Genomic DNA, 60,948 nt, shown 5'->3' with positions numbered 1-60,948 from the left:
CAGGATTGTGGGCAGTGCATATGTAACCAAGATTCTCACCTATATATGGCAAAGGGTTCCAGGATTTCTGTCTGTTATGGAGAAACAAACTCTCTGTTTTTACAATTCAGAGAAAACGAAACTCTGCACTGCAATGGTTGAATGCACATTTTTGTCTATGGTATAGGAGAGGGGTTTCCAAACATTCTAAACAAAGGGCTCATTTACTGACCTTTAGACTTTAGGGGGCTGGCCTGTGGCCCATGGGAGTAGAAAATGGTATCGGTGAAAATAGTGCTCCATCAAAGGTGTTAGTGGGAGAAATAGTTCCACGTCTTCATTGTCAGTGGGCGGAAACGTGACTTATGTCAGTTGAAGAAATAGTGTCCTAAGGTCCAGATAAAGCAAGCAAAGGATCGCATCCGACCCACAGGCCAGCAGTTTGGAGACCACTGGTATAGGAAAAAGCAGTTTTACTTAACTCATCCCCCATCCCACAGGCTCCCTCCAGGCTGTAAGACTAGCTTCTGCAGTCTCTTCTCCCTTACTCTCTGGCAGTTGCATGCCTTCTAACGTCATTAAGAACAATGCAGGGCCCATAGCCCATCTATGGATGTGAGGATGCTGAGGGACAATCCACAAGTGGGAGTGTAGGGAAATAGAGGAGCACCTGATGCTGGGGGATCAGGTAAGTACTGTCTAGACATACACTATATTGCCAAAAGTATTGGGACGCCTGCCTTTACACACACATGAACTTTAATGACATCCAAGTCTTAGTCCGTAGGGTTCAATATTGACTTAGCCCACCCTTTGCAGCTATAACAGCTTCAACTCTCCTGGGAAGGCTGTCCACAAGGTTTAGGAGTGTGTCTATGGGAATGTTTGACAATTCTTCCAGAAGCTCATTTGTGAGGTCAGGCACTGATGTCGGATGAGAAGGCCTGGCTCACAGTCTCCGCTCTAATTCATCTCAAAGGTGTTCTATCAGGTTGAAGTCAGGACTCTGTGCAGGCCAGTCAAGTTCCTCCACCCCCAACTCGCTCATCCATGTCTTTGTGGACCTTGCTTTGTGCACTGGTGTGCAGTCCTGTTGGAACAGGAAGGGGCCATCCCCAAACTGTTCCCACAAGGTTGGGAGCATGAAATTGTCCAAAATGTCTTGGTATGCTGACATCTTAAGAGTTCCCTTCACTGGAACTAAGGGCCAAGCCCAACCCCTGAAAAACAACCCCTCACCAGAAAGGGGATTTAAGTGACTTTGAATGTGGCATGGTTGTTCGTGCCAGATGGGCTGGTCTGAATATTTAAAAAACTGCTGATCTACTGGGATTTTCATGCACGAACATCTCTAGGATTTACAGAGAATGGTCTGAAAAAGAGAAAATATCCAGTGAGCGGCAGTTGTGTGGATGAAAATGCTGTGTTGATGTTAGAGGAGAATGGGCAGACTAATTCGAGATGAACAGAAACTCAAATAACTATTTGTTACAACCCAGATATACAGAACATCATCTCTGAACGCACAACACATCAAACCTTGAAGCAGATGGGCTACAGCAGCAGAAGACCACCCCGAGTGCCCATGTACCCATCTTCTGGTGGCTACTTCCAGCAGGATAATGCACCATGTCAAAAACCTCAAATCATCTCAAACTGTTTTCTTGAACATGACAATGAGTTCACTGTACTCCAATGGCCTCCACAGTCACCAGATCTCCATCCAATGAGCATCTTTGGGGTGTGGGGGAACTGGAGATTCGCATCATGGTTTTGCAACCAACAAATCTGTAGCAACTGCGTGATGCTATCATGTCAATATGGACTAAAATCTCTGAGGAATGTTTCCGACACCTTATTGATTCTATGCCACAAATAATTAAGGCAGTTCTGAAGTCAAAAGGGGGTCCAACCCGGAGCTAGCAAGGTGTACCCAATATAGTGACCAGTGACCGTATGTGAAGTGCTGCATAAATTGACGATGCTATAGAAGTACCTGTAATAAATAAAAAATAAATTTAGCTAATAGGTATCCCGTGAGACAGTGGGAGGGAGAAATACACATCATCCTTGCCTAGGCAAAGAACGAGGAAGTGGGAGCAATATATTTGTTATTGGTAAAAAAGAAACACTCTTAGCATTTTACTAAGGGGGAGAAGGAGGGAGGAGAGTAAGCTAAAATAAAACTGTCCCAAGTCCAGCTTCAAAGACAAATTGTACCAAAGGTACAGCCCAGCACAGTTACTTGTGGTCTGGGAGAGAGTCCTTGGCCCTGTGTAAGTCATTCTGGTTCGCTTCCTTCCTCAGCCTCATGGCGGCTAAACAAATTGTTTAAGGGGAAAGAACTTATCTTGAGTATGTGTTGCTTGAGAAGGGGGGATCCTGTTACTTTGCTATGCATGAAAAAAAAATCACAGGTTCAGTTTAGTATCTCCTCAATCACTCTGTGTTCTAGGCACAGCATTGAGGACACTTAGATGTGACAGCAAAATTGCATTAACAGACGCTTTCCATACTCCGATCCTCTTGTTCACACATGTTGTTTCACACTTAGAGAAGAGAAGGGTATAAAAGCCATGTGTCTTCATTTCATTCATTTATGCAGGCGATTGTATTGGTTTTGGGGGAATTTCAAGTCTGCACAGTACATTATATAATTAAATTTTTTGTTGTTCGGTTTCCATCAGAAAACCATGAAGAACCGTTCTCCGTCCCCCCCACTGCATGTCCATGTGGATGAGAGTACTCCCGTACATGTTCATATTAAAAAGGGAACAAAGTCTGCCTCCAAATTGCAGGTGAGTTGGTTATTTAAAGGAAGTTTGTTGGCGCCTCTGCTGAAGACAGTAGGCTGTGTGTGGATGACATCTGGAACAAGCACCCGGCAGCACTTCCAAGAGGCTCTGTGGGAGTATGAAAGAGGACAGAAAGGCACTTCTGTATCTGCAGTATTCCACTGTTTTTTTATTTATAAACGGTTAAAAACACTTACAGGATAATGGTGATCAATAAGCTCACCAGTGAAGTCTATGTGGGACTCCTGTCACTGTGGATCCTCTCTCATAGTGATGTGCCGACCAGCGGCTGTAGGGGGAGCAAAGAACACAGGTCCAACATGGCCACCGCTTTTCCGAATTGCCTGGCGGAACACACGCTTATATAATCACATAGTTAGGTTGAAAAAAGTCCATCTAGTTATAGAAAACCACTATTACAGAATTGGTGTTCCCACTGAATCATCTGTGTATCTGGATCATCAGTTGATCCAGAGGAAGGCAAAAAACCCAAATAAAGCGTGATCCAATTTGCTCTAGTGGTAGAAGAAAATTCCTTCCTGATCCCCCAAGAGGCAATCGGATATTCCCTGGATCAACCGTCTCTGGTGTTTATTACCTATAAGTGTTAGTATCCAGTTATATTTTGTGTATTTAGGAATGCATTCAGCTCTTTAAACAATCTACTGGCCATAACTAGTTCTTGAGGGAGTCTAGTCCACATTTTCACAGCTCTTACTGTGAAGAAGCTTGTTGTTGTGCCCCATCACCATGCCTTCCACCAGACCAATAGGAGTGTGTGAAAGGTGGCTGACAAGTGCTTAAAGTTGTTATAAATGCTGAATGCATGAAGGTAAAAACACTTCAGTGTTCAGCTTCCCACCCATCCCCTGTAATACATATCTTGGTCCGTTCATGATCCAGCGCTGTGATCGAGAGTAAAGGCTCTCCCGGGTCTCTCTATCCTCACTGGCTGAGACACAGCAGTGGGAGTCATTGTCCCCTGCTGCTGTCAATTGAGGAGCAGCCAATGAGGAGGGAATGGGGGGGTGGGACCGAGCCACACTCTGTGTGTTCATTCAGCAGGGGGGAGGGGCCAGGAGCACCGAAGGGAGACCCAAGAAGAGAAGGATCAGGGCTTCTGTGTGCAATACCTTTACACAAAGCAGGTAAGTATAACATGCTTGTTATTAAAAAAATATAAAATGTGTGTGTGTACCTTTAATATCACTTTAAAGATTTGCCTGAAAGGAACTGTGCAGCCTTTACCATGGGGGTGCCAGTCATCAGTGAAGAAATGTAAGTAGCCTGCAGATGACTCTCCCTGATTCCATGTATAACTGAAATATCACCTTTGGATGGACAGTTCCTTTTAGTTTTGAACATTGTGCAATGAAAGGTTTCTTCCTCTGTTTCAGCTGAGCACCCCTTTTTGTAAACCATTTCACTTCAGAACAATAAAGTGTAGACGTCTGTACTTACATTGTAAAGATGCAGATGAATCTGACCTAACAAATTCATTGGCTTATGTGTCTGACTAGAAAGGGCCCAGAAGCAAAGTGAAAAGCGATCTTGGGAATCTTCGGCGGAGCGTTAAGGTGAAGACTAGGGTGCCATGGATTCCTCCAGGAAAAACCTCTGTGCGGGATGCTGGATTCAAATGGGAGGTAAGTGGTCCTTTCACCCAGGGATAGAATATTTACAATGATGTTTAAAGTGGTCATAAAGGCTAAATTTTTTCTTTCCTAAAATAAAAAAGAAGTAATACTTACCTGCTCTGTGCAATGGTATTGTGCAGAATGGCCCCTTACCTCCTCTTCTGGGGACCCGCCAGTGCTGTCCAATCATCCTCTTTTGCTAGTACCCCATAGAAAACTGGCTGCTACGGAGGCACTCGTGAAGGCACGCTCTTGAGCTGGGCTGTGTGCATCCGTAGACACACACACAGCACTGGTCAGCCCTGACAGCAGCAGGAGCCAATGACTTATACTGCTGCCTCTGTGTCCTGTGAGAAGAGGATGAGAGGAATGTGCCAGAAGACAGGCTCAGCGCTGGATTGAGAAAGGTGGGGGGAGCAATATAACTACAGGGACATTTTTTACCCTAATGTAGGGAATGCAATAAGGTAAAAAAAAAGTCTTGACTTTAGAACCAGAAACTAATCTATTGTTGTGGAGATAAGAGGGGGAAGTGGCCTGTAGTCCTGTCCCAGGGTAACAACACCACTCCTCCATAAAATACTGTACAGTGAATAAGCAATATTAGTATGGGTGTGTTACTGGCAGGATCACCAAATGAAAAGAAAGGGAAAAAAAGCCTGCAAGGAAACACTAGTGCAGCCATCACATGTAAGGGCTGGTAAGCTGCAATATATTTTATTTGTATTCTTGAGTTTAGATGCTATTTAAAAGACAGATGCAGGGGAATAAAAAGGCTTATCCTTGGCTCCCTAATCTAACCTGGAACCCCCCCCCCCCCCCCAAGTACTTACTTACCACGTCATGACGGCGATGGCTGTTTACTTCTTTGAGCCCAAAATCATTTTTGGCACTGTTTCGGCTTGGGCAAGAACTCCCCAAAGATTTGAATAAGACTTTGCTTCTAACATCTCTAGTATTACGTTCTGCCTCATTCATGTTACTGCACAAGAGTGAAGATTTCAGATCCAAGGATATAGTCATTTTATGTAGTTACATATGTTATAAGGTGGAAAATTATACTGGTCCATCCAGTTAGACCTGTGTGTGATTTTTATTCACTAACAATTCCCATAGCTCTGTATATTCTGCTCCTGAGGAACACTGCAAAAAGTTTTTTTGACGTTGTCAGCACTCTTCCTGGTGAAAGGAGATTCACAGTTTACTGCTTGAACAGTATAGAACTGTTTATCATTATATTATTATACAGGATTTATATAGTGCCAGTAGTTTATATCAGGGGCCGACTGACAACTCATGGGGCCCCCGGGCAATAGGGGATCATGGGCCCCTGTGTCCTTGCCCAAACTCAAAAAAGCCTATGAAAAAGGTACCAGGGGCATCTCATGGGGCCCCCTACTGACCCCGGGCCCTCGGGCAGTGCCCGAGTTTCCAAATGGTCAGTCCACCCCTGGTTTATATATAGCCAATAGCGACAATACAGCAACAATACAGTTCAATACAAGAGGGATAGGAGGGCCCTGCTCTTTGGAGCTTACGCAATCTAACCTCAGGATACGTTTCTTCTTCAGAAAGAATGCCTTTCTTCTAACCTCAAATTGTGGCTGCATGTCCTCTTTAGGGATTTTATAGACTAACACAAAGTGGCACATAATTGTGAAATGGAAGGAAATTGAGAAATGGTTTTCAAAATTTTTTACAAATATCTGAAAAGTGTGGCGTGCATTTGTATTCAGCCCCCCTTTACTCTGATACCCCTAACTAAAATCTAGTGGGACCAATTGCCTTCCGAAGTCACCTAATTAGTAAATAGAGTCCACCTGTGTGTCATTTAATCTCAGTATAAATACAGCTGTTCTGTGAAGCCCTCAGAGGTTTGTTAGAGAACATTAGTGAACAAACAGCATGAAGGCCAAGGAACACACCAGACAGGTCAGGGATAAAGTTGTGGATAAGTTTAAAGCAGGGTTAGGTTATAAAAAAAAATATCCCAAGCTTTGAACATCCCACAGAGCACTGTTCAATCCATCATTCAAACATGGAAAGTGTATGGCATAACCACAAACCTACCAAGACATGGCCGTCGACCTAAACTGACAGGTCGGGCAAGGAGAGCATTAATCAGAGAAGCAGCCAAGAGGCCCATGGGAACTCTGGAGGAGCTGCAGAGATCCACAGCTCAGGTGGGAGTATCTGTCCACAGGACAACTATTAGTCATGCACTCCACAAATCTGTCCTTTATGGAAGAGTGGCAAGAAGAAACCCATTGTTGAAAGAAAGCCATAAGAAGTCCCGTTTGAAAACCATTTATCATTTTCCTTCCACTTCACAATTATGTGCCACTTTCTTTTGGTCAATCACATAAAATCCCAATAAACTACATTTTACGTTTTTGGTTGTAACACGACAAAATGTGGAAAATTTCAAGGGGTATGAATACTTTTTCAAGGCACTGTAAAAATACTCCCAAGACCCTATCCTATTGATTCTCTCGGGGTAGCCTGGCGGCACCCAAGGGCATAAATACATTTTTCAATATTGAACCTCATATGCCCTGTAGCTGCCCAGCCCCCTATTTTATCAGGTTCTTCCTGTAATGATGATACATCCTGTGCCAAAGTTATTTCCCGGCATATTTTGGCTTCATCAGCAAACACTGCAATCAAGCTCTTGATTCTAACCTCTATATCATAAATAAATAAATACAATGGCCCCAAGACAGAACCCTGCGGCTTACAAATTCAGACCATTCAGAGAATGAGTAATTTATCACTTCTCTCTGGACCTATTTATGTAACCAGAGTACTATCCATCCACATATAATTTCATCAGCTCTAACACCTTATTTTATAGAATAAACATTTATGAGGATAATCAAATATACAGTTTTAAATGCCTTCGCAAAATCTAAATAAACTACTGTTTGTCCACTGGGCTTCTAGCATCCAGTTCTTCACTTACTTCCTCAAGGAATGATAACCGGTTGGTCTGACATGATGCTGGGTGTCTTCCAGCCAAGAAAAGCTGTGGGATCATTCTGTCTTGCTGCAACTTCTACTACAGTGCGAGAAGGTCCCAGTGTACAATGAAATTAGAGTAAGCAATTTCAGTACAGGAGAGGAGTCTGGAGTTCAGCTTTTAAGGCTACGTTTACTATTAACCACTTGCCTACTGGGCTCTTTCACCCCCTTCCTGCCCAGGCCGATTTTCAGCTTTCCGTGCTGTCGCACTTTGAATGACAATTACTCGGTCATGCAACACTGTACCCATATGAAATTTTTATAATTGTTTTGAGACAGAGCTTTGTTTTGGTGGTATTTAATCACCACTGGGGTTTTTATTTTTTGATAAACAAATCAAAAACTGAAAATTTTGAAAAAAAAAGTTTTTTTTTTAGTTTATGTTATAAAATTTTGTAAATTAGTAATTTCTCTCCTTCATTGATGTGTGCTAATAAGGCTGCAGTGATGAGACACTGGTAGGTGGCACTGATGGCGATTGACAGGCATCACTGGTGGGCATTCACAGACATCACTGATGGGCACTGAAAGGCAGAACTCATATATGGCACTGATAGGCAGCACAGACTGGCACTGATAGGCGGCCCTGATAGGTGGTACTGATTGGCAGCACTCATAGGCGGCACTGATAGTTGGCACTCAAAGGCAGCTTAGATGGGCACTGAAAGGTGGCATTGATGGGCACTGACAGGTGGCACTGATGGGGCTACACTGATCATCAGTTCCCTGATGATTAGTGTAGATGTCCCCTCTGAGGAATGCCAATTACCGGCTCTCCTCTCCTAACGAGCTGTCAGCGTGACAGCTCGTGAGGAGCAAAATGCCGATAACCGGCATTTCCTTATTTACATGTGATCAACTGTGATTGGACACAGCTGATCACGTGGCACAGCCGAAGTCATCAGCTCTTTCCACTGATTGGTGATCCCCTGTGTCCCAGGGACACAGCGCACCACCAATCGCCGCATTGCACACCCTCTGGGGCGCGCACGCGCGTTTACAGTGGGTGGACATCACATGATGTCCTCCCAGAAGGAGAGAACCACGTTACGGCTGTCATTTCCTTATATTGGGGGAGGGAGGCGGTTAAGTAAAAAAATTAATAAATGCACAAATTTTTGCATTTATTATTTTTTCCCCACAAAGTATTGCACGCATGATCAGTGGATTGCGGGTGTAATGTCAGGCACCTGCACACTCTCCCTCCAGCTTTCTGTCCATACCTCTGTTTGGACTTTTAGATACAAAATTTTGAGGAAGTGTGAATGAACTCTGAGCACACTGAGCAGTGCACTTGTAGGCCATTGAGAACTACAAGCTGTCTGCTGCGGTGGAAGATGGGACTTGTAGTTTATTCATTGATCCCTGTGTATGAATAACGTGGCTGTGTGGCAAAAGCCTCATGCAACAATGCCAATTTTAAATGTGACAGAGGCTGGAGGAGAGAAACCCCTGCCCGCTGTCATCGGTTGGGGGAGGCTTTATTTACATTTTTCAATATCCTTTATAATCTAAAACAAGTTCTTAATTTCTCTACTAGGGTTCAACCCATCGCTTGGAGATAACCCCTCCTGATATGGAAAAGATGATGTCAGCATTGCGCATGAGTGACCTGTCCACAGATGAGGAAGAGGTTTTGCGCAGCAAGATCAACTCCTACGAAAAGAAGATCGACAGTTTGATGTGTGAAGTTGGGACGCTGAAGAACGAGGTGAGAGGACTGGCTAGTTCTCTGTCTATTGCAGCAGAGACGGAAGTAAAGATGGATGGGGGATAAACTTGTCTACTTACCCCCAGGTGGAGCTAAAGAAAAGGGACAACTCCATTGAGCGATATGAAGCACAGTTGGAAGCCTCCAAGCGATTGTTGAACGCCAAGAGTGAAGTACTCCATGAGGTATCACAGGAACTGGTTGAGACAGAGAATGAAAACACTCGTCTGAAGAGAAGCATTGACCGCATCAAGGAAGAAACAGACTTTAGTTTGTAGGTGTCCACATTGTTAGGTGATCTTCAGTAGTATGATAAAAGTCAGCTTATTCCAGACAAAGGCACTTCTGACCCATGTGAAATGGCTGTGCTACTTGGACTATTCCCTAATTCTCCTTTTTTTTGTACAAGTGTTTTGGTGAATAGAAATTCTCACAGTATTTGAGAAGAGCCGGCACAGAGCTGGGTTGAGGTAGTCATATGTATTACGGAGGAGCACTGGTAACACTGATTTCTTGGTAGCAATATTGGTGACCACTGGTTGCTGCATCCAGCTCCTTTTCCTTTCGGGACTGGTAACAGACACAAATTCTGACACATCTGTTGTTATACTATTGAAAACACCTAAAGCCCAACTCTAGCAGTTCTATATACACTGTGCTGGATCCTCTTCTCCTCCACATTGAATACACTGTGAACATAGCGTATGGCTCTTGAATCATGATGGCTGCACATTTTTTCCCAGAACTTCCTGATATGGAAACCTAGATTTGGTTTTGTGGAGTCAAATCCTCCAGGAGAATAATGCTTCTGAGCCATTATGGACTCCTTGCCACAATTCCCTGTTCGTGTATGCATACAGTTGCAAGAAAAAGTATGTGAACCCCTTGGGATTATGTGGAGTTTTGTATGAATTGGGCATAAAATGTGCTCTGAACATCATCTAAGTCACAACAATAGAAGAACACAGTCTGCTGAACATAATACTACACAAACATTAGATGTTGCCATGGTTTAATTGCACATGACTTGTAAACATTCACAGTGCAGGGAGGAAAAAGTATGTGAACCTTTGGACTTAATAACTGATTGACCCTCCTTTGGCAGCAATAACCTCAACCAAACGTTTCCTGTAGTTGCAGATCAGACCTGCACAACGATCTGGAGTAATTTTGGACCACTCCTCTTCACAAAACTGTTTCAGTGTAGCAATATTCTTGGGATGTCTGGTGTGAATCGCTCTCTTAAGGTCATGCCACAGCATTTCAATCGGGTTGAGGTCAGGACTCTGACTGGGCCACTCCAGAAGGCGTATTCTGTGCTGTTGCAGCCATTGTTTTGTTGAATTACTTGTATGCTTTGGGTCATTGTCCTGTTGCATCACCCATCCTCTGCAGAGCTTCAGTTGGCGGACAGATGGTCGTACGTTTTCCTGCAAAATGTCTTGATAAACTCTGGAATTCATTTTCCCATCAATGACAACAATCCGTCCAGGCCCTGAGGCAGCAAAGCAGCCCCAAACTATGATACTCCCTCCGCCATGTTTTACAGTGGGGATGAGGTTTTGATGTTGGTGTGCTGTGCCTTTTTTTCTCCGCACATAGTGTTGTGTGTTCTTCCCAAACAACTCAATCTTGGTTTCATCTGTCCACAGTATATTTTGCCAGTAGTGCTGTGGAACATCCAGGTGCTCTTTTGCAAATTTCAAACGTGCTGCAATATTCTTTTTGGACAGCAATGGCTTCCTCCGTGGTGTCCTCCCATGTACTCCATTCTTGTTTAATGTTTTCCTTATTGTAGATGTGTCAACAAAAATGTTAGCATGTGCCAGAGATTTCTGTAGGTCTTTAGCTGACACTCTGGGATTCTTCTTTACCTCATGCAGCATTCTGCGCTGTGCTCTTGCAGTCATTTTTACAGGACGACCACGCCTAGGGAGAGTAGCAACAGTGCTAAACTTTCTCCATTTGTAGACAGTCTGTCTTACCGTGGACACATGAACATCAAGGCTTTTGGAGATACTTTTGTAACCCTTTCCAGCTTTATGCAAGTCAACAATTCTTGATCGTAGGTCTTCTGAGAGCTCTTTTCTGCGAGGCATGGTTCACATCAGACAGTGCTTCTTGAAACCAGTAAACCCAAAACAGGTGTGTGTTTTTTAAGGGCAGGACAGCTGTCAGCAACACATCCAATATCATCACACTGATTGGAGTCAAGGTTGGCTCACTCCTGGCTCCAATTAGCTCTGGGAAAAGTCATTAAGCTAGGGCCTCACATACTTTTTCCTCCCTGCACTGTGAATGTTTACATGTTATGTGCAATTAAACCATGGCAACATCTAGTGTTTGTGTAGTATTATGTTCAGCAGACTGTGTTCTTCTATTGTTGTGACTTAGATGATGTTCAGAGCACATTTTATGCCCAATTCATGCAAAACTCCACGTAATCCCAAGGGGTTCACATACTTTTTCTTGCAACTGTAGGGGCCTTCCTATAGAGAAAGCATATGAGTGTTCAGTCAATTACATTTTTGTTAAGTCAAGATTTAAGCTCATTTTTTTATTTAACATCATTTATGCAAAACATGTAAAATAATGTTTTAATACAGAATGTTTCCATGACACTTTTGTTAGAAAGCCCATCATTGCCAGCACACTTGTTGACAGCTTGTGAATAACTAAAGCTGGGTACCAGCGGGCTGAGCATGCTATTGTATTCAGCAGTCAGAACAGACTGATCAGCACTGCAGCAGTCAGAACAGACTGATCAGCACTGCAGCAGTCAGAACAGACTGATCAGCACTGCAGCAGTCAGAATAGACTGATCAGCACTGCAGCAGTCAGAATAGACTGATCAGCACTGCAGCAGTCAGAACAGACTGATCAGCACTGCAGCAGTCAGAACAGACTGATCAGCACTGCAGCAGTCAGAACAGACTGATCAGCACTGCAGCAGTCAGAACAGACTGATCAGCACTGCAGCAGTCAGAACAGACTGATCAGCACTGCAGCAGTCAGAACAGACTGATCAGCACTGCAGCAGTCAGAACAGACTGATCAGCACTGCAGCAGTCAGAACAGACTGATCAGCACTGCAGCAGTCAGAACAGACTGATCAGCACTGCAGCAGTCAGAACAGACTGATCAGCACTGCAGCAGTCAGAACAGACTGATCAGCACTGCAGCAGTCAGAATAGACTGATCAGCACTGCAGCAGTCAGAATAGACTGCTCCAAGCAGCTGATCGAATAAGGTTTTCCAGTGGGACGGTTCAACAGAAGCTGGTCTAACAAGCTACTTCTGTCGAACAGAGAGGGCTACACACAGATCAAAATTCATCTGGTGCCTGCTGAAATAGGCGCATTTCAATCTGTGTGTTTGACCGAGGGTTTGACTCTGCTTTTTGTCCTTGCCCTGATTTATTCTGATAGTATATTCTATAGTATGTATAATCTGCTCTCTTCAGCTATTCAAGTTTATTTTAACTGTAGACACAGTCCCTGCTGTCAGAATTCAATAGTGGGAGAGATCCCTGCATCCACATTGTGTAGATGCAAGGTTTTTTTTAGTTTTTTTTTTTTTTTTGTACATTCAGCCTGCTGCTGTAATATGTATACCCAGCTTTACTCTCTCTACTAAAAAGCAAAAATAATAGTAAGTTGGCTTTGCGTACACATGAATAGATATCCTGCCTTTCTACTTTGTCCAGAAATAGACCACCTTTACAGTTGACTAGATAACTAGTTATTGTATAATTGAATATACATTGACTTTAAGGAGGCAAAAACAGCTGCTGCAGCAAGAAAAGTCTCATCTGCTTGCCAAGCTGGTGGAAGCAGAGATGGATGGGGCAGAAGCAGCAAGACAAGTGAACCTGCTTCGGGACACCATCACTCAGATGAAGCAGGTCAGTGACTTGCATAGTAGTAGACCAGAGTTTAGCTATTTTGTCTGATGGCTTCATCTGTGATCATCTCTGTCTTTTGCAGGAGAAGAGACTGAACACCACAGACATGAACATCCTCACCCGACAGAAGGAAGTATTATTGGAAAAGCTGAACACGTTCGAAGAGACCAACAGAACCCTGAGGATTCTTCTCAGGGAGCAGCACAGCCGAGAGGTGAGGTCTAACCTGATTAATGGAAACCTGTGGAGGGAAACATACCCTGGTTCACATTGCTGGCTTCTGAAAATGATAGTTGTCTACCTGTCAAGCAGATCTGGCTGCATACTTGTTTTAAGTCAGTGACTCACAAATTATTGAATCCAAAGGATCCGCATCACAGCCAGGCACCTAACATTTTCAAAGGAGGTCAGCAATGGACAACCACATATTTCTCACATTTTTCTCATTACCCATTTAATCATAATTTATTAAATAATTACAGCACAATAATGTATAGCAGGCCTAATATATACTTAGACTATGCTCTTTTATTTGATAATAGATGTTGCTATAATTCTAGGAACATGTAGGGATTCTGTAGCAAAAACTGAAAAATTCAACTGGCTCTGCTACACAGTGTTACATTGTATAATGCTGTAGTGTTCTGAAATAGAAGCCCAGAATGGACAATTTATGTAATTTGATGATTTGTTCACTTTCCATGGTTGTGTTATCATTGTGTGAAGCAGTACAAGCAGAACATAAACTCATTGACTGTCAGGTGTAGTGCTAAAAGGGACGCTAATGGGTGAAGAACATAACTCTCGCTATAACTTGTATTACCTAGCATTGTATACAGAGTGATTTTTATATTTTAGCGTCCTGGCGCTCTTAAAGCAGAACTCAAGGCAATGGCAAGCCAAATACATGGCTGATATACTGTATGTGACCTGTTTTTTACCTGTCAAAATATTTGTAATGGCTTGTGTAAACGGCAGTTTAACATCAGTTTAAGATGCTTATGAGATCATTCAGAATTCACTGACAGATGCATCTGATCTGCAGTTGACCTCTTTCTGACCTGCTATTCACCTACGTCAAGCAGGTTTTGTATTCCCATACACTTGCATGAGAAGGCAAAACCTGTTCCAAGGGGGGCAAAAAGCCTGTTGGCACAGGCCCCAAATGTGGCTAGTCTGTAATATAATCTTGCATCACATTCCCAAGAACATAAGCAGGTCAGTGAACTCCGTTGTCTTCACTGCATTCAAGTAGTACAGCTTGGTCACCAGTTCACCCTAGCCTGTCAATTGGGCAATAAAGGAGTCATCACTCTACTGTCCACTCCTGCCAGCAAGTTCCCAGTGTTAGCTATTCAGTCTTTACTGCATTGCATAATTTTGATACTCTAAAATTTCTGCCCGTACCTCTGCCAGTCTGTTTCCTGTTATGCAGAATGATACAGGAAACTAAAGTAATGGCAGATTCAGATACCAGTATAAACAGTATATATAAAATACACTTGCAGTTCAATTCTAAGCAGGGAAATAACCATCAATGTAGCTATGTGTTCACTGGGAAATCAGTAAGTGTTTTTTCCATTCCATCTACTGTGACTGAATTTGTCTTTATATCACTTTATATTACTTCCTAATCGTCTGCTCAGTAGCCTGGGTCAGGTAGTGTCCCAATTAGTAGCCAATTAGTGATGAGTTTGGCCACCTAAGGCTATTCTTTATTGCAACTTGGATAAGTAACCGAGACAATGGAGAGGATTGTTCAATATGATTCCATGGTTTCCTTTTATTTTACAGACAGAAACCCACCGGCTGTTGGAGCAGAAAGAGCTATTCCTGAAGAAGCTGTCTGATGCTGACACAGAGAGAGCTGTATGTGTGATGTGATGAACAGCGGTATTGATTTATAACCTAAATCATTTTCCATCTCCTATATTTTGGGCCCGCACTCAACTATCTGCCTTTACCGAGACCTGGAACTGCACTTCCAGCTGTCACCTGCTGGTAATGTCTGGTACTGTGGCTGCTCCAGTTTGATTATTTGAAGGAAAACTGCTCTGAAACTATACAGTATACTGGATGTCATTGCTAAACTCTCCTTTTGAACACTCTGGTTGCTGGCTGTTTTGATGATCCAGTAGCCTCAATGGCTTGAGTCGCTGACCTGGAAGTATGCAGATCAGTTCTGACTTTTCTCAGGTTTCATTATCCGCATAATTGTTCCAGGTAAGTGACTCAAAGTATGAGTTGATGGCCAAGCAACTAGCATTTTCAGAAGGAGGCCAGCAGTGGCAGAATCTGTATTTCCCTCAGTATAGATTCCCTGTGGTAGATATTTAAAAGTGCCATGTTTGGGGTCTTGAATGGTCACCAGCTAAATGCGGAACTCCAGACTAACAACTAAATTCATGATTTAAATATGTATTGAGTGTGAAACGTTTTAGCTTTCTATTGATTTTGTAATTCAGCCAGTCCTGTAGTTCACACACCTCTGCAACAATGAAAAGCTACTATGCTATTCACTCATCACTGTTTAAGCTACCTTACTGTGGAATGCATTGAAATGCAGGTCCTCCTGCAGCTGGTCTTTCCCCATTACTGCCTTGTTCTGCACTCTGTGGAGGCAGCCATCTTGGTTGAAGCAGGGCTTTGGATGAACAGTGAGAAGCACTGTTGTGACCTCACCAAATCTCACTCCAAGTTTCCTGAGACTAGCAGTAAGAGGCGACAGTCCGATGTATCTATAAGGCTGTAGCCCCTCCAGGAAGTGCTCTGCTGTTTTTTAGAAGCAATTCCAGACAAGAATTTTTTCTTTGGTGTACCTTTTAAGGCACAATTACATTTCCAGATGTTTCCTATATCATAGTAAATCTTCACTTTTGAGTTCAGGTTCACTTTAATAAGGCAGCACAAAGGACAATGATGATGTGCAAAAGGCATGAACTTGAAGAGTCAGATCTCTTCTTTTCACAAATTAGTGCCTATTTGCTGTCCATTATGGACTATGGTCTATTATGCCAACTCTGGGAAATTGTATTTTTTATTTAAAAAGATGTTTTTAGCCACTGGTTGTCATTGGGGACATACTGTGAAGGTCAAACAAAAAAACAAAAATACATCTGTATGATTCCCAAAGCAATTATAAAACTGCAGGCGTCACTTTGTGTTCCCACAAAGGTAAAGTCAGTGCATAGATTAGAAAAGGATACCATGCTATAGATAAACTTAAAGTGTTACTAAACCCTCCACATTGTGTAAAAAGGATGTTTGATCCTGTCTTCTCTGATCCTCCCCTTCTACTGTCCCTAATATATCTCCTGATAGAACAGAGACTCTGGGGCAAGCTGCACAAGCTCAGTTTGGTGTGTATTGCTAGAGTTTTTTTTGTTTTTTTTTTCTTGGGAGAGTGTATGTGATCAGCACAGGGCCAATCAGCACTGTCCAGGTGTCCTGTAGCCTCATAGGGGAGAATGAAAACTCCTCCTACAAGCTTAACCAGTGCTCTGCTGGACTCTGATAGAAGTAACAAGACTGCTTTAACTGCTGATGAGAAAAAGGTATTTAGCAGTTTTATATTTACTAAAATAATTACATTTCCATGTTGTGTGTACTGTGGGAGACCAGATATAGTGAATGCAGTCCATAGACACAGATGGCTGGGCTTTGTCCCGCCCCCTGCTCCCTCATCATAGGATTTGATTAACAGCAGCAGGAGCCAATGGCTCCCACTGCCTTCAGTCTGTCCTGTGAGGAGGGAGACAGCGGAGAGATACGCTGCTTTCATGCACATTGCTGGATCGAGATCGGGCTCAGGTAAGTATGCTTTAATAAATGTGCAAACCAGGGACGGACTGACCATTCGAGCACTAGGGCACTGCCCGAGGGCCCCGGGTCGGTAGGGGGCCCCATGAGATGCCCCTGGTACCTTTCATTAGCTTTTTCATAGTCTTTTTGGGTATGGGCAAGAACACAGGGGTCCCATGATCCCCTATTGCCCGGGGGCCCCATGAGTTGTCAGTCCGCCCCTGGTGCAAACTCATTCTCTAATCTATAAACATGAAGTGCATAAAGTACTTAATGTGCAAACTCATTAACTAATAAATGTAAAACACATAAAGTGCATTTGATCATAGATGAATAAAAAGCGCGATCTAACCAAAAATAAATACCATATAGCTTATCAAAACACATGAATAAAATGAACACATACAGTCAGGTCCATAAACATCGACACAATTCTAACATTTTTGGCTCTATACACCACCACAATGCATTTGAAATGAAACAAACAAGATGTGCTTTAACTTCAGACAGTCAGCTTTAATTTGAGGGTATTTACATCCAAATCAGGTGAACGGTGTAGGAATTACAACAATTTGCATATGTGCCTCCCACTTGCTAAGGGACCAAAAGTAATGGGACAGAATAATAATCATAAATCTAAATTTCACTTTTTAATACTTGGTTGCATATCCTTTGCAGTCAATTACAGCCTGAAGTCTGGAACGCATAGACATCACCAGACGCTGGGTTTCATCCCTGGTGATGCTCTGCCAGGCCTCTACTGCAACTGTCTTCAGTTCCTGCTTGTTCGTGGGGCATTTTCCTTTCAGTTTTGTCTTCAGCAAGTGAAATGCATGCTCAATCGGATTCAGGTCAGGTGATTGACTTGGCCATTGCAGAACATTCCACTTCTTTCCCTTAAACTCTTTGGTTGCTTTTGCAGTCTGCTTTGGGTCATTGTCCATCTGCACTGTGAAGCGTCCAATGAGTTGTGAAGCATTTGGCTGAATATGAGCAGATAATATTGCCCGAAACACTTCAGAATTCATCGTGCTGCTTTTGTCAGCAGTCACATCAATAAATACAAGAGAACCAGTTCCATTGGCAGCCATACATGCCCACGCCATGACACTACCACCACCATGCTTCACTGATGAGGTGGTATGCTTAGGATCATGAGCAGATCCTTTCCTTCTCCATACTCTTCTCTTCCCATCACTCTGGTACAAGTTGATCTCGGTCTCATCTGTCCATAGGATGTTGTTCCAGAACTGTGAAGGCTTTTTTAGATGTCGTTTGGCAAACTCTAATCTGGCCTTCCGGTTTTTGAGGCTCACCAATGGTTTACATCTTGTGGTGAACCCTCTATATTCACTCTGGTGAAGTCTTCTCTTGATTGTTGACTTTGACACACATACACCTACCTCCTGGAGAGTGTTCTTGATCTGGCCAACTGTTGTGAAGGGTGTTTTCTTCACCAGGGAAAGAATTCTTCGGTCATCCAACACAGTTGTTTTCGGTGGTCTTCCGGGTCTTTTGGTGTTGCTGAGCTCACCGATGCGTTCCTTCTTTTTAAGAATGTTTCAAACAGTTGTTTTGGCCACGCCTAATGTTTTTGCTATCTCTCTGATGGCTTTGTTTTGTTTTTTTCAGCCTAATGATGGCTTGCTTCACTGATAGTGACAGCTCTGTGGATCTCATCTTGAGAGTTGACAGCAACAGATTCCAAATGCAAATAGCACACTTGAAATGAACTCTGGACCTTTTATCTGCTCATTGTAATTGGGATAATGAGGGAATAACACACACCTGGCCATGGAACAGCTGAGAAGCCAATTGTCCCATTACTTTGGGTCCCCTAACAAGTGGGAGGCACATATGCAAACTGTTGTAATTCCTACACCGTTCACCTGATTTGGATGTAAATACCCTCAAATTAAAGCTGACAGTCTGCAGTTAAAGCACATCTTGTTCGTTTCATTTCAAATCCATTGTGGTGGTGTATAGAGCCAAAAATGTTAGAATTGTGTCGATGTCCCAATATTTATGGACCTGACTGTATGTGTTAATACTCTCAGGTCACAGGCTTTTGTGTAAATTTATCCACGTGCACACCACCATGATACATCAAAACACACGTGGTTTAAAGCACTTGTTTGGACCTTTTATTCATATGTTTTGATATGCTATATGGTTTTGAAGGATAAGTTCACTTTTGGGAACATGTTACAGGAGACCTGCCTGAGACCTCTGCAGGAGACCTGCCTGGCATCCGCGATCTACTGATCGCTGGTGCAATGCTTTCTAGGCTCCTGTAGACAAAAATAATAAATGCACTTTTTTTTTTTTACCTGCACTATAAGCACACATTTAATTTTGGATAAATCGTTCTTTTTATTCATCTATGATCGAATGTACTTTATGATCAAATGCACTTTATGTATTTTACATTTATTTACCAGTGAATGAGTTTGCACATACATAAACCACTTTATGAATTTCATATTTATTGATTAGAGAATGAGTGTGCACATATATTGAGTTTATCCATAGCGCAGCATCCTTTTTTCATCTATTCTGTGAAGGTGTCATGCAGGTGTCAGCCTCTGAAGAGTGATACCACAGCACCATGATTTCAGTGTAATGATGCTGAGAGTGACTCATTTTTGAGTACAGTTCAAGGCCATGAGGAGATACAAAGAGGATTCTGTTCAAAGCGTACATCTAGAAGGATGAGTTTAAAAAGCAGAACATATGTACAGGGTCATTAGGGGGGGTTAGGGGGTTCCCTGGGGAGATAGCATGGAGTTGCCTCATGTCTTATCTAATAAATAAATTGTTAGGTGATCTTATATTTTTGAACTAGATAAAATATCAATGCTGGCCACACACATTTTAAAGTTGTTGTAAAGGCTAAAGGTTTTTTTTTTTTTTTTACCTGAATGCATTCTCTGTACTAAAATAAAAAACCTTACAACAGCTGTGCCCTTCAGCTCCCCTCCTAAGACTTGCCTGAGTCCTGTATTGATCCAGTGCTGTGCTCAACTCCAACTTCTCTCTCCCCTCTCGCTGCTCTTACAGGCTTGGTTAAGAGCAGTGGAAGCCATTAGCTCTTGCTGCTGTCAGTCAAATCTGGAGAGGAAGATGGGGGGCAGGGCTGAGGCACACAGTGTGTATCAATAGATATCAAGCCCGAAGGTGTGCCACCATAGGAAGCGGCTTCCTATGGTGGCACACTGAGAAGGGGAAGAGCCAAGAGTGCAGGCAGAGGACCCCATACGAGGAGGTTTACACAGAGCAGGTAAGTATAAACCTGTTTGTTAATAAAACATGAGCATTTTACAACCACTTTAATTTTGCTGTGGTTCTTTAATAATTGCAACCTTTAAATATGTTTCTCAAAAAGGATCTCTGGACTTGACATGTTGTCCTGGTTTTCTCTGCGACTTGACTGTCTCTGCCTGAATTAAAACACAAAATTTGACTAGTGGGTTGTTTAGAATTTTTTTTTTTCTTCTTTTTATTTCAATGGGTCAGTAATCACTTAACCCCACTGATTTTAATAGGTTTGATGAAAAATGTGATTCTATTCCAAGGTATGATTTATGATATCAGTACATGTGAGGCCAGCTTACCGAACATTGACAAACTATAAACTTGCAGCAGCATCCTCTGTGTTCTAATTCGTTATATTTTTGGTTATTCAGCATCTCCAACTGAGGCTTCATGAGCGAGACAAAGAGATTGAAGATCTGCGGGTTCAGCTGCAGACAGAAAAGGTATGCAAAACATTGTTTTACAGAACTCTAAAACATTTTTTTGTTATCATTTTTATATTCTTTGATAATGTTTGTTCTTCCATAGGATCTAGCTAGAACATCCACTGAATATTCTAAGTCTTTAGAAACCACAAGAGCTCACTTACAAGGGCAGCTGAGGAGCCGTGAGGCTGAGAATAACCGCCTTTCTGTTCAGCTCAGGGTAAGAATATATTTTTTCAGGCATGATACTTAATGTATGTCTGGATAAAATGTTTACCTAGTTTTGGATAGAGCGGGGAAGGATTAGAACCCCTGTCAGATTTTTACTGCTGTCGAGGTCTCTGTTAGAGAGAGAGTTCTCCTCCCTTCCTGTCCTACTGACAATGTTTTGCCAGAGAGTAAGGGGGAACTAAAGTAGGGGAAGGCTAGAGCACCTTATGTCAGTAAAACCATTGTCAGCAGGACAGTACGTGAATGTAAATATCTCATAACAGAGTCCCGGACAGCTGTAAAAATCCAACAGCATTTCTAATCCTTCCCCACTCCATCCAAAACTAGAAAAAAAATAGTTTGTGGCTTGATATAAAGTTTAGAGCTTAACTCATGACAAACATAAAAGACACAAATTGATGCAATCTGTAGTTATTAAACATTTCTAATTATTTTTTCTTAAATACAAGCAGTGTAAGTACCTGAAAACATCGTGTCAGAGACCTGTAATCCTCTGTACTGAGCTCAGACTGAGAGAGAGAGAGGAGCTGCACAATTGATGTACTGTTGTGCTCATATGTTAACCACATTCCCGCCACCCTATAGCAGATATACTGCTACAGGGCAGTAAGGGTGTGCAAAATCACGTGTATATATACGTGATTTTGCATTTCCGGGTAGGGGGCATGCACAAGCTGCGCACGCCCTGCCTGCACCGCCATTTGCGGCGGTCAATCACTGGGTCCCAGCCGGCGATTTAACAAGGATCTCCGACAGGGAGGAGGGCTGCTTTGATTACTAACAGTCCTCCTCCCTGTTGGCTCGGACACACTGCTCTGGATGGCTGTGCACAGCAGTCATCTAGAGCAGTGTGATTACAGCAAAGCACACTGACACGGCCCCATAGTAAAACACTCCCAGCACACAATTTACCCTTTGATCGCCCCTCATGTTAACTCCTCAGTGCCATTAGTACAGTGTCAGTGCTTTGTTTTTTAGCACTGATCACTGTATTGGTGTCATTGGGGATGTCAGTGACACCAAGTCAGTTCCCCCCAGTGTCAGAATGCCAGCTGCAGCCCCTCTATAAGTAGCTGATCACTGCCATTATTAGTAAAAAAAAAAAATAAATTCCAGTATCTATACTGTCATTTTGTAAACGCTATAACTTTCACGTAAACCAATTAATTTGCACGTATTGGGATTTTTTTTTTTTTTTTTTTTTTTAGCAAAGAATACATTTTGGCCTAAATTTATGGCAAAATTTGATTAGTTTTTTATTTTTTTTACTGGACATGTTTAGCAAAAAGTCAAATTTTTTTTTTTTTTCTAAAAATTTTCGGTGCAAAAAATAAAAAATGCACAGGCGATCAAATACCACCAAAAGAAAGCTCAATTTGTGGGGAAAAAGGACGTAAATTTAATTTGGGTGTAGCGTTGCATGATCGTGCAAAATGTCAGTTAAAGTACCGCCGTAACACAAAAAATGGCCTAGTCAGGAAGGGGGGGGGGGGGTAAATCCTCAGGAGGGCAAGTGGTTAATAAGTAACTTGATGATTAGGGGAAAGCGCAAAACAGCAGAGTGATGAGCTCACCAGACTACTGCTTCTCTGTCTGTCCAGTCAATGGCTGAGGAGAGGGACAATATCTGTAAGCTTTGCTGAATTGCAGCACACAAAAATCAGGTGGACAGACAGAAATACAAATGCTTTGGTAGGTTTAGCAGCTCCTTTTGTATTTAGGTGTTTGTTGTGAGTTAGCTTTAAAGTGGACCTTTTAAAGTCATTGTAAAGGTTCTTAAAGAAGAAGAAAAAAAATATATAGCAAGCAACGTGCTATGGGGCACATGTGCAGATTCGATCCTGTGCTGGCTGTGTGCGTCTCTAGACACACACAGCCTGGCTTGGCCCGGCCCTCGCTCCTTCCTCTCATGATCTGACTAACAGCAGCAGGAACTAATGGCTCCCACTACTCTCACTATGAGAGCACGGAGTGGGGAGAGAAGACCGGTAGCCAGCCACAGCACTGGATAGATAACAGGACTCAGGTAAGTGTTAGGGAGGGGGGCTGGGGCACTGCTATTGGAAGGTTATTTACCTTAATGCAGAGAATGCATTAAGGTAACAAAAATTTGCCATTACAACCCCTTAAATAAAAATTCACATATGACATGAATCAGTATAGTATGTGTTAGCACTGCCAAATCAAATAACAATTTTGATTTTAAAAAAGTACATCTTTATTGCCATTAATAAAACAATCTCTTCTCCCTTATGTGACTCAAATCTAAGCAACAGATTGTGTGTTTCTCAGTATTAGAGACTGAAGAAACAGACCCCGCAGACTTGCAGTGAGATAAGAGGATCAGCAACGTTTAAAAAATAGGAGCAGCCTTGTAACCATCAGTTATCTATTGATCATTTTACAGTGTATGTGAACCTCATATGAATGCCCATCTACCTTTTTCATATCCTTTATGATAAAAAAGATTGAATTAAAGGTATTCACATGAGTTTTAATTTCTGGTGGTTAAGAACAGGGTACACATCTGCTTGTAAAAGACTATATTACATTTATTACAAATTTATATTATAGATTTCCTCGGTTAGAGATTGAAATCCTAGGGTGTTCAGTAAAGTATTAGTGATTTGGTGCTATATGATCACTCCTTAGGTCTACCCTTTCCCACCAGCTTAATTTTTCTTCTGGCTTCTGTTGTTTGCCGACTGTCCCAAAGGAGTTCTACTGCTACAGGGTGGCCAAGCTGCGCAAAATCTCGTATATAAATGTGACTCTGCACTTCCTGGTCGCGGGCGCGCTCATGCGCCGCTGGTGTGCTGCTTTTGCTGTGATTTGTCACAGCAGAAGCCAGTCAGTGGGTGCTGGCCAATGGATGAGCACTGGGACCTGCCGATCATCTAGGAGACTGAGAACACAGCTGTGCCTATGTAGACCAGGCAGAGCTGTGTCCTGTCAGCTACAATGTGCTTGATTTTCTTTCCCTGCAAAGAAGGTAATAAAATCCAGCACATTACATAGTGAAAGCAGCACACACAGTACTCATTACACTTATTTAGTCACACAGTTAACCCCTTGATTACCCTAGATGTTTAACCCCTTCCCAGTCTGTGTCATTGGTACAGTGTCCGTTCATTTGTTTAGCACTGATCACTGTATTAGTGTCATTGATTCCCACAGTGTCAGTTAGTGTCGGATTGTCCGCTGCAATATCGCAGTCCAACTATAAGTTGCTGATCGCCACCATTACTAGTTACTAGTGGTTAATCAGTTTTTGTATACTTGAGGAGCCCCTGTATCCTGGGTCCCTGCTATACAAATCCTCAGGAGGGCAAGTGGTTAAAAAAAAAAAATGCTAAATTTGAAAGTAGCGACCAATCAAGATTTGTTATTTATTCAATGCCAAATAATACTTCATAATTTCATTTATCTGTCCATTCAGAATATGGAGCACAATGAAGCTCAGCACAAAGAAGAAATGAAATTAATGACTGCTCAGTCAGAGGATCTCAGGCAGCGGGTGGAGCCAGAGAAAGAAGCTCTGAAGCGATCCGTTCGTGTCCAAAAACATCGGGCAGAAAGAAGTGAGGGGGAAGTGCAGCTGCTCAACACACAACTTATGGAGAAGGTGAGGCATAGGGGTATCATCGGTGTCATGGGGACAATGGTTCACATTGGTCATAGCAATTATTCAGAATGTTTTTTATGAACGGTGGCCAAGTGAGCATTACAAGCTGTTTGATTGCTATGAAGAGCCAAAATTGTGTGCAAGGTCCCGATCATGTGATCACTGATTGGCCAATCAGTGATCACATGAAGAGTAGTAAGCAAGATGTCTCTTCTGACATCATTGCTTACTACGTGTGAAATCTGTGAATGATCACAGAGGTCACATGGTACAAGGCTATTGACAACAGCCTTGTACCATGTGACAAGCTGTGACCAATCACAGCTCTCACAGTATTTCTCAATGGCTGTAAGAATGCAGCCAGAGAGAATGAGAAATGATTGCTTTTACAGCCTTTATGGGTGTAAAAGCAACCCGTGAAGAAAAAAAAAAATCTTCATAACCACCCACAAGTAGTACAGTGTCACCATGGTGACACTGTACTGCTAGGGTGACAGTATGTAAAAAAAAAAAAAAACTGTAAATAATAAAAAAAAAAAATGTAAAAAAAGATTTTAAATTATAATTTTTGGTTATAAACTAATTTTGGGTTTTTTTTTGTTTTTTTGTTTTTTTACTAAAAAGATAACCGAATACGTTTTGGCCAAGATTTATGAAGAAAGATTATTTATTTGCAAAATTTTATAAGAAAAACACTTTTTTTCAAAATTTTTGGACATTTTAATTTATATAGCAAAAAAAAATAAAAATCCCAGTGGTGAATAAATACCACCAAAATACAGCTTTATCTGTCTCAAAAAAATGCTAAAAAATTCATATGGGTACAGTGTTGCATGACAGGAAGGGGTAAAAGTGTCCGGACTTGAAGTGGTTAAATGGTCGTCTTCTGTTTGTACTTTTAACATGTTTAATTTTTTTAAGTTTAAAAAGTTTCAGGGCTTAAAAACTTCCAACTATTTCTTCCTGCCTGGTGTCTCAGTGGGCAGTTATCAAAATGCATATTTACTTAGTGATTCTAAACCTTTGGTATTTTGCAAAGAAAAAAAAAAAAAGCAAACATGTTATACTAACCAGCTCTGTGATGGGGTTTTGTACAGAGCAGCCTGATCCTCCCTTTCTGGGGTCCTGCTTTCTGAGAGCTCCTACCAGCAAACCTCTTGCTGGGGGGTTTACTCGTGTGGCTTGTTCCCAAGCCCTGCTGCCTGTGTCCATAGACACAGACGGCTGGGCTTTGTCCCACCCCCTGCATCATCATAGGATTTGATTAACAGCAGCCCATGGCTCCCACTGCTGTTAATCTGTCCTGTGAGGAAGGAGACAGTGGAGAGAGACGCTGCTCTCATGCACAGTGCTGGATCGAGATCGGGCTCAGGTAAGTATGTGGGGGGCTGGGTGGGATCCTGGACACAGAAGGTTTTTTGTTTTTTTTTTACCTTAATGCAGAGAATGTATTAAGGTAAAAAAAAAACCTTAAAGCTGTAGAACCACTTTAAAAGCTAGTACAGATTTAGTGTTTTGGCACAGCAAGCTTGGGTTACAGAATGTCACTGTCTATACCCTGTATTGATATCACATTGTTAAAGTGATATTAATGGCAATTTTTTTTTTAAAATAACAAACATGTATTACTTACCTGCTCTGTGCAGTGGTATTGCACACAACAGCCCCAATTCGCCTCTTCTCGGGTCCCCTGCCAGAGCTCCTGGCCCTTCCTTCCTGCCAAGTGCCCCCAGAGCAAGCAGCTTGCTAGGTCTGTGATTGACTGTCTCATCCAATGAGAAGGGAAAGTCCCCGGAGAGCCGAGGCTCTCAAGCACATCGTTGGATCGTGATGGGACTCGACAGTAAGTATTAGAGGGGCTAGGGTGGCTGTTGCATACAGAATGTTTTTTACTTTCGTGCATAGAAGATATTCCTCACATAAATAAAATGTCTTTGGCTCAACATCTCAAACCCAAACAATTAAAATGTCAAGACAACATGTTATTTAGTTACTGACAGAGATCATTGACTGCACATATTGATTAAAATGAAAAAATAAGACACATAAACACACATACATAAACCCATTTAAAAGAATACTGTGGGTCAAAGGTCATCCTCATGGATCTAGTGGACTGAATAACATTGATATGCAACTGTTTCATTAGTAATCATATTATATCAATTAAACGGAGAGCTCTCAGAATAAACATAGAAAGTGAAAAAATAGAAAAGGTGGCAACTTGAAAAAATGCAGCTGCTACATTAATATTTCTCCCTCTCAGTCCATTGCTCAGAATATATCCAAAATATGCTGAATCAATCATGGGACTCAAAAAATGATGCTGTAGTACAAACCAGAAAAGGTGCTGGTATAATGACATAGGAAAACAACCAGCTGGTAATTCCTGGACAGATTATATTTGAGCCATTCTGGATGGATATATGTGGTTGGGATGTCCCGGCCAGGGAGGAGGCAGCTGAATGTGATCCAAAGAGGAAAATGTAATGTGATGTGATGGCTCTCTTATCGGTGTATATCAGCCAATATATGTGTAAGCAGATACCTCCCTCACACACACAGGCGCTTGAGGATTTTCTTTTGTTCCTAGTTAATTGGATTCAGCATATTTTGGATATAATTTGAGCATGTGTCTGGCAGGGGGGCTCACTGATGATATATGGAGCCCCTGTATTATACCTATGGGGGGGCCACACTGTTCCTCTTTGCTCTGATCACATATTTCTGGAAGGGGCCACATTGAGCATGTGTGGGGGCCACTGTGTTGTGCTGATCGTATGGAGGGGCCCCTGTACTGTACTGATCATATGGGGACCCCTGTACTGTACATATGTGCTGTGATATGAGGGTGTGTGCTGTGTGATATGGGGGGGGGGACTGTGCTGTGTGATATTTGAGGCTGTAATGCGTGATACTGGGAGATAGCTGTACCTCGTGAAATGTTGGGGGGCTGATTTGTGTGAGATGAGGGGGGCTATACTGTGTGGTATGGGGGGGCTGTACTGTGTGATACGGAGGGGGGGAGTTGTACTGCATGATATGGGCGGTGGGGTGGCTGTACTGTGTGATATGGCAGGGAGTATCTGTACTGCATGATATAGGGGGGTGTGGCTGTACTGTGTGATATGGAAGGGGGATGAGCTGTACTGTAAGACATAGGGGGGTTGTGCTGCAGGGCTCGACAAAACCCAGGGCTTTTGTCAACCGTCAGCTGTCAGACACCAGGACGCCGCTCCACTGATCCAGGGATTTGAAATCTCTACGGCTTAATCGCTTATCCGAACCTCTCAGCATACGGACAAGAAGCATTCTAATTGGTCAGCACCATCACATGGACAGCGCTGACCAATCAGAATCTGTCTAGCCCATTCTGTCAGTGCTGGGAGGAGAGGAGAGAAAGCTGCGAGGATTTCAAATCCCTGAACCAGTGAAGCAGCTTCCCGGTGTCTTCCCTTTCTTTACGTTCTTTCAAAAATGGCTCCTAACTTTTTCAGCTGGCTCCTAGATTCAAAGCAAATTGGTCAAGCCCTAACTTAAGTGATTATGAAAAAATTTCTATCTATACATCTTGCAGACATTCGCTGAGGTCATTTGTACTGAGACTTCTTAAATATCTAAATTCTTCCGTACCACACAGATGTTGTAATATAGTAAACGCAAAATAATTATTTATAATGTTGAACACATAATATCCAAAATATATACCAATATTTAGTAATTGTTAAAACCAACTAATATGGGGAAAATATATAAATATATATATATTTATTATATAGATGGTAAATATAATAATATAAAACCCAGATTAGTTAAGTCAAGTATTCACTTTATACAATAATAATAATACAATTGACATTTTTTATTAAAATAATCAAGTAAAAAAAAATTGCACCATATGCAGTGTAAATTGTAATATGAACTGTTCATGGAAAAGAAAAAAAAAATCATTGTGAATAGTCCTTTGTCCTGTTTAATCTGAGACGTGGACTCCTCAATTGGTACATTGTTCAGTCGTTATATTGTGGGTGTCAGGTACAGCCATACCCCCCCAAAATGTACAACCTGGGAAAGTATGCTGTAAGAAACTAAGAATGTCTGCTGTTAGAATCTTTGTTCAGAAACCATGAAAATAGACTATAAACAATAAAATGGCTTCCAGCATGCCCATGATTAACGTTCAGGCCTTCTGGTTTAATTTTGTGAGCACAGAATAGTTCCAACAGATTCATGCCAACATTAAACCCAGACTGATCCTTTTAGACCTGGGATGAAACTACTGAATTTACTTTCACACAGAGCCCTCTTGCTCCTTAATTGTGCCTAACTGTTCATACTGGCTGTTTCCGTCTTTTTCTTTGTATGAGCCTCATGTGAAACTTGTATAATCTGTATGTTTAAAAATCACAATTAAAACTTTATGGGAAAATTTTTTTTAAATTTTCCAGTGATACACCTGTTCCTTTTTAAATGTATAAAGTTAATAAACATAAAATGTAAAACGGGTTGCAACCAGAACAGGAGATGAGGAGAAATCTTCCAATGGGGAAATACATTCATGTAACAACTCCCCAAGAGGGGATTCCCCTTGTTTTGGAGAGATTTCTTCTCACTACCCATTTTGACTTCAGGAAGGCCCTTTCTGCAGATAATTCTCAGTTTATCTATAAGAATTTTTTTTCTTTCTTTTAACAGAATGCTGAACTTTCCGCTGCTTCGTCCAGCATGGAATCCCTGAAGAGCCGATTCAACATGCTAATGAAAGATAAGAGCCAGTTGGAGACTGAGGTTACCATACTGAATGAGTAAGTTGGATGGTTAATGTGCTAGCTGAGGGTTGGAGGAGTGTGGCAAATTTATGGGGGAACCTCTATAATGGAGAGTATACATTGCTATTTGCTTTCCATTATAAACTGTAATGTTAAATCACATTGTGATTTGATGTCCCATTCATAAAATGTAACCCACTTTGTGGAGCATGCAGTGTTTCACAGAGTTTTCTCTTCCTAACACCGCATAGAGCACTCCGTGATTAAAGGGGAGGTCAGGTCAACTGACTGAGCTCTTCCTCCGGAAGAAGAATAGGGCATGGGAGTCCCAAAGCCAGTGGAGCCCCAAGCATATTTGAACAGCATTATAAGAGTGCAGTATGTATGTGTGTGTATTTTTTATATACAGTTAGGTCCATATATATTTGGACACAGGCACAATTTTTTTTTTTTTTCAGGTATTTACCAAAACATTTTCAAGCTATAGTTGTGTAATGGATATGGGCTGAAAGTGCACACTCTCAGGTTAAATTTGAGGGTATGTGCATCCAAATTGGCAGGGATTCTTATGAAGACATTTCACTGATCCTTTGAATAGCCAGGATCCTATGAAGCATTCCACTGATCTTTTGGCTGTTCTGTCTCTCTAATCTAAGCATTGATAGTGTGATCTCTGTAACTTACAATTGTGATGAGATAGCGATAACTTCAACCTCAGTTGAATACCACAGTCAATGACTCAATCGATAAGACATCTTGTAGCTCTTGTGAAGTTTATTCCATAAACTGAGAGAATCTTACAACAATGAACATTCGATAGGTCAAAAGATCATAACGTTTCCTGCTCCATGACATGAGGCTAGAGCTGCAATGCATTTCTGGGAAAGGGGAGGGCTATCTATACAGCATTAACTAAACCAAAGGAAAGTGAGGAGCAGAAACAAAACATAGAAACACTTAAAGGCATATGACAGTCATGTGAAACATGACAGCTTGCATTTCACTTGCTGAAGGCAAAACTAAAGGCAGAAAGACCCACCAACAAAAAACAACTGAAGACAGCTGCAGTTAGAGCCTGGCAAAGCAACAGAAAGGAGGAAACCCAGTCTTTGGTAATGTCCATGGGTTCCAGACTTCAGGCAGTCATTGCCAGTAAAGGTTTCTCAACAAAATATTAAAAATGAACATTTTATTTGATCATATTCAATTGCCCAATTACTTTTGGTCCCTTGAAAAAGGGGGGATGGCTACTCTTAAGAGCTGTAATTCCTAAACCCTTCCTTCAATTTAGATATACATACCCTCAAGTTAAACCTGATAGTGTGCACTTTCAGCCCATATCCATTATATAACTATAGCTTGAATAGGTTTTGGTAAATACCTGAAAAAATCTAAAATTGTGCCTGTGTCCAAATATATATTGGAGAGAGAGAGACACACCATATTATACTTGGGTGTTCTGTGTGAAGTAGCAATCCATTGCAATATTATTATGGTGAAATACTCTATAACTAATAACTTTGAACTGAAATGGGAAAAATTACAGCTATGTGTCTATTGAAGACATACCTATTAAAGATGTGCAAAAAGTCTGTTTTAATTCTATGACTAGTTGGCTTGGAGTCAGACTCCATTCTTATTGATAACTGCCTGGTGTATAGACTGCTCCATATACAGTATGCAGCATCACATTACATATATCCAAACAAAAAAGGTGCTTGGTGGATACTCTGGTTCCATTTAAGCTCTTTTGCACACTGCTGCCTAAAAACCAAGCATTTTTATACTGATCCAAAAAAAACTCATTATTTAGAACCACTAAAATTGTTTGCATATAGACGAGTAGAAACAAATTACAGAAATCTAAGTTGGCAGTCAGTATTCACTGCACGTATATGCAAATACACACGTGTGTATGTAAAATGTTCATTTAAAGAGGTTAGAGAGCTGGAATTTATTTTACTTGTGTAAACACAAGTACCTGCAAAATAAATGCAATAAATATTGGGCAGGAATACTAATGTTCAAACATTAGTACCCTAAATATGCTTTTAAAGCATAACTTCAATACCAGTGTTACTATTGTTTTTACAACTACCAATACTGTTCCTGTCCCCGGGGAACAGCTAAATCTGGGTGATATGAGGATAGCCAATGGAAAATGACAATAGCTGGTGACCTATAAAAGGAAAATTAGTTTAATAAGAGTCTTGCATGATTTGTGGCTATCAATCACCCTCAGATTAAGATAGGAATTTATGTTCTTTTTGGAATACAATCACATGACAAAGGGCCTGCATTCATTTTAAATGATTTTAACTATGTCAGAATTTTCTGTAGGTTTGATTCAGTGGTATTTTAAAAAGGTATTTGGTTAAAAAATAGTGTGTGTGTGCGCGTGCAGAGTAAATACGTACGATATGTATGTGATATGAGTGCGATAAGGCTCTATAAATATTCCCCTATGTATATCATTATAACCTTTCTGTCTTCATTAGCCGAGTGGCCAAGCTGCTGGAGGAGAGTCAGAACCATGAAGACAAGACCCGATCTGAGCGGGACTCTCTCCTGGACAGACTTCACCAACAGACTATGGAGAACACCAGCCTTCGCCTGGAGCATGAGAAGCTTAAGGTTGCACCATATATCTTCTTTTCTCTGCATTTTTACCAAATCTGATGTTGTAAGGCACGACAGTACGATACAACTTTGTCACTGTTTTTTATTAGCTGTGTTGCTCTGTTACACCTGTATAGGCTTATAAAGGAAACCTTTACTGAGAAAATTTGAGAGTCACCTATTGTTGATCTCTTTCTAAAAAAAAAATCTGGTTGTCTAAAGATCCACCACTTCTGGGAGTATCAGATCCCTCTTTTTGTGGGCTTAAATGCTCTCCCTCCTTCCACAACACTGCTCAGTCTTCCCCTTTCCTGTGACAACACTGTATGGACACAAGATTGGACTGGCAACACTGAGGACAGTATTACTGCTTACTCATCCATGGCTGTAATTGCCTGTGTATAAAGTCTTACTACTACTGCCTCACTGTTAGCTCTGCTCCGGGCACATACAGCAGCTCTCACAGCTGACAGTGAAAAACAGAGTGCTGGCAGCAATACTATGGACCAGCATTATGCTTTTGTTTAAAGTCCTTGGCTACCACTGTATTGTATAAAGTGTGGACTTTAAGCATATTTTAGTGTGTGTCCATTACTTATTGATTTATTGTTTTCCCCTTTGTAGACTCATTTATCCACTGTGGAGGAGAAGCTGACAATGGCTCATAATGAAATTCAGCAGCTCAAGAATTCTCTGCGTCAGTATGAAGGTCTCGTTGATACCTATAAAGATCAGGTTTGTTGTGTTAATCTTTTCTGTGCATGTCCCTACCTTTTGATATTGGCTTTACCAGTTCCAGCTTTGCTATACAAAGAGAGCTGACTCTTGACAATGCTAGTTGCCTAGCTATTATGCCAGGGGCGGACTTGACAACTCATGGGGCCCCCGGGCAATAGGAGATCATGGGGCCCGTGTCCTTGCCCAAACTCAAAAAAGCCTATGATAAAGGTATCAGGGGCATCTCATGGGGCCCCCTACTGACCTCGGGCAGTGCCCGAGTTTCCAAATGGTCAGTCCACCCCTGTATTATGCTGAGCCATTGGCTTTAATAACTTGAGTCCGTGATCCAGAACAAGTATGCAGATCAAGAAAGTGAGAGAAAAGTTAGTGTACCTGTGTATCTGTTCTGGATCATAAATGCAAAAAACTGAAGTAAGAGGAAGAACATACTAATTAAGTGTTCATTAAAAAAAAAAAAAAAAAAAAAAAAAAAAAAGATTTTATTCCCTCTCGCTTTTCAGTGGAGAACTCTTAAAGCTGTCATCAGGGAAGTATTAATACAGCATGGATCCAGACTAAAGAAAAACAGGAAATCAGTAACACTTTGCATAAACTCCATAATATAGAGATTCTTCATAAAACCAACCTCTCTCCTAAGACTTTGGTGGAACTCTCAGCTACAAGATCCTACCTTATCGCTCAAAACAATTACTACTACTAATTTACCGAGTTCAAACATGTGAATAGTTCTACCATTTCAGAGCACAGTTGGCTCAATATTGAATAAACCTTTCCTTCTGCATATGTTCTTAGATGATAAAATATTTAAAGTGGAGCTCCACCCAAAAGCTTAAGTTCCGCTTTAAGGACTGGTCCCCTGCTCCCCTTGAGGAATTGGTATCTTTGGGGAGTGGGTACCAGATTTTGACAGGTACCTGCTCCCACTTCTGCTCTGACCTCCTAGGCAATCGGCAGAAGCTGTCCTGATGGTTTGCTAGGATTATTGTACAGATAGATATTCTTCCAGGATTCCTATACCCATTGCACACTGTACCCATAATCCCACCAACTCTTATTCTCCACAAAGCACAAATCACATTCTGCAGATTTATCTGGGCCTCTGGCCACTCCAGGATCTTCTCCAAACTTGAGATACAATCCACTTTTTGACAGCTTGGACTTTCTCCTACTGTTGTGAAACAACAGTTGCCATTTCCTGAAATTTTACATCTCTAGCCTGGACCAACCAGGACCACCATAGGCTACACACCATTCTGCATAATTGCAGGTTTCCCTCCATACCTACACTACAAAACACCCTTTCTACCCATGTCTTACCTTGGTTTAGATGTGGACAAATCCATTCCTTCGTTACTCCCCTTTTCACTGGGCAGTCCCTAAACCCTGTTTAAAGAACTCCTTCCAGGATTCTCGCCCAACTTGAGTAATTTCCTGTCTTTACAACATGCTTTTTCTAGACAACCACCCAAACACATCTTCCTACAAATAATGCTGGGAACAAGAATTACATTTAAATCTTTCTAGCAAAATGAGAAAATCATTCATTCTTTCTAGTAAGATCTCCCTATCATGTAAAGCACAGGAGAAGCATTTTAGGATATACATCAGTATCACTGCCAGCATTTCAGTCTGATTATGCCTCAATACACAAACTTTGGAATTCTTTTTAGTTTTGGGGAGTGACAATCTCCAACACCTCCACAATTACTTTACTCTTACTGACACCTGGCTCTGTAAGTTAGGCTAAAAAATACATCTTATGCCAAATCTTCACAGCAGCTAGAAGACACTGGCATGAAAGACCATCCATCATTCTCTGTATCTTACTGGGTTCAAGTAATAAACCTTTAAATTCATATGGGGCAACTAGTGGCAAGGGATGACAAATCACATTGAATGTTTTCATCCTATATAGGCCTCCTGTATATTGTTTAAATCACCATCAAGACTGACAGCTTACTTTCTTTAAGCCAGCCATAAATGGATCGAAATTGTGCCGGTTTAGCAGGAACCAGCTGAATTTCGATCAATGTATGTCCTGGCTGGTTGTACATAAGTCAATCTATCAATAGACTTGTGTACAACCAGCCTGTTGGGTTTTCCATGATTGGTCAGTGCTGCCGGCTATAGTTGGCTGTATTCTGATAGGGAAGGCTCCCTGCTGTCAAAATACAATACCAAAGCAGGCAGGATTACCTCATCCACAATAAATGTGTGGATGGGGAAACCGATACAATTTCTTTCAATCAAGCCACTGGTTGAATAAAGAAAATGCATAATGTGTGGGCTGCCTTAGTCTATTGAGCACAATCACCAACCTTTATAGGCTAATGGTGGTGGAATACCTCCCCTCCTGTTCCGCTCCCTCTGCTCTATCCCCTATTTTCTTTTCTAAATCTCTTTTCTACATTTTTCTATTAGGCCCCCCAGGCGGATCACTTAAAAATTAGGCTTTCCAACTTTTATTATTTAATACTGACCTAATCCAGTCTATTTAGGATAATGTGACACTTTTTTTCTACTTACCTTATATTACACTGCTAAAAATAGTACAATGTACATAATCTGTTTGGATTTCTTTTATTGTAACCCTTTCTGTTGTAAAATGTATTGGAAAAATTTAATAAATCAGAATATGCAAAAGAAAATAGTTTTCCTAAAACCATAGGGTGCAAGTTGACATTTACATTGAGTACAAAACCTGGCTGCACTCAGAGTAAACCAGGGCCATCTGAAAAGCATCATGGTCCCCTGGGTAAAGTAATGCACTGGGGCCCCTACCAGCTGCTCCAATTTACGCACCTGCTCTCAAGAATTGAAGTATAAATAGTTGACAAAACTAACCATATATTTATTAGTATGCTCAAAAAAAATGGTTTAAAAAAAAATAAGAAAACATGCCATAAATAAAGACTAATCAACACAAAGGGCACAGTACAGGGGTAGTGAGGTAGAAAGACACAGTACAGGGTGACCAAAGATCCATTATCTCCTGCGCTCAAGGACTCAGATCAAACAGGCGTTAGTGACAAGCAGCGTGTTGTGTATTCATCCACTGGTGATCAGAGGTTGTGCAGCTCTATCATGAAGCTGGGGAAGCTTAATAAAACTGTAGAGGAAGATGAAAGAAACCTTGCGCATTACCTCAATAAATAGTGACTAATTTTATTAATAAGGAAATATACTCACAAAATGATTGTATAACAGGCATAAGTAACCATAATCCAAACAGGGTTACAGGTAAATCAAAAAAGGGGGGGGTATGAAGGCTAACGCGTTTCGAAGGGTGCTCCCTTCTTCATCAGAGCTGGGTTTGGCAGATAGAAACTTCAGTATGGCAGAGTTCCCATGGCAAGGAGATATTCAGCCACTGAGTGTCAGTATTACAGCACTAAACAGGCTGAACTGCTGTAATACTGACACTCAGTGGCTGAATATCTCCTTGCCATGGGAACTCTGCCATACTGAAGTTTCTATCTGCCAAACCCAGCTCTAATGAAGAAGGGAGCACCCTTCGAAACGCGTTAGCCTTCATACCCCCCCTTTTTTGATTTACCTGTAACCCTGTTTGGATTATGGTTACTTATGCCTGTTATACAATCATTTTGTGAGTACATTTCTTATTAATAAAATTAGTCACTATTTATTGAGGTAATGCGCAAGGTTTGTGCGTGCTTTCTTTCATCTTCCTCTACAGTACAGGGTGAGTCAGGGGGCACAATACTGGGATAAAGAGGACAGAGTCCTGGTTCTGGGACATTGCCCAGGCCATCCTAGGACAGCATAGTAAAAAGCGTTGCTGTCCTGGCATATCCAGGACAGTTGGCAAGATTATCATGGGGCCACCAAGCAGCTAAGGGGTGCCCATGCATTAAGACAGCCCTGCAGTAAACTAGTCCAAGAGGCAAGATACTCAAGGTGTACCCTTGTGATGGCTCAGACATTTCTGTGTAAAAAGAGAGCAGTCACAACCAGTAAATGTGAATCTCCAAAATGGGGACACAGACAGCTATGGAAAGTTTTTATAGCACTTCTAACGTTTTTAAAGTCTATCTTTAAAAGTCATTTTTTTTTTTTTTTAGTTGGCTTGTAATTGGTCCTTAAAATCAGAAGTGCATTCATGATTACTTTGAACAAACAATTAGAGGGCACATAATCTGTCCTCCAATAGATCCTCCATTAGAATCCATAAAGAATGGAGTTTGGCCATTGATCTGTGTTGAAGAAAACTGCTTGTCAGGGATCTGAAGAGCAGTAAATACAAAATCCTGCCACCCTTCACCCACACAGAAAATAATCTCTTTTTTTAGTAGTGTATTTTGTGTATTGACAGGCTGACTTTGTCTGCTTCAACCTGGCCTTTGACTTTTCTTTTTTCACAGATGAAAAAGACTCGACAAGAGGCTGATCAAATGAGTTTACAACTGGAAAGATCTGACACAGAGAATAAAAACCTAAAGGATGAGATGAACATCGAACTAGAACAGGTATGTCCGACAAATATGTGCAGATGAAACTGGTTATCGTGTCAAAATGTATCACTGATGACATGAGCAAAAAAACTGTAAGGCAGACTAATATTTTTGAACGCTTTGTTTTTTGTTCTTCAATTTTTTCTTTAATCAAGACGCTTCTCTACATTGCTGATGGAGTTTCATCTCCTTAATTGCAGCTTTCCAATGTGGGTATAATCTGCCTGGCATTTGATATTCAGACCCCACTACACTGGGTGTGCGGGTTGTGACTTTTAAACACTGGGTTCTGCATAGGACATTTTCCAGACTTTATTGTGGTAAAAGTCCAGGTCCAAAGCCTCTGGCATTACTTTAGCTGTTGCCCTGCCTCTAAAGACTCTGTGACTAGGCTGGTTAAACCAACCTCTGGGTACTACCTCAACTACTTAGTTCGCTGGATGCCTTATTCCTCATTCCGGACAGTTTTCCCATGGAAGTGGTTAACACTGCAGAATTAAACAATGACATTATCCGCTGGGTGGATTGCTGGTTTGCACACCACACTGTCTTCTCCCACCCCCAGCATGGATGAAACCTCTCCCCACTGCTGCTTGAAAATAGCCGCGTGGAACTTCGATCCATTCCTGCTGCCCGCCTACAGCAACTTTGTTCAGCTTTGCTTATCGGACCATTACTTGCTACCAGCTGTTTTGGTACCATGAGTACCTAAGGCCTTGCCTCTTACTTTGAAGCTATACACTGCCCTACCACAATGCAACATGTCTGATTCTAGACATGTGGGAGGTGTGGGAACAATCCTGCTGTACTGGGACATTCTCCCTAGCTGACATTCACCTAATGGTTCTTTGGCTGTTTGTAGCTCTTCAATCCCATGTCCACTAGTATGCTCTGGCCCCCTTTCCTGCAGATTCTAGCTGACATTCTCCTAATGGTTCTTTGGCTGTTTTGTAGCTCTTCAGTCTCACGTCCACTAGCATGCTCTGGCCCCCTTTCCTGCAGATTCTATATCTAAATCAGAGACTGTCTGTCTGATTCTAAGTCGCTCCAAGCCTTGACTGATAAGCTTGCCCCAAGGAGTCAATCTACTTCTATTATATCCCTTACCGGTGCAGTGCACACCACTTCTTCAACACTTCTGTTGGTGCTGTTTTTTAATGTCTTGAGTTATTTAAAACTCCTAAGGCTGCAAAGACTTTTCCTTTGCATTCCTTTTTCAGATTATTTCTCTGTAGAGATTGGAAACATCCTGATAAGTTGTTTACACGCACTAAACGCTGGTTAGCCTTGTGTCTGTTTAGTGAGGTTTTTGTGCAGAAGTGGTCTATTCCCATTGTTGATCTGACATTGTCCTTCATAGGACACACCGTTTTGGGAGAGGACACACCTGTCTTTAGGGGCCCTTTCCCGAGCTCTGTTCTCACTGGTGAGCCCTGATTCTGGCTGTGACTTTACTTTGTCAAACCATGTCTGATTGTTCAGTATACCTTAAAAGAGATCTGACTGTAGTCAAGGTTTTAATCCCTTACAAAATGTGTAGAGCAGATGGATGTAACATTAAATGTACGCTGTGATTCATGTTTTACTTCTTGCATGTGTGAGGAACTTTATCTATAGTGCCTGAATTGCAGAACCTTTGTGTTAAAAAAAAAAAAAAAAGTTTGATCCACATGGCCTTTGACGGACAAGTTCTGTTCAGACCAGCTGTTGACATTATCATCAAGGATGCTGTTAGTCACAATATCACCCATCTTCCTGAGTGGAAGAAGCCGAAAAACTGTATGCTGCCGCTGTGTAAAGGTACACCCCACTTTCCTGAGTGAGAGACATTTGTTAACTTTCATGGACACTTATACAGCTTTCATTTCAGGTGCTTTGGTGTGGGAGGTAATATGTCAGGGCTACAGACTCCCCAGCTCCCTGCCCCTTCATCAGTAACTCAACTTCCACCTTCCTGTGTCACTGCACATATCTTCATCAAGCTCTCTCAACTATTCTGGATCAGAGTGTCATTGCCCCAGTTCCTAAGGCAGAGGTTTTAGTCCAATCTGTTTACTGTTCCCAAGGTCAAAGAGGGCATTCACTGGATCTCAAAGCTTTGGATATCTTCATTCCAAAGTCCAAAAATTTCACATGGAATAGCTGTCATCACCAGGGACGCATTCTGGCTTCCATGGATGTCAGAGATGCTTACTTACATGTCCCCATCTTTCCAGCACATCATTGATCCCTACGCACTGCTGTAGGGTCCCTGCAGTACCAATTTGTGGCCCTGTCATTTGGCCGCTCATCTGTATCTCAGGTATTGTATCCCTCTTTCTGGCTCCAGTTCACCAAAAGGAGATGTTATGCAAATGTATCTTTCAGCCACTGCTTCTTTCAGAAATAAGGATTTCCTTTTTTTTTTTTTCTTTCTCCCCACTGGGCCCAGGAACGGCGCCACAGCTTCCGGTTCCATAATTTCTAAGTAACTCAGACAGACCATTGTTCCCCCTTTCCTGTTAAGGCACACTCCACTAGGGCAGTAAGCACTGCTTGGGCTTGTTGTCATCAGTCCTCTGTTTCCCAGATTTGCAAAGGTGCCACCCAGTCTTCCATTTCCACTTTCCCTGAGTTGTAACAGGTGGACATTTCATGCTCATGTGATACCAGCTTCAAGTGTGGCTTTTGCCAGCTTTGAGCTACAGGCAGTTCCCCCTTCTTTTTTTGGGTTGTTAGCTGTTGTTGACTGTGTTGCCTACCCCTCAGTTGGACTGCATTTGGATGTGCTGAAGGTCAAGATTTTCTGTGTCCATCATTGGACAAGAACAAGAGAAGGATTTTTGTAATGATCATCAAACCTTTTCTTGGTGCCCACTTAGGGACAGAGGTCCCACCCCACTGTGTTTATGGTCATGCTTTTGGTACTGCTTCGCTACATATCTGAGGCATGCTAGTAGTTGGAGGGGTTATACCCTGGATTTTATCATAGATTTTTTTTTTTTTTCTTTCAGTGTCCAATCCTTTTGTAGTTGGCTTGGCAGTATAACCCAAAGATTTAGGAATTCCTGTGTCCCTTAGGAGTTTTGTACTAACTGTAAAATTTGTTCCTTGGAATCCCCTATTTTTCCAGACTTTTTCTCTTTTTATTTTACCTGGTGGTCCTATCAGTAGTACACTCACTGTCTTAGGGTGCTCCCTTGATTTGTACTAAAAACACATCCTCCTCTCTTGTTCTCCTTAACATGATGGTTTGGGGTATTGTAGTTTACTGAAGATAGCTGGGAAGGCTGATGACAGTGTATGTATGTATGTATGTATGTATGTGTATATATACAGTTGTGTTCAGAATAATAGCAGTGTGTTGAAAAAAGTGCATAAAGCTCAAAATCCTTCTAATAGCTTTTATTTCCATACACACAAATGCATTGGGAACACTACACATTCTATTCCAAATCAAAACTTGAAGAAAAATATATCAAATTAGTGTTGTTCCTCCAAAAAAAAAATTGAAGAAAAGTGAATATTAGACGTTCAAAAAAATAGCAGTGTTTGTATTCTTCTTTACAAACTCAAACATTCACTATATAAACTGAAAAATGTTTGAAGATTTTGCTTTCCTTTGAATCACTTAATGAATATTTCGTTGTATAAGCACTGTTTCTGAGAATTGCTGTACATCTGTGTTGTATGGAGTCACCCAACTTCTGGCCCCTGTGAACAGGTATTCCAGCTCAGGATGATTGGACTACATTCCACAGTTCTTCTCTATTTCTTGGTTTTGCCTCAGAAACGGCATTTTTGATGTCACCCCACAAGTTTTCTATTGGATTAAGATCCGGGGATTGGGGTGGCCACTCCATAACGTCAATCGTGTTGGTCTGGAACCAAGATGTTGCACGTTTACTGGTGTGTTTGGGGTCGTTGTCTTGTTGGAACACCCATTTCAAGGGCATTTCCTCTTCAGCATAAGGCAGCATGACCTCTTCAAGTATTCTGATGTATTCAAACTGATCCATGATCCCTGGTATGCAATAAATAGGCCCAACACCGTAGTATGAGAAACATCCCCATATCATGATGCTTGCGCAACCATGCTTCACTGTCTTCACAGTGTACTGTGGCTTGAATTCAGTGTTTGGGGGTCGTCTGACAAACTGTCTCCGGCCACTAGACCCAAAAAGAACAATCTTACTTTCATCAGTCCACAAAATTTTGCGCCATTTCTCTTTAGGCCAGTCAATGTGCTCTTTGGCAAATTGAAACCTCTTCAGCACGTTTTTTTTTTTCAACAGTGGGACTTTGCGGGGGCTAATTGCAGATAGCTTGGCTTCACATAGGCGTCTTCTAATTGTAACAGTACTCACAGGTAACTTTAGACCTTCTTTGATCTTCCTGGAGCTGATTGTTGGCTGAGTCCTTGCCATTTTGGCTATTCTTCTATCCATTCGAATGGTAGTTTTTCGCTTTCTTCCACGTCTTTCAGGTTTTGGTTGCCATTTTAAAGCATTTGCGATCATTTTAGCTGAGCAGCCTATCATTTTCTGCACTTCTTTATATGTTTTCCCCTCTCCAATCAACTTTTTAATCAAGGTACGCTGTTCTTCTGAACAATGTCTGGAACGACCCATTTTCCTCAGAATTCCAGAGAGAAATGCACTGTAACCAGCATGTACAACATTTGCTGCCTTCCTTCCTTAAGGGCAATAATTGCCACCTGTTTTTCAAAGAATGAATGACCTCACTAATAGAACTCCACACTGCTATTATTTTGAACATGCCCCTTTCAATTAGTGATTCAATTACACAGAATCAGCAGCATGCATGTCATGACTGTTGGGTTTGTCGGATTTCTATTACTCTACTACACCTGCTAGTAAATTATTTGCAATGTAGAAATATCATTGCTACCAAAAACAGTGATCGATCAGGTTAGTGATGTCTGACTGCTATTATTTTGTGTGTGTGATTTCAGTTCAATTCATAGTAAGTGACAAGGACAAGATTGTCAGGTATTTTCTGGGCTTGTTTAAAGTGGAACTTCACCCAAAAGGAGAAGTTTTGTTCCTCCTCCTGATCCCCCCCTCCTCAGCCACATTTGGATTTTATTGGGGGGAGGGGAATAGAGGGGGAGTGGGTACCTAGTTTTGGCAGGCACCTGCTTCCGCTCAGATCGCCTAGGCAATCCAATCGGAAGTTCTTCTGCCCCCACCTTGCCCACACACACACACACACACCACAGGTCCATGAAGACTACAGGGGCCATTCAGAGAGTGCAGTGTGACTCGCGCATGCACAGTCGGCTGTGAAGCCGCAAGGGGTCACAGCTGGTTGCCCACAGTTAAGATGCTGACGTCGGGGCCTGAAGCCTGGTGAAGAACCTGGCTCGGGTGAGGACAGTACTGTATCCCTGTACAGGGAAGTGTCTGTTTAATAAAAATCAGCAGTTACAGTTTTTGTAGCTGCTGATGTATAATTTTTACACTTATGACTGAAGCTCCTCTTTAAAATGTTCTTGGCTTTAAAAAAAAAGAAGAAAACAAATGCTGCTACCACATTTAAAGTGATTGTAAAGGTAATTTTATTTTTCTTCAAAATAACATAAAATGTCACTTACCTGTCCATGTAATGGTTTTGCACAGAGCAGCCCTGATTGGGTCCCCTGCCGGTGCTCCTAGCCCCTCCCCCCTGCTGAGTGCCCCAAGAGCAAGCTGCATGCTATGGGGGCACTCATGTGTGCTCTGTCCTAAGAGCCTCTCCTCTTATAGACACAGTGTGGCGCTCAGCTCTGCCCCCCACTCCCCCCTCACTGTCTGTGACTGACAGCATTGAGACATTGATATTTTGAGACAAAGTTCATGCTTTAGCTCAAGGCAGAGTTGTGGATGGCTTTGTATGGTATCAATATTTTGAAGTTTATGCTTTGGGTTAACAGAAGCCGGTGGAGGGATTGGCTGCGAAGGTTGGCTGACACTGAGCTTTGGATAGATGAGTGAGTCTGGCAGCAGCACTCATGGTAGACTGAAGGAGGGATAATCTGCGTAGAGGTAGGCCAACAAGGAGAAGACAACTTGTCACAGTAAACATCATATCACATGGGGGGCTATTGGTCCCTTATGTGATAGCAATAAAAATTAACATTTGAACATAAATTCACACTTCAGGGGCATCTATGTACAAAGACATTTATTGCACTAAATATGTTACACATGGCCGTGCTTGCCGGAGTGAGGCCAATAATTATAGGGCCATATTCACAGTTACCTTTAAAAGCTTTTACACGCCATCAGTTTAAAGTGTCACCTATGGAAAATTCGGGGTTTGAAAGCTTGACGTCACTTCACAGGTGCACACAGTTTTAAGGTTTTAAATTTAACTACCACCATATTTTTTTCCCTGGGTTTCTGCTTTCAGAATATATGTACTCTTCTTGGTTTGAACTAATCTTCAAGCCTAAAATTATTATATTATCATATGTAAAAAAAAAAATAGCTCTGGCAGCAAAAGGGTTACAATTCTTGGCTGGGGTTGAAAAAAATTAGAGTGAGCATTTAATCCCATGTAATTATTCTGCATTTTGGCATATATAAACTTCAGCCTGGCAATTGTTTTTGCCTTTAGATTCATAGGAAATTTCAGAGTCGTTTAGAAGAACTGGAGAAGCTCCCAGAGATGCTGAAGATGACAGAAATAAAGCTTCAGGAATGTCAGGAGCAGCTGCAGGGCTATGAGCAGAAGAATGCTGAGCTTTCTTCCATCATCTCCGATTTGCGTGTTAGGGTAAGAAACTGATGTGCCAATAACAAAGATGGCAAACAACATGATATACACACCTTTTTCTTCATTATTGCAGGTTTTCTCCTGCCCCTGCAAATAGTCCCCAGAAGTTTTTTCCTTTTACTGTGTGGCTGGTTGCAGCTCTGAGATGTCATCCTGTGCAGTGCAGGACCAGCAGTTCTGCATTGTACACGAGGACGTCGATGGCCAACCCAGAATGCTGCACAGCAGAGGAATGGTGGCTGCTGGGGGAGCGAGCCATAAGGTAAGTTTATCATGTTGTTCTTTATCCCCTTGGGAAAACAAGCTGTTAATCTTATAGTGCAGGGAGGACCCATTGCAAGGTTAATGTTTTATCTTAACCATACAGGACACAGGCAGAATATTCATACATCATGGGTTATAGGCATGTACCTTCAGGTGATAGGACATTTCCTATTGAATTGGCCTCTCCCCTATATAACCCTATTTCACTCCATGAGTCCTCAGTTTTGTGCTCGTGTCTGAAGGTGTTGGATCTTTTCACCCTCACAGAAAAAAAAAAATCACCCTTAAAGTATATGAGTACCCTCATCTTGTAAAACAAGCTGCAGTGATGACCGAAATATTTTTTAGAGCTGGCGATTCTTAAGCTTTTACAGGTGGCGGAAAATCTTTACTGAACATTATCCAGTGAAAACAGAGCTTGCAAAGGAGTGGGCTATTCCTGTGGTTGATCCTTCCACTTCTGTCTACATCAAAACATCGCACCATACCAATTGAAGATGTTCCTCTGAAAGATTTTGCAGATAGGAAATTTGAAACACTACTAAAAGCTCTCTTTACTCTTGCAGGCCCATCCCCGCAATTTCAGTATGTTAAACTGCAGCTAACTGAACAATCAACAAGATACTGTATTTCAGGATTGTGCTGTTACAGAGCAATTGCCTTCTGCTCTGCTTTCTTGTATGGATGCCCTTGAATTTTTCACAAGACAAATTTCCAGAGTGGCTCTAATCTCCACACTTTTTGCCGTAAAATTCTACGCACATGAATGGACAGCCAAAGCTGCCTGCAAAAGGCACCGCACATGTATGCCTTTTCAAGGAAGACATCTATTTGGTGAGGCACTTGGCCAAGTCCTCAAAAGGGTCAGAGATGGGAAGATTCACTTTCACAGGGGAAGGTTCTCAGAACACCATCCTCAGGAGTCCCTAGCTCCTCTAAACGCAGAGCACCAGTCTGCTTTAACCAGGCTTCAAGTTCAAAACCTAATTTCAGCCCTTTCTTTCAGCACAAGGCTTGGTGCAGAAAGGCCACCAAGCCTTCCTCAAAGCCCTCTTGATAATGAAGGATGTCATCAATGTTACAGTTTGACTCACTGGGTCCCAGATGTGGTTTCAGAAGGATACAAAATAGAGTTCAAAACTCCATACTGTTACCACTTTTTTTTCTTTTAAATCAACCAAAAGCTTCCCAAGGAAAGATTTGCATAATGTCCTGAGCTCTTGTCCCAGGGAGTCCTTGTGCTAGTACTTCCAGAAGACAGGTTCACAGATGTCTATTCAAACCTGTTTACAGTACAAATCCTGTTTTGGACTTAAAACAGTTTCCTTTAAAATTCCAAAGTTTTACATGAAATCTGCAAGGTCAGTAATTTCCTCTATGAGACAAGGGGAATGCACAATGGACACCCAAGATACCTAGATGTGTGCTCCTATTTACCCACCTCATCAGCGCTTTCTCTGTTTCACAGTGGCAGACAATCACTTCCAGTTTGTCGCACTGCCCTTCCACCTATCCTCTGCTCCCAGAATGTTCGCAAAGGTACTTGGCCGTTTTCAGAACTCAAGGCATCCAAGTTACAGGCTATCTAGACAACCTTCTTCTGAAGGACTCATCTTTTATCCATTAGAAAATGTCCACAAGACTATTCAGATGTTCCAGGCTTTAGGATGAGTGAACAAGATCAACAAATCTGCTCTCCAGACTTCCCTTTGCCTTGAATACTTGGATCTGGTCTTGGACAAATCCCAAGCAAAAGTCCTCTCAGAGCACATGATCAAAAATTGAGATCTAAGAGACGTCCCACGAGATTCTCCTTGAGAGTTCTAGGCCTAATGGTGGTCTTGAAGGATCGAGGCAGTTCCATTTGCCCAATTCCTTTAGGGAAACTCTCCAACTTAACATCTTGTCGACCTGGAGAAAAAAAAAAGGCTTCTTTTCTGAAGGTATCCATGCTCTTGTCCAGCCAAGCAAGGAAGTCTCTAACTTGATGGGTCACCAGCCCTATCACGAGATGATTAACACAACAGATGCAGGATGGGGAGGAGTATTCCCACCTTTGACAGTTCAAGGAACATGGTCACTGGGGGAAAGCAAGCTCCCCATTAACATCCTGGAGCTCAGAAGAGTCTGGCTGACCTTGCAGCACTGGACCCCCTTTCTGAAAGGACACCCAATCAGGATGCAGTCAGACAATGCCACAGCAGTGATAAGAGATACTGTGGTATCTTGGTTTATGAATTTAATGCGTCCTCCAGGACGTTTCGTATTACGAAAAATTCGTAAACCGAAACGCAGTTTCACATAGGAATGCATTGAAAACCAATTAATCTGTTCCAGAGGTCATAGAAAAGTAAAAAAAATTCTTATCTGTTCAAAACTCTTTATAAAGTGCACTTTAAAGGCATAAATACTGTACAGGGACATGTTAAAAAATTTCCAGAATGGCTTGAAAACGCGATGCAAAAACCGCTCCAACACATCCACACTCGACGCCACGTGCTACCCAAAGACTCCAGCATGTATAGGGGCGGCGCTATGAACCTCCCAGGTGCAATGCATCCTGGGAAAACTTGCTTCGTATTGCGAAAAAAAAATTCCTAAAGTGACGCATTATTTTTAATGGACTTTCATTCGGTAAACCGAAAATTCCGTTAACCGAGGTGTTCATAAACCGAGGTACCACTGTATATAAAAAAGCCCCTGCCTTGTTGTAAACAACTCCTTCAATATCAGATGAGAGCAGCTCCCACGGTTTTGTGATTCACACAGTAATACAACTTATACAAGGTATACAAATATATTGGTGCAGTGCTCTCTTACTAAACACACTGCTACATCAATGTGCAACAAAAACTCACCCAGTGTAAAAATATAACTCATTCTATGCAATACCACTACAAGTGCTAAAAAACGATCAATTATACAAACAAAGAATACAAATGAAATGCTTTCCTATAGGAGGGGGTGGGTGAGAGACCTTGAAAATATTTCAGAAGGCACATGGACAATACTTCTAGAACAGGTCTCTGTGCTGTCATTGTTACCTACTCAACGACTGACGCAACTATTTATTCTACACAGGGTATATTGTACCGCATGTAGATTTCAATGGCACCATAGGGATAGTTCAAGTTGTCTGAGATGCTAGGGAGGACTGGCTGACCTTCTATACAGTGGGGATCGAAAGTTTGGGCACCCCAGCTAAAAATTTGTATTAATGTGCATAAAGAAGCCAAGGAAAGATGGAAAAATCTCCAAAAGGCATCAAATTACAGATTAGACATTCTTATAATATGTCAACAAAAGTTAGATTTTATTTCCATCATTTACACTTTCAAAATAACAGAAAACAAAAAAATGGCGTCTGCAAAAGTTTGGGCACCCTGCAGAGTTAATATCGTGTACTGCCCCCTTTGGCAAGTATCACAGCTTGTAAACGCTTTTTGTAGCTAGCCAAGAGTCTTTCAATTCTTGTTTGAGGTATCTTTGCCCATTCTTCCTTACAAAAGTCTTCCAGTTCTTTGAGATTTCTGGGCTGTCTGTCACGCACTGCTTTTTTAAGGTCTATCCATAGATTTTCAATTATGTTGAGGTCAGGAGATTGTGAAGGCCATGGCAAAACCTTCAGTTTACGCCTCTTGATGTAATCCCCCGTGGATTTCGAGGTGTGTTTAGGATCATTATCCATTTGTAGAAGCCATCCTCTCTTTAACTTCAGCTTTTTCACAGATGGCATCAAGTTACCATCCAAAATTTGCTGAAATTTTATTGAATCCATTTTTCCTTCTACTCGTGAGATGTTCCCGGTGCCACTGGCTGCAACACAACCCCAAAGCATGATTGTTCCAACCCCATGCTTAACAGTTGGACAGAGGTTCTTTTCATTAAATTCTGTGCCCCTTCTTCTCCAAATGTACCTTTTGCTCATTCCGGCCAAAAAGTTCAATTTTAACCTTATCGGTCCACAGAACTTGTTTCCAAAATGCATCAGGCTTGTCTATATGTTCATTTGCAAAGTTCAAACGATGATTTTTGTGGTGAGGACGTAGAAGAGGTTTTCTTCTGATGACTCTTCCATGAAGACTATATTTGTACAAGTATCTCTTTATAGTGGAATAGTGTACCACAACTCCAGTGTCTGCCAGATCTTTCTGGAGGGATCGTGCAGTCAAACGTGGGTTTTGAATTGTTTTTCTCACAATCCTGCGAGCTGTTCTGTCTGATATTTTTCTTGGTCTTCCAGATGTTGCTTTAACTTCCACTGTTCCTGATGACTGCCATTTCTTAATTACATTCTGAACAGAGGATATTGACATCTGAAAACGCTTTGCTGTCTTCTTATAGCCTTCTCCAGCTTTGTGAGCGTCAACTATTTTCAGTTTCAGTTTTCTAGACAACTGCTTAGAAGAACCCATGGTGCTGATTGTTGGGGCAAGGTCAGATGAGTCTGGGCATTTAAAACCTTTGAGATTGACATAACCTGGTCTTCCCAGACGATGATTGAGAACAATCCATGACACTGGCAGGTCTCAGCTTTGCAAAGGGGGCAGTGCATGCTATAAATTCTGCAGGGTGCCCAAACTTTTGCAGACGCCATTTTTTTGTTTTCTGTTATTTTGAAAGTGTAAATGATGGAAATAAAATCTAACTTTTGTTGACATATTATAAGAATGTCTAATCTGTAATTTGATGCCTTTTGGCGATTTTTCCATCTTTCCTTGGCTTCTTTATGCACATTAATACAAATTTTTAGCTGGGGTGCCCAAACTTTCGATCCCCACTGTACATGTGCCCTAAGCTAGGCCTTTACTGGGAGACTATTGTAAACACTATAAACATGGTATCTCAGATGTCAATAGCTCAGGAACCTCTTGTGTGTCCACTAGGAGGTCTGGATCCAGGGCTATACACTCCAGGAATTCTGATCCCAGTTACCAGGCTTTTTTTGACCTATATATTCATAGTTCTCAAATGGATATCCCCCCACCTTGAAGCGAAGCCATGTAAATTCTATACTTCCTGTAGAAAAAAGTGACCTTTTAACACAGAATTTATATAAAAAAATCCTCCTGCGCTTATATGGAGTAAATACCTATACAATGAAGCAGCTGACACTCAAAACTGATACCTTAACAGTAAAATACTATAAATGATAATATAGTGCAGTGCTAAATCAAATCAAAACATGCACATAAATATACCACATCATAATATTAAAGTGATATAACTCACAACACACTAAATATAAAGTGCAAAAGTGCTCCAAGAAAAGTGTTCACACGAAGTGTACACGGAAGTCCTACAAAACCTCAGAAACGTTATGAAAAAAACTCTCACTGTGACCAGTGTTAATGTGATCAATATATACTATAAATAATCAATGTAAAAAACACTCCAAAAAGTCCATAAAACATCCAAAACAGTGCTTCACACAGCAATGCCTCATGCAGAGTGATAATAGTGGTGATATCTGTGAAAGTGTCAGCCCACTTATCCTCCTGTGGCTAAAATGCCCCCTCACCTCCACTCTGCGACCCAAAGGGCCACTATGCCTCCAGGATCACTCCTAGATCCTTCTCCAATGCTGGCTGGTATCCTCAGTACTTCACCTGTAGTCCCCCTCTCAGGTTAGAAAAAAATGCCCACTCGGTTGAAGTATGGTACATTTCACATAGACAGAACCTCATGCATGGGTGTACTGCATGGGTTAGGATTCGTCTGGGTGTGCATTGATGGCGCCCACGCCGGATGTACGTCACCGTGTACCGGAAGCTGCGTCACAGTGTATCTACGCCTGATGAAGTCATGTGGTTGAGTGACGCAATGCGTAGATACGTCGTGACGCAGCTTCCGGTACGCGGTGACATACATCCGGCACGGGCGCCATCGTTGCACACCCAGACGAATCCTAACCCATGCAGTACACCCATGCATGAGGTTCTGTCTATGTGAAATGTACCATACTTCAACCGAGTGGGCATTTTTTTTTCAACATAGAAGTTGCCCTCAAAGATTTGACAAATATTGGGAAGCATGTTTATCTACTCCAGGCCTGGCTTTTTTTATTCATGGTAATACATCATATGTTTTTCTGGTAACAGGTTTCAGCTGTAAAAGTGTCTCTCATATACATGATAAAAAAAAAAAACAGTCTCTCTTGTGCAAATAATCAAAGATCTTCCAAGGGTGCACCTTCTTCTTGCATAAACGCCACATGCCTGAATGTGCTCTCACCTTGTAAGATGGACCTCCAATAACAACATGAACAGCATTTGGAGTAAATAACACCTCTCTTCCCAAGCAGCCTGTCGGCAGCTTCTCGCCAGATGCAGAGCCCCTCATGCAAAATAATACATAACCTAAGTCTCCACAAGTCTGTTTGAAAATTTATTAAAAAAGAAAGGCATAAAAACACTCACATGAACAGGAAATCAATCAGCTTCTTAGATGGGAGGGTCTACTGATGTCTTCATGCTGGGCAGGACCATTGTGTCCATGCTCTTCTATTGAGGAAATTGCATTCAGCAGACTTTTATGACTAGCTGACTTCTGAGTCTGTGATTCCTACCTTTTGAAAAGTAAGAAGAGCTTTCTCCAGAAAAATCTATTATTGTACCTGGAGTAAACACAGTAATTTCAGTCTCAGAGGTTGCTCTGTGCTTCTCATTTTGGCCTTCCTGCAAACAGATCTTGACCAGAACTTGCACTTAAGAATTCACAAAAGGTCAGACTTGGCTTTAACCATGTTTTTTCAAAGGCCTCTGGCTTCACTCTTCCTTGTAAAAACCATTCCTCAAGATGCATTTCGTATAAAGCCCCATTGCAACTCCTTGTGCTTCCTTGGGTTCCCAACTTGGTTCTTTCTGCCCTGCAGAAACTACCCTTTGAGCCTGTTATGGATATTCCCCTAGACTGGATCTCCCCTGCTAAGTAAACCTTTTGGTTGCAATCTTGTCTGTCAGACGTGTTTCTGAAGTGAGAGCCTTTTCCTGTAAACAGCCTTTCTTCACTTTACAATAACAGGATTGTCTTATGTCCTAGGCCAGTGGTGGGCAACCTTTTTTTTTCAACTGAGCCAAATCTCGCCAAAACCACGATTGAAATTTATTTTGAGAGCCACATTTTTAAAACTGAAAATACATCTCCCATATAGTAATTCATCCCCCATATAGAAATTCATCCCCCATATAGTAATTCATCCCCCATAGTAATTCATCCCCCATATAGTAATTCATCCCCCATATAGTAATTCATCCCCCCTATAGTAATTCATCCCCCCTATAGTAATTCATCTCCCCTATAGTAATTCATCCCCCATATAGCAATTCATCCCCCATATAGCAATTCATCCCCCATATAGCAATTCATTCCCCATATAGTAATTCATCCCCCATATAGTAAGTCCCCCCTGTGTCAATTCACTTACCTTTGCTCCGCGCGTTCCTCTCGCCGTGTTCCCGCGCCGTTCTGGTCTTCAGGGCGGACTGTGAGAGGAGAGGAGTTCGTCATGCTGCCCCGCCTACATCCTGGCTGCCCCGCCTACATCCTGACAGCTGCAGAGTCCTGACTTTTGGGGCGGCCGCCCGAGAGGAGGGAGGGGAGGGGGCGGCCGCCCGAGAGGAGGGAGGGGAGGGGGCGGCCGCCCGAGAGGAGGGAGGGGAGCGGGTGCCCGGCGCACAGAAGAGCCGCATTTAAGTTTGTAAAGAGCCGCATGTGGCTCGCGAGCCGCGGCTTGCCGACCACTGTCCTAGGCCATTCTTTCTCCCTAAGGTGGTTTAACTACTCCACCTCAATGAAGACATTGTCCTACCATCCTTATGGTTTGTTCTTAATCATCCAAAGGAATTCTTTCTACTTCGCCTGCATGTAGTCAGAGCCATTGGAGTACACCTCAAGGGTACTGTTCTGGTCAGACTGCCTGTCATCTGTGCTTTCCCTAACCACTAAAGATCCTTTGGTGAACAACAGATGCCCTAAAAAAAAACTTCTAGGTTCCTAGGGTGTATTTCTCACACACACTAGTTCTCTTCCACCTCTGTGACTGTTCTGTTCCTATTTTCACCAAGGCTTAACTGACATTTTGAAAGTCAGGTTCCACTCTGAATCTTGGGAGCAGCTTCTTGTAAATGATGCTTGAAAACATTATTTGTAGGGGTCAATGCTTAATAAACTTTAACAAAATGTTTTCTATTTACACTAGTTATTGTATGTGCAAATCAATACATTGTTTGCCTAAAACTGCATTGGAGTTACAGTATGTTAAATGGTCTGAGTAGATGAAAATACTTTAGAGAAGTAACTAGAAAGTCATATACATAAAAACAAAAATATGTTCTTAACTGAACACTTCGCTGAAGATTCAGGAGTGAAAACTGCACCAAAAAGAGGCCAGTTTTCAGAAGCCATTATTTTTCACTGTACAGTAATAGGTAAAACAAACAAAAATATAAATTTATGTAACTGCAGATGGAGCAGCAGGGAGACAAGATGGAGTCTACAAGGGACCGGTACCAGTCTGCAATGGAAGAGAACAAGCTTCTGTCCCTGAAACTGGAAGAGCTGGAGAGGTACAAAAAGATACCAAATGAGATTTTCTAAAATGTATGGCTAGTGATGACATTTTAAAATACCTGGAGTGTGCATACAATGAGTAGCTTTCCATGCTGCCTGAACATCCATTCTAAAGTGATTAAAGCAATATTTTATTTTTTCTGAGTTGGTGCATTTATTATTGTAGGAATAAGCACTTGAAGTTCTATTTTAGAGGTACGTGTATATTGATTCAGTTCCAGGCAAACCGTTCCAGTAAAATTGAAAATAAGGTACATTTATAATGCATGTGAATTGTTAGAATTACAATTATTTTTGCAGTTATGTTTAGCCAGTTTTGTGATCCACACAGCCCTGCCAACTCCTAGACCACCCTGCAGGCTACACTACAACCTCAATCAGGGCCCACCTTTGCATGAGAATGAACAAAAAAGGAATTTTCTTACCTTGATGCAGACAATCTCTGACTGGATGAGCGAGGGGTCACTGCCTTAGCAGTGATTTGCATTTTTGGCAGCAAAGGCGTGATGCCTCACTCATCCTGCCCACAAGGGTCCCGTTGACCATATGAAAATATGGATAAATCTCACCAATGGGAACACAACAATAAAAACCTGGCAGAGGATTCAACCCTTCCTGACTTATTCCAAAACTTACTCAGAGCCCTACATTCTCTGTTGGCTGACCTTTTAGATTTGTTTTGCATTTATTAGGCGGATGGAGGATGCTGGAACACAGAACAGAGAACTTCTGCAAGTTGTGGCCAAGCGGGAAGAGACAATCCATCAGAACCAGCTGAGACTGGAAGAAAAGTCCCGGGACTGTGGTTCTCTGTCACGGCAGCTGGAGGCAGCCATTGAAGAATCCCGGAGACAGGCAAGTCACCTCCATGCACGACATCTGTACCTGTACAAGGCTTTAGCAAAAGTTTTATTTCTTATATAAAACCATTACAGGTGGAACAGACCAAGGAACGAGCTTCATCCAAAGAGAGAGTGACACAAGCTAAAATACTGGAGCTGGAGACTCAGCTGAGCAGGACCAAGACTGAACTCAACCAGTTTCGACGGAGCAAAGAGGATGTAAGTTATGAGAACGGCTTAAAACCTCTTAATTATTAGAGAAGTCTGCTTAAGCATGGTTTGCATCTAAGCTGGCAAAAAAAATTCCCATCCAATTTCAGGACAAAAATAATTTACCTTCCGTTCACTCACTGAGAGCAAAGAAAAATACCCTGTAATTCAGTGTACGAAGGTGCATGTTACTTGCTTTGCTTTCTATCATAGGAAGACTCTAATATTTGGTAATTGAGCATTTGGGCACCCAATGCTGTAACATGTGGGTGGGGAGAAAGTCCTCAGCCCACTGTAAGCTCCAAGTTACACCTTGGCGCTTACACTGGTCTTGCTGTCTTTGCTCCCAGTGGCCAAACAGAGCGAAAGGAAAGCAGGGGAAGACAAGTATAAGCAGCTTGTGTGGCTGATCTGCTTTGCCCTGCATGAGTAAATCTCAGGTTCACTTTAAAACCCAAGTGAACTTTGAGTATGAAGGCTAAGCTCACCTCAATTAAAATAAAAAAAAAAAAAAAAAAAAAAGAAGAATTAAACTTACATGTTTGCAGGAAAAATTGTTTTTTGTTTTTTCACAGAAGCCTGCAAAGCATTGCACTAATGATCAGTGGTCAGTGTGTGCAATGCCACACCCTGCAAACTCTTCCTCCAGCTCCCTGCCCATACATGCCTTTAATTGGAGAGCTGGAGGAAGTGTCAATGGACTGCAAGTATGGTGATTACATATCTCTGTGAATGAATGATGCGGTTGTGTGGGTAGAGCCAATTTCATATTTGACAGCTGATGCAGGGGAAAAGAAACCTTGCATGCTGTCACAGGGGGAGGAGCAGGGTTGCTTAGCAACATGTTACACCCTAACCATAAGTGTAGCATGTTTTTAAAGGTGGAGTTAGCCTTGAACCCACTAAATATATTCCAGGTACAGCAATACAAAGTGTGATAAAGCAGAGCTCCACCCAAAAGGGGATGTTCCGCTTTATTGCATTGTACCCTGCTCCCCATTAAGGATTGGCACCTTTGGGGAGCAGGTACCTGAATTTGACAGGTACCCGCTCCCACTTCTGCTGCGATCACCCAGGCGATCGGAAGCGCAAGTTGTCCTCCCTCCCCGTAGTCTTCTGGGACACGTGACAGGCCCTGGAAGACTACGGGGCCATTCACAAAGCTCAGCTCTTCCCAAGCATGCGCAGTGGACACCCGGCTGTGAAGCTGCAAGCTGTCACAGCTGGGTGCCCACACTAAAAAATGCTGGCGCCAGGGAGACAACATGGCCGGTGAAACCAGCAGTGGTGACGATACTGCTGAACCGAGGGACAGGTAAGTGTCTGTATTTTAAAAGTCAGCAGATACAGTTTTTGTAGCTGCTGACTTTTTTTTATTTTTTTTTTTCCTGCTAGAACTCCACTTTAAGCCTTAATGTTGAGCAGAAATTCCTGGCCCCTGCCAGTAGGCTACCGAAGCAGAGCTCACACTCCCTGCCAATTGGGGAGCTCAAGCTGTGGCTGAGTAGGGAGTATGTTGGACCTTCGCAGAGAGACCACTGTTTCCTCACAGAAAGCATGGCTCCTCCTCAGCTGCATGCTATCAAGGGAAATAATGTTTTTTACTTGGACTGGATGCTTTCTAAAGAAAATAGACTGTAAGAGTCTGGAAACATTTTGTCTTAAAGCTTTGATCTTGAAGGTACTTTGCCAATTTAAATCTGAAAGTTCAGTTGGGCTTTAAAGTAAGTTATTATGTGAATCACCCTTGGCTATCCCTAACCCAAGCCTCGCGTGCCTCTCCTTTTATCTTGTTCCTTACACAACACAGTGGATTCAGCATTGACAGGTGACTTGGCATGTAGTTTCAGTTTACAAAGTGGAGTATTTGGTCTTGACTTCCTGCTGTCTTTGTTTGCTGTATAATGAATGCTATCTGGTTCATTTACACCAGACTAAATTTTAATTTTATTTTTTTAATTTTATATATTTTCTTTTTTTTTTAATTAAATGTAGGGAGAGCGTCGATTTCAGAGTCGCCTCCAAGATCTAAAGGACAGGCTGGAGCAGTCCGAAAGCACTAATCGCAGTATGCAGACCTATGTCCAGTTCCTTAAATCCTCCTACACCAATGTTTTCGGTGAGGCTGCTATGTCTAGTTCTCCGATCCGTCCTCGCACGCCACTCTGAGTAAAAGTACTGAGTGCCTATCATGGAGGAGAGATGTCCCTTACAAGCACAAAGGTCACATAAACTGAGTCTTCCATTGGTCAAAGCAATTGTGGGCCATACAGGCACCAAACATTATCTTTACTGTGAGTAGCTCCATGTGCGTGTCAAGGGCCCTTGACCTTTCAAAGGGGTGCTTTTTATCCTACATTTTGTTAATAAACTATTGATTAAAAAATGTAAAAACATTGACTCTGCAAAACTGTGGACCAGTGTTTCCCAAAAAAGATGCTGCAGGCAGCATCCAAGCACAAAATTCTGCAACCTAGCAGGTTAGCTCTTTTATTGGATACAAATCTCTACAGTCATGTTACATAGTAGATGAACCAAATTATGAGAGTTTAATCCGAAAACCTAGGCTAACTGTTGATAGAAGACTCTCACTGCAGAAGTATATACACTTGTCCAAATGGTACATTTACGCCATGTTCATCAACGTGAGGCAATCTGATCCTCAGATCACCATCTCACATCTATGGTTAGCCCTAGGCACTATTGAAAATGATATTACAGTTTATACAAAAAGCTCCAGTCAAGGCTTGTCACAGAGAGTGCTGTGTGGAGGTGAATCTTCAAAAACACTTGACAACCTACATGGTTTACCAGAATCAACATATCAGGTTTATATTTAATGGATTTAAAGCTGAACTACAGGCAGAGATAAAAAATAAAATACATGCAGTTAAAGGATAAATTCACCTTTACAGAAAAAAAATAAATGCACATATTTGTTCTGACAAAAAGTGTGCATTCATGATTATTTTTTTTTCCGTGCAGGAGCATGGAAAGCATGCAATGTGGGCACCTGCAGACATGTCCTTCTCTCAGCCTGTACCTCTCTAGGGGATTTCTGCTTAAAAGCCAGAGTATATATCAGTGGACTGTGAAAGAGCTCTGCAGTTCCCCCCCTAAGGCATTGAAACTACAAGTCTGTCTGCCGGGGTGACGGCTTGTACTTGTAGTTTACTCAAGTAAAACTGCACAGCTCAAGTAGACCTGCACAGCCGCTCTGTTTTAATAAAATGACAACGGGTTTAGGGAGGGGAGGGGGGATCGGGGGCAGGAGCTGGAACATGTTATCTGTTTCACCCTAAACACAGGTACACACATTTACATGTTCCAAAAGGTGAACTTGGCCTTTAAATATTCACTGAATAAAAAGCGTAAATATATTTTAAATACATAGTACCTGGTAGTAGTCTTCTGATCAGCTTCATGTAATCTCTGGTACATTGTCACCCAAGAAGCAGCACTAGAAGCCAGCCAGCCTCTGATTCACTAACCTGAATGAGCTGGTGAGATGAACAGAGTGATAACTCATTCAGTATACTGCTGTCTAATTATTGTCCATCTGGCTGGGGATATGTCCTTGAGAAAATTGTTCTGCTGCAGCAGAGGTCACAGGGTGCTTGGATCGCAAAAACCTAAATCCTCTGGCCTATTAAAAAAAATATATATATATATACATACATATATATACATATATATACAGGCAGTCCCCGAGTTAAGTACATTCGGCTTACGTAATACTCATACTTACGTACACTTCCCTCGGGACCGGAAGTCAAGCTGTCAGCATTCTTGTGCAGCAAGCTGATAAGAGACTAGCTGATAAGAGACATCAGAGAGACATAAGAGACAGAGACATCCATTGCTCGTTACTTGTGGGGCTAGCAGTGTCTGCCCACTATCTCCAAAGTGATTTAAGACTGTCTGTCTGCACCTCCGGGGAGAGGAAAGGAGAGGCTGTCAGGCTGCTCACTGAAGTGATCCTCCGTCTGTGCAGGGGGGAGGGGGCAGCGTGTGCTGTGTAAAGGAGAGCAGAGTTCTCTCATACAGTACATTACAGTACAGTGTATTTTTACATTTGGATGTCGGAGACACTGTTGCTGCCCAATCCTCTCCAACATGCCATCCTCTGCCAAGATAGTTTAAAGTTGTACTCTACACTGTACAAGAGTTTACAGTATAATATTTGAATGTTGAATTTGATGTTTAAACATTTACATGCACATAAAAGTTAAATATGTTAAGGCAAACATGTGTCCAAGCTGCAGTTCTTATGCAAAACACCAGTTTAGAGCCTCTTGAGGTTTTACTGCTTTCTGTAACCTTATTACAAAAACGTAATCTAATATCCTGTCGTTTGGTTAGTAGTTAGTGCTTATAAAAGTGCCTGATTCAACTTATGAACAAATTCGACTTATGAACAAACCTACAGTCCCTATCTTGTACGTAACCCGGGGACTGCCTGTATATATATATATATATGTGCATTTAACTGTGTATTAAGCTGCCTGCCTCGAGTCCAGCTTTAAAGTATATGTAAAGCCAAAACCTTTTTTTTTTTTTTTTTAAGTTTTGCATAGTGTAGGGAAGTGTTAAACCCCTGTGTGTATACTTTTTTCCTGTCTCTGCCCCCCCCCCGGGGAGATTTCTCTTCACTCCCTATCATGGAGACCTAGCAGGGAGTGAGAAGAAAGTTCTACAAATTTTCCTCATAGACAGTTTTATCCAAAACAGGTGTCCCCACTAGATTAAAAAAAATATTTCTAAAATGTAGGATTTCCCATCACTTATTCGTCTCAGTGATCATGGTCACTATAGAGATGGTGAATCCGACTATCGACAACCTGGACAGCAATAAAAACATAGCAGAGGTTCTAACCCTTCTTTTTTCTATCCCAAAAAAAAATTTTTGGCTATACATACACCTTGGGATGTTCATTTATCTTCTATGTTGTGAATCGTTTTTGTTGCTTAAATGGTTATTTATATGTATGCGTAAATTAATGTCATTTTAAAGTTTGTTTTAATTATTTTTATCTGTTCAGCTCTGCAAAGAGCAAATGTTAATCTGTGCTGCATAGAGTGCACTAAATCACATGACTGTACAACCCAACACAGGGATGCCTTCTAGGAAAAGTCTGAGTGGGGTGAGATGCAAGCACTAAAAAAAAAAAAAAAAAAAAAAATCATTTTCAGCCTGTGTGGCTGTCAGATCTTACCCTGTTAGGACCAGTACTTACCATAAACAAGAATGGATACTGTAAATGTTAATTCTATACATGCTTGAAGAAAATATGGTGAGGGGACTGCTGTACTTCACTTCCAGTCCCTGTTCTGCTTTTAATAAATTAGACCTACTACTACAGGAGATCCCCATCCAAATATTTGTCAGATTAGGACCAGCAGCTGTGACCGTGTATCCTGGGACACCTGTGCCCCCCTGTACTGTCAAAGTTGGCCCTTCACATGGCTGTGCGGATAGATCGGTACACTCATGTGAATGAGACCTAAATGTATGCAGCTAAAGTTTCACGTACAAGCAGTTGTGGACAAATCTCCCTGGGTGTTTATATACAATATCTAAGTGTTCACTTGGAGTTCATGCACTCTATTATTTTACTTTATTACAGGTATGTATATAGTGCCGTCGATTTACACACATGTACATTCACATCAGTCCCTAACCCTCAAGGGCTGTACAATCTAAGGTCCCTAACTCACATTCATTCATACATACATATACTAGGGCCAATTTTTAGACAGGAACCAATTAACCTTCCAGCATGTCTTTGGAGTGTGGAAGGAAACCCACGGAGGCACAGGGAGAACATGCAAACTCCAGGCAGATGGTGCCCAGGTTGGTATTTGGACCAATGACCCTAGTATTGCCAGGCAGAAGTGCTAACCACTTAGCCACTGTGCTGCTCTTGAACAGTACAGTGTTGATGTCTCTCTCCTCGAACCATGTGATGTGCTGCAGTTATATTTGTATGTCAATGTCTTAAGCTAGGCACACACTGGCAGGTTAATGGAAAAAAAAAAAAAAGAGGTGACTAAACTAGGTAAGAGATGTTAGGTTGCATTCACATGTGAGTGTTTTGTAGCTTGAAGCTCCAAAAACACTCACACTTAAAAAAATCAATTGTTCTCTATGGTGCCTGTTTGTGTGATCAGGTGTGAACAGGCACCATAGAGAACTGATTTTTTTTTTTAAGTTTTTGAGCTTTTTTGGATCTTCAAGCTACAAAACATTCAAGTGTGAATGCAGCGGAAGTGCAGCCATCTCCTCCACTGAGCTATTGTATTTTGACGGGGGACCATCCTCAACCAGAGCACACTGATTACAGTCTTTGGCTGAAAGCGTTTATCTGATGTTAGTTTTCCAACATGACCGTTCGATAAAAGCCATGTAGGCTGCTGTACACACAGGCTGAATGTTGTCTGGTTTTTGTTGAACTGGCCCATGTGTAGCAGCCTTTACGGCCCTTTCAGTCTAGATCTGTCAGGTTTTTCAGACTGAACCACAACTTACATCTAAGGGTGGGTGGATGTAAACAGACATACGTCCATTTACATCCAAGTCAGTTTCCATCCACAGAAGAAAAAACTAACGATCTGCGTCCTTTTGTTTTTGTGGATGTAAACTGAACTGAAGACAGATGTTACCTGAATCCTTGTTCATCAGTCTTTCTTTAAAAAAAAAAAAAAATGTAACTGAAATTAGAACAGTTGTGTGAATAGACTCTTAGTGCGTTCACAGGTTTGGGATCTCCTAGGCAAGGCTAAAGATTTATCTACAAATAAAGACGCAAACAATGCACATGAAAGGCCACAGGCTCTGTAGTGCTGGTATGAACCAGTCTTACCTCTGTTTCATTCAGACATTTCCTATCTATACACACAAGCAGCAGCCATTTTAAAATGGACCTTTATGTCCTGTAAAATGTGTAAATTAATAATACCTCCCAGGAGTAGGCAACCCGAGCACCCAGGTTTATGTCCTTGATAAATAAGCTGGATCACGCGCTCAAGTTTTATATAGTGCCTGTCTAAGTAGGTACTAAATCCTCTAGTCTGAAACCAGAGCAGTATACAGCCTGGGAGCCAGGTCCTCCCCAGGCATACAGGATTTGCTTTTAAAACACATAAACTGCATGCACTTTGGCAGTAGTTTTCATTTAAAAACTTGATTGGACCACACAAGTTCACGGTTGTATACTAAGGTGCTATAAGTTTCTAATAAACCACAAAGGCCTCAAT

General features: G+C 41.8%; 1 protein-coding gene across 2 annotated transcripts; it reads left to right on the top strand.

The window, feature by feature from the left end:
* The first annotated feature begins 2,634 nt into the window (after positions 1–2,634).
* On the top strand, positions 2,635–56,091 carry ODF2 (outer dense fiber of sperm tails 2). Of its 2 annotated transcripts, XM_089669018.1 has the most exons (19): positions 2,635–2,777; positions 4,295–4,420; positions 8,973–9,143; positions 9,230–9,417; positions 12,918–13,047; positions 13,130–13,261; positions 14,842–14,916; positions 20,535–20,606; positions 20,692–20,808; positions 24,259–24,444; positions 29,140–29,249; positions 31,712–31,847; positions 32,457–32,567; positions 36,956–37,060; positions 43,646–43,804; positions 52,535–52,635; positions 53,332–53,494; positions 53,575–53,700; positions 55,687–56,091. In XM_089669018.1, exons 1-19 carry the CDS (start codon positions 2,673–2,675, stop codon positions 55,858–55,860), a joined length of 2,487 nt encoding a protein of 828 aa, XP_089525144.1. In that variant the 5' UTR covers positions 2,635–2,672; the 3' UTR covers positions 55,861–56,091. The 2 variants fall into 2 exon arrangements, with proteins under 2 accessions (XP_089525144.1, XP_089525145.1); XM_089669019.1 differs by lacking the exon at positions 43,646–43,804.
* Positions 56,092–60,948: the final 4,857 nt, after the last annotated feature.

The sequence above is a fragment of the Staurois parvus genome, unplaced genomic scaffold (assembly GCF_062004578.1).
Source record: "Staurois parvus isolate SC_StPar_1 unplaced genomic scaffold, SC_StPar_1.0 ptg000068l, whole genome shotgun sequence".
In the NCBI taxonomy this organism is placed as follows: Eukaryota; Metazoa; Chordata; class Amphibia; order Anura; family Ranidae; genus Staurois; species Staurois parvus.
Note: the sequence above shows the minus strand (reverse complement) of the source record. Positions and strands in the feature narration are given on the sequence as shown.

Coding starts and splice junctions, on each gene's coding strand:
- ODF2 (XM_089669018.1), top strand. CDS start 2,673: ATGAAGAACCGTTCTCCGTCCCCCCCACTGCATGTCCATGTGGATGAG. Junction 13,262..14,841: donor GGGAGCAGCACAGCCGAGAG/GTGAGGTCTAAC, acceptor TTTATTTTACAG/ACAGAAACCCACCGGCTGTT. Junction 20,809..24,258: donor GCCTTTCTGTTCAGCTCAGG/GTAAGAATATAT, acceptor CTGTCCATTCAG/AATATGGAGCACAATGAAGC.